The sequence below is a fragment of the Bos grunniens genome, chromosome 29 (assembly GCF_055505025.1).
Source record: "Bos grunniens cultivar Pamir isolate PY7600 chromosome 29, Bosgru_T2T1.0, whole genome shotgun sequence".
NCBI lineage: Eukaryota > Metazoa > Chordata > Mammalia > Artiodactyla > Bovidae > Bos > Bos grunniens.
In genome coordinates this window covers 4,783,055-4,844,002 of record NC_141193.1, presented here as the reverse complement: position 1 = coordinate 4,844,002, position 60,948 = coordinate 4,783,055, and the positions used below count along the sequence as shown (strand labels likewise).

Here is a 60,948-nt window from a genome sequence, read left to right as displayed (position 1 = left end):
TCTGATGATCCAACAACTGAAGGGCTGGGACCTGGCGGTGGGGGGCACCCGCCAAAGCTGTGGGGTGGCTAACAGCTCTGTGCTGTTCACCTGACTGCTGTCAAGAGTTCCTGTGTCCCCGGGCCCGGGACCTCAGCTTCCTCCTCACTGCCTCGCACGCTCGCTCCCCCCCCCCCCCCCCCCCCCGGCCCCGGGACCTGTGGCACAGCAGCTGTTTGCCTCTGGAGTGACTGCTGGATGCTGGGCTTGGGAAAGGGAGGGAGCTGGGCAGGGAGCCGCGGGGCAGGGCTCACATGGCTGGCATACGGTGGGCGGCTCGGGGCAGGGCTCCAGAGGCTCTCAGACCCTCACCTCGTCACTGGGGTCAGTGGAGGGCATCTCCCGCTCCTCCAGCTCAGGCTCCTCCTGCAGCACCCTGCTGAGCACGGCTCCCAGGGGCTCCCTCAGGCTCAAGCGGCCCCCACTGCCCACCAGGAAATAGATCATCGGTTTGGTGCTGCTGCTCACGGACAGAGAGAAGCAGGTGAAATGGCCGAAGAGAGTCTTCGCGCTCTGGGGCAGGTCCAGCCAGTAGAGCAGGAACCCAGAGATGCCGAGGGGCAGGGCGCAGGCGAGGAACACGAAGACGCAGAGCAGGACGGCCACGTAGAGGCGCGTGAGCGGCCGCTGCCACGGGGGCGAGCTCCTCTGCACCTGGATGCAGAGGGCCATGCCGGACAGGGCCATGATGGGTGTGAAGCTGACCAGGGTGAAGAAGTGCAAGACGGTCTCCGCCTTGGACCCCAGCCACGAGTGGGGATGCTCAGCCTCGTCATGGAAGTACCAGGCCGGCACGATGAGCAGGACGGCCAGCAGCCAGAACACGGCGCACACCGCAGCTGACAGGCGCCGGTGCCAGCAGCCCCGGTACCAGGTGGGGAAGAGGCCGGGGAGGCAGGACTGGGCACTGGCGGCTGTCAGCAGGCTCAGGCTCACGGTGTAGGCCAGGTACCCGGCGCTCCTCACCGCCCGGGGGCCCAGGCGGTGCATGTGGATCCCCCAGGAGCTGGCGCTCAGGACGGTCAGCGTGGCCGAGCAGAGGAGGAAGAGGAGGTCAGCCACGGCCAGGTGGAGCAGGTAGATGCCCAGTGGGCCCCTCCGCCGCTGGAAGCCCAGCAGCCAGACCACCAGGCCGTTGCCCACGATGCCGCCCACGCAGGTGAACACGACCAGCGCATCCAGCACCTCCCGTACTGTGTCGGGGGGCGCCGGGGTGGGGCCTGGACTGCTGCTCCTGGAGCTGCTGCTGTTGAGAGTGTTCTCCATCCCTGCCAACAGTGGGGAGAGAGCTGAGGGCCACAGAGCTGGGGTCCCTGCAGCTCAGGTACCCCCCACCCCCAGGGAGTCCTCTGGTTATACCAGCTGCCACTCTTTGGAGCCATCGCTGGCCACACCAGGCCACCTTCCCTCATTCCTAATTCAGGTTACGTGCTCCCGGCTCTGGGGCAGGCCAGGGTCCGTTTCTGTTGCTGGATGTGATGGTGGCCAAGCTCGGGGCAAGGCTCCGAGTCCCCAGGCTTGGCCGTCGGTACCTGCTGCAGGCCTGGCCTCCACCCTGCTGGGGGCGGGTCCCTCGGAGCCTCTGAGTGGCTACTACTCCCGGGCCTGCAGTGGTCAGCGTGGGTGGGCAGAGTGGCCGCCGATGGGCAGAGTGCCATGCATGGCTGGTCACTGTGAGGTGCCCCCTGGAAGAGGGGGTGGGCACTGCTCCTCCCCTGGGCCTGGCACCTCGCACCCCATCATAGTGGGGGGGACCAAGTGGGGCGCAGCATGCTCGGTGAGCTCCCTGACCCCTGACCTCCCCAGGTGCCAGAGTGCGCCCTGCGGTCAGCACGGCCCCTCTGCAGTTACTGCGGGGCTTGCCTCCTGCCAGACCCAGCTGTGAGCACCACGCTGGGCCCAGGGAGGGCACGATCCACACAACACCTGCCGTGTGGCTGACGGCCCAGGCGCCCCAGCCCTGACGTGTGTCCACACTCTGACGGGCCTGCGCGTCCCTCCACCCGGGGCTGGTTTCATTTCTTTTGTCCACTGACTGCCTGATCTGACCCCTTCGCCCTCCACCCGGGCACGCGGGGCTCAGAGGCCCAGGGTGGCAAAGCTCAGCATCCTCGGGGCTAGGCCGGGACCTGGGGCGGACTCCACAGCCTGGGACTGGAAGCACCACGTGGCCTTGCTCTCTGGGTCTGCGGCACCCGCCAGGGTCACGGTCCTCACACCCACTCACACACAGGGCTCAGCTGCCTCCTCAGACCCACATGTGGGGGCAGGGTCCCCTGGGAACCCGGCTCACACGTCAAGGCCCTGGGTGCGGAATCAGGGAATCGGTCTCCGGGGCAGCTGCTACTTTATTTTACAAAGGTTGTTTCTTTCTGAACTAATGGTGTAATGGATTGTATCACTTCTAACCAATATTCATACATGCTCGGTAGCTCAGTTGTGTCCAACTCTTTTCGACCCCATGGACTGTAGCCCACCAGGCTCCTCTGTCCGTGGAGATTCTCCAGGCAAGACTGCTGGAGTGAGTGGCCATGTCCTCCTCCAGGGGATCTTCCTGACCCAGGGATGGAACCCGCCTCTCTTATGCTCTCCCACATTGGCAGACGGGTTCTTTACCTCTAGTGCCACCTGGGAAGCCCCAGTGATATTCATATTACTGATCATATTGTTTATCCTCAAACTGGTCACTGAGGCCTCCTAGTGCCCAGCCTGGGTGAGGGTGGGGGATGGGACCTGAACGAGGCCCCTTCCCAGTCCCAAGAGACCCACACCCCCTCCTACCTCCCCCCAGAGTCAGGGCCGAGAGATGCTGCTCGAGGCTGAAGGGGCTGCTGGGGGAGGGGGGTGGCAGCCGTGGCCCCAGGCCGTGTGCCCTTAACCTCTCCTTACAAGAGACCCTGAGTCCACCACCCGATTGTCCTCCTGCAGATGTGTGTGGAGGACAGCGTGGGGTCTGACCACTGAAGGCTTCAGAAGGATCAGGAACCTCGGGATGCTGCATTCCGCCAGGAGAGTCCTCCCACCCCTGCGCTGCCTCAGGGCCCCCTCCTCCCCTGATGGACCCCCCACCTTTGGCTCAGACACCAGCACATGTACCCCCAACTCTCCCGTGTCCAGCCTGGAGTTGTGACCTCCTCCAGCCCCCTGGAGACCCCTCCCCATCTGCTGAGAGGGCCACGCAGGTCCTTTGGGCTATGGTCATCGGGTGGGGCACGGATATCAGGGGACGGGGGGGCCGGCCAGCCTCAGCCCCCTGACAGTGATTCTCAGCCTGGACGCCCACCACTGGATGGCAGAGCCGGGCACTTGGCAGGCGGGGGTCTCCCATAGACGTCTGTCAGACGAGAGGAGGCGTCCGGGCCACGAGAGTCCCTCCCATCCCCGGCACCCTCAGTGAGGACTGTCTGTGTTCGCCTCGAGCTGGGGGCACTTGCTGGGGGCCAGACAGACAATACCCAGGCACCCAGGGCGGGGCTGTTCCCGCGTGGGGCTCATGGCACGGCCGGCCCTGGGGATGGGAGGAATTCACCGGACCTAAGGGCCACTTTCCCACCCGTCTTTCCCACGAAAGAGGAGACTTGGGACCGTCCAGGCCTCGGGTCCGCCCGAACCCCGGCCCCAGAACGAGCGGCCTTGCTCAGGGTGCACTTGCCGTGCGGGGTAAGGTCTGACCTTGGGCTTGAAGCAGTGGCTTCTTACCTGGCTCGCCTGTGCCGTCCGCGCCTGGAGGAGGACCCAGCTCCTGAAGGCCTAGGTGGCTCCCTGGGGCCCGGCCCTTCGGCTTCTCTGGCCACAGGTCTGGCTTCAGGCTTGCAGAGTCCGACGGGCCGGTCCCCGGGATCCACCCCAGGCTCTGCCTCCTCCTCTGAGGAGAGACGCCCAATCCGTCTACGGGAAGCAGGGCCCTTGGGGGACCAGCTGCATTAGGCCTCTCCCTGCAGGAGCCCAAGGCTGCGGGCTAATGGGCTGCCCAGGAGGCCCCACAGGAGGGCGGGGGCATGGAGAAGCACCAGTAGCCAGCCCCTCACCCCGCCCGGTCTCCACAGGGAAGGTTCGGGGCACTGGGCTTTGGGAGGGTCTCCAGCTGGGAGCTCCGGGGTCCACTGAGAGCCCGGTGCCTCTGGAAGCCAGGAGACCATGAGGCTCGCCCTGCAGGGTCGGGGCTGGCAGAGCACCTGCATGGAAACTTCTGGATCTCTGAAGCTCCTCACTGCAGGAGGTGGAAAGACAGACCCTGGATAGGGAACCCCCAAGAGGGTTTAAGGCCCAGTTCAACTCCGGCTGTCACGTGACTCTGGGAGACTTCTGTCCCCTCGGCCCGTTCCTCTATGTGTAACAGGAAGTTTCCACAGAGGCTTCAAGGGAAGGTGTGGCAGCGATGCGGGGCTGGGGGAGGTGGCAGGTTTGCTGGGGGGAGGGGGACAAAAGGATTTCTTTGGGGCAAACCTCTGATGGGCAGCGACCCCAGCCCTGGCCAGGGGCCCTGCCTCTCACCGGGGAAGCACAGAGGCCCGCCCTGCTCCAGAAGGGGGTCCTGTGTGTTGGGATGGGGGTGCCTGTCAGCATGGCACGTGGGAACCCCAGACACAGGCTCCTCCAGGGTGAGGGAGGCAGTCAGGAGCCAGCCCCACCCCTAGCTCGACATGCACCCTAGGGTGTACCTTGGCGAGCTGCTAACTATCTGTGACAAAGTTCCCTCGTGGTGGCACATGTCCATCTCATAGAACGGTTGGCGCCTGCCCGTTGCTACAAATGCAGCGTCTTCCAAGCAGATGGACCACTTGCCATGGTTCTCAGTTGTTGCTCAGTTGCTCATTCTTGTCTGACTTTGCGACCCCGTGGACTGCAGCACACCAGGCTCCCCTGTCCTTCACTATCTCCCAGAATTTGCTCAAATTCACGTCCATTGAGTCAGTGATGCCATCTAATCATCTCATCCTCTGCTGCCCTCTTCTTATTTTGCCTTCAATCTTTCCCAGCATCAGGGTCTTTTCCAATGAGTCAGCTCTTCACATCAGGTGGCCAAAGTATTGGAGTTTCAGCTTCAGCATCCGTCCTTCCAATGAATATTCAGGACTGATTTCTTTTAGGATTGACTGGTTTGATCGCCTTGCAGTCCAAGGGACTCTCAAGAGTCTTTTCCAACATTACACTTCAAAAGCATCAATTCTTCAGCACTCAGCCTTCTTTACGGTCCAACTCTCACATCAGTACATGACTACTGGGAAAAACACAGCTTTGACGATATGGACCTTTGTCAGCCAAGTGGTGTCTCTGCATTTTAATACACTGTTGTCATAGCTTTCCTTCCACGGAACAAGCAGCGGCCTTTGAAGAACAGATGAGCATTCTGCAGGGAAGGGGTCAGCTGTGAGCCCTCATCAGGCCCAGAGAGGGTGAATCCATCCGTGATGGTGCCCATCCAGTCAGAACTTTCCAGAAGCCCCTTCCTCCCACTGCTCTGAAGTGAGAATTACCACTACGGAGGAGGCAGGAGGAGGAGAGGCCTGAGGGGAGACGCCCACAGTCCAAGAGGAGACCACCGCCCACCAGGTCTGTGACAGCAGACTCCGTCTCGTTTCTGAAACCAGACTTTGTTGTCTATCCAGGGAAGTCGGGGCCTGGCCAAGTTTTCCTCCAAAGCTGGGGAAGAGCTGACCCCTCTAAGTAAACGTTGAAGAGTCAGAGGAGAAACAAGAAGCAGGTCTTTCTGATCATGCCCCTTGGATTCCGCTTGTCACAAATCAGATGGGGCCAAGATCCCCCTGGGGACACCCTTAACCTTGACAACTGCATGGACAGGAGACAGGAATTTGACCCCATTTGACTTGTAATAAGGGTGTTGAAAATCTTCCTCTTATGATGTGAAAGTCCTGAATGGAACCAAGCCTTCTCTAGGTGATGAGGTATTCCTTGGGAATTCCATGGCAGTCCAGTGGTTAGGACTCTGAGCTTTCACTGCGGAGGGCCCAGGTTTGATCCCAGGTCGGGGAACTAAGACCCCACAAGCCTCATATCGTGCAAAAAAAAAAAAAAAACCTTTCAATGTGAATCAGTATTTGATATTGACCATATATGGCACCCCACTCCAGTACTCTTGCCTGGAGAATCCCATGGATGGAGGAGCCTGGTAGGCTGCAGTCCATGGGGTCGCTAAGAGTTGGACACGACTGAGCGACTTCCCTTTCACTTTTCACTTTCATGCATTGGAGAAGGAAATGGCAACCCACTCCAGTGTTCTTGCCTGGAGAATCCCAGGGACGGGGGAGCCTGGTGGGCTTCCCGTCTATGGGGTCACACAGAGTCGGACACGACTGAAGCGACTTAGCAGTCGCAGTAGCATATCACATCAGATCAGATCAGATCAGATCAGTCGCTCAGTCGTGTCCGACTCTTCAGGGCCCCATGAATCACAGCACGCCAGGCCTCCCTGTCCATCACCAACTCCCGGAGTTCACTGAGACTCACGTCCATCGAATCAGTGATGCCATCCAGCCATCTCATCCTCTGTCGTCCCCTTCTCCTCCTGCCCCCAATCCCTCCCAGCATCAGAGTCTTTTCCAATGAGTCAACTCTTCGAATGAGGTGGCCAAAGTACTGAATATCAGTATGTTCAATGATCACTCATTCATTCATCAACATGCATTTAGGAGGTGCCAGCTGGGCTCCGGGGACCGTGCCGGGTGCTGGGAATCCAGCCTTGAAGAAGCTCCAGGCAATAGATGAGCAAAGACACAAGAAGATGCTGAGTGCCGTAGGTGGTACAGCGGAGCTCAGGGCACTACTGCTCTAGAGTGTACTGCGGGAAGCCCTCCCCCGCACGCGGATCCGTGCTGAGATCTTCATGGCGCGAGCAAGAGAGCCAATTATACCGAGCTCAGGTGGGGGGAAGTGAGTTCCACGCCAAGAAAACGGCATATGAAAAGCTCTGGGTCAGAAGAGCTCTGGGTGTGTTTGAGCAGCAGGATGATGCAAGAAGGGAGGGGAAGACAACGTGTGATAAAGGCCGGGGATGGGTCAGGCGGTTCTCAGCGCGGCTCGAGCCGGCTTGCTTTCTGGGTAAGGGGGCGGGGCCTCGCTCCAGTGACCCCACCCCCACCCCCCAGTAGCAGCGTGGGCTTCCTGGGCACCTGTTCACATGGGCTTGTTTTTGTAAAAAGCTGAGATCTCATCCACATACCACAAAATTCACCCCTAAAAGCATGACACTTCAGTAGTTTTTAGTCAATTCACAGAGTTGTGCAACCACACCATCTGATTTCAGAATATTTCATCACCTCCCCCAAAAAACCCTACCCGATAACAACACCCCCACCTCCGCTGTGTCTTAGGGGAGGTGCCTGTACCGGACATTTCACATACCCAGAATCATAAGATACGTGGCCTTCTGTGTCTGGCCTTGGGCACTGAAAATGCTCTTCAAGGGCCATCCACCTGTAGCCTGTGTCAGAGGGTCATTCCCTTTTTCTGGGGGGAGGTGCTATGCTGGGTCTTCACTGCTACGTGGGCTTTTCTCTAGTTATGGCGAGCAGGGGCTGCTCTCTAGCTGCAGTGCTCGGGCTTCTCACTGCAGTAGCTCCTCTTGTGGAACACAAGTTCTAGGGCCCTTGGGCTCAACGGTTGTGGCTCCCAGGGTCTAGAGCACAGGTTCAGCAGTTGTGGTGCTCCGGCTTAGTTGCTCTGTGGCATGAGGGATCTTCAGAGATCAGGGATCAAACCCGTGTCTCCCTCATTGGCAGGTGGACTCTTTACCACTGAGCCACCAGGGAAGCCCCAGAGCACCATTCCTTCTTCACGGCTGAGTAATATTCCACAGTGTGGATGGACCACAGTTTATCCATAACCTACTAATGGACATTGGTTACAATGAATACGTGTTGTGGATTTATGAATGATGCAAATGTAGTGTGGCTCTCACGAAGCCTGCCGCTGTGAGCATCCATGCATGAGTTTTGTGGACGTGTGTTTTCAGTTCTGTCCGGTGGAAGGTGAAGCTTCAACTGAATTTGACTCATCCTCCTTCCCCCGTTTTATCTCCCTTCTGGAATCCACGGAGAACCTTCGCTTACCTCACTCTGAGGAGTGGGAAGGGCGGTTCCCTTATGAATAAGGGAATGGTGTCTGCTCCCCACACTGGGAGACCTCCCGGGGCATGGGCTTCCTAACCCAGGGCTATGCGGTCTGCTTGCCGCATCCTTCCAGGGCACCATAATGGGGGGCGGGCAGACTCAGAGGCCAAGGGGAGTGGGTTGGGGGACAATGCCTGGCTTTACCCTGAAGCTCTCCCTGGACGCCCAAGTTCTCAGTGCACAGGAGCCACCCTCCCTGGGAGCATCCCGAGGAGATGGCTGTGCCCCACTCAGAGGGCGCCTGATGGGCTGTGGGTGCTGCCCAGCTCTCAGGTGGCTCCTGGGCTGGGGCTGGCACTGCCCCTCGGCCACACGCTCTGGGCTCTGCCTGTCCTCCCACCCTCCAGCCTTGGAGGCTCACTTCCATCCATCAGGCCGCTGCCTGGATCTCCAACTCTAATTCTGCTTCTCTTTTCATGTTCCATTTTCATGACGGAATTTTAAAGCGATAAGCAATAGAGAGACGAGTGCAGCGAGCCCTCAGGTTCCCGTCTCCCAGGTTCAACAGTTGTCACCGTTCTGCTGTTCTTGTTTAATCAGGCCCAGTACCCCGCTTTTTGTCTTTTCTTCCGGAATGTTTTAAAGTAAATCCCAGGTATTGTATCATTTCACTCCTAAACACGAAGACGCTTATATGCACCTCTCAGTACAGCGTTACAGCCAACAGAACAAATGCCAGTTCCTTCCCAGCATCCAACCCCCTGCTTCTCTGACTGGTCCCGCTGCCCTCGGGGATGGAGCTGGGACCCCAGCAAGGCCCACCCTCCCCTTCACCTGCCGGCTGCTCTCACTCTGCTCTTCTCCGAGTGGTTTCCACAGCCTCTGAGCATCTTGGATCCGTTATTTCATTAGGAGCTGCAAATGGATGGTGTCTTAATCTGGTCATTCTGAGCCCTGCTTCCCAGTAAACAAGAACTCCCTGCATCACCTAAAATGTGGTCCTTACACTCTGTTGGCAGAAAGTGAAAAGGAACTAAAAAGCCTCTTGATGAGGGTGAAAGAGGAGAGTGAAAAAGCTGGCTTGAAACTCACCATTCAAAACATTAAGATCATGGCATCCAGTACCATTACTTTCAGACAAATAGATGGGGAGAAAGTGGAAACAGTGACAGATTTTTCTTTTCTTGGAAAGAAAATCACTGCAGATGGTGACTGCAGCCATGAAACTTAAAAGATGCTTCCTCCTTGGAAGGAAAGCTAAAAAGCAGAGACATTGCTTTGATCACACCAGTTAATCCTAAAGGAAATCAACTCTGAATATTCACTGAACGGACTGAAGCTGAAGCTGACACTCTAATACTTTGGCCACCTGAGGGGAAGAGCTGACTCATTGGAAAAGACCCTGATGCTGGGAAAGATTGAAGGCAGGAGGAGAAAGGGCCGACAGAGGATGAGATGGTTGGATGGCATCACTGACTCAATGGACATGAATCTGAGCAAACTCTGATGACAAATCTAGACAGTATATTAAAAAGCAGAGACATTGCTTTGATCACACCAGTTAATCCTAAAAGAAATCAACCCTGAATATTCATTGGAAGGACTGAAGCTGAAGCTGACGCTCCAATACTTGGGCCACCTGAGGGGAAGAGCTGACTCATTGGAAAAGACCCTGATGCTGGGAAAGATTGAAGGCAGGAGGAGAAAGAGCTGACAGAGGATGAGATGGTTGGATGGCATCAGCAACTCAATGGACATAAATCTGAGCAAACTCTGGGAGATGGTGGAGGACAGAGGAAGCTGGTGTGCTGCAGTTCATGGGGTCGCAAAGAGTTGGACACGACTTAGCAACTGAACAACAAGAACAACAGAAAAGCTGGTTTAAATGCTCACTCTTTCCATTCCCTCATCAGTTTTCAGATACATGAGTTGTCATACCAACCTCCAGATGTGACCAGGGAAGCATACGGCTGGGTTTTCATAAGAGACTCAGGAATTCACCCATTTCTGATGTGCTTCATCTGATCTTTGGACTGGCCAGTGGGAACCTCCCCAGATATTCCTAACATCTCATGTATGGCATAAACTTTTGGGGCTGAATTTTGGGGACTTACAGTTTTTTAATCCAAAAGATCCCTACCTTGCGAATTAAAAGCTTGGGTAACACCTTGGCTACAAGAGCTGACTTCAAAATGGAATTGCTTTGGACAGAGCTCCAGGCTGGGGCCCCCAGGGGGACTGAGATGAGCAGCGGAGACCTTTCAAACCGTCAGGTGTCACGCGGCCTTCATCTTCTTGGGCTCATGGTGACAGGTGATGATCCCTGTCATCTTCTTGGGCTCATGGTGACAGGTGATGATCCCTGTCATCTTCTTGGGCCTCGTGGTGACAGGTGACGATCCCTGTCATCTTCTTGGGCCTCATGGTGACAGGTGATGATCCCTGCCATCTTCTTGGCCTCGTGGTGACAGGTGATGATCCCTGTCATCTTCTTGGGCCTCATGGTGACAGGTGATGATCCCTGCCATCTTCTTGGGCCTCATGGTGACAGGTGATGATCCCTGTCATCTTCTTGGGCCTCGTGGTGACAGGTAATGATCCCTGTCATTTTCTTGGGCTCGTGGTGACAGGTGATGATCCCTCTGTGGGCCCCGGCGTTGGACCCTCCTGGAGCTGAAGTCCTGAGGCTGATCCTAATGTTGGTCATCACAGGTGAGGGTGGGCCTACAGGGAGCTGCAGAAGGACAGGATGGGCAGCAAGCCTGGAGGGCGGGAGGAGCCCCCCCACACTGCCGTGCCACCTGACCCTGGACTGAGAGGGGGCAGACAATGACGGGGACCTCGGGGACGTGGGCACCCAGCCTTGTTTCTTACCCCCATGGGAAGCCCGTGAAGCCCCTCCCACCTCAGTTTCCTCATCTGTAACACCGGCAATATGACTTCTAACTCTGGGGGCCGAGGATTCTGCTGCTAACCAAGCTCAAGGTCAGAGCCCAGTCACAGCCCACGTGGCATTGGCCGTCAGGGACAGTGATCACCTGTTGGTGATCTAGAAGAAGTTGTAACTAGAGTCTTTGCAGATGTAGCCAAATGAAGATGAGATCATCGGGGGCGGGGGCCCTAATCCAACACGCATGGCATTTCATTGTCACTCATGCCGGGGGCCCAGAGTGACGGTGGCCCGGGTGTGACTCATGCTGGGGAACTTAGCATGCCAGAAGAAGGCTTTGGCCACCATCCTTGGGAGGCTCCTGAATTGGGGCAAGTGTCTCCTGTGCCCAGATGTGGCTGTGGGAGGGGAGGCAGCCGGCGTGGGGTTACCTTGGCTCCATCCAGCTGGGCTGCTCTGCAGAGGGAGGCTGGAGGCAAGGGAGGGGTCTTGGACACCGCGTCGTCCACTCAGGAAGGTCTTGGGGACACAGGGTCTGTGTTCATTGTCTCCAGGCCTGTTGGGAAGGGAGAAGGGCCAGCCTTGGAGTTCAAAGCCCGAGTCTGGGCCGAGCCAGCCACGATGGGCTGCTGCGATAAGCATCGCCAGGCCCGGGCAGCTTCAGGCTCCCCCAGGGTCCTGCTCGGTGTCACAACAGCCTCGGGGAAGCCCACTGGGTGGAAGGGATTCTATGTCTCTTGTTTGTCCTAGTGAAGTCTGTGTGTGTACTCAGTCAACTCCCTGCGATCCCATGGACTGTAGCCCGCCAGGCACCTCTGTCCAAGGGATTCTCCAGGCAAGGATACTGGAATGGGTTGCCATTTCTTCCTCCAAGGAATCTTCCTGACCCAGGGATTGAAACCATGCCTCCTGCAGCTCCTACACTGCAGGTGAATTCTTTTACCGCTGAGCTACCGTAGTGAGGTCTAAAAGGAGAACAAAAATTGCCCCAAATAAAAATGAAAATTTTTATTTTCATTTTTCACAAATCAGTTTTTTTCCATTAAAGTGGATGAAGGAAAAATGTACTTTTTCCACTTTGCATTTTCCCCTTTGAATAGAAGTTTATTGCATCCGCAGGATGGAAGTGAACAGGTCGGGGAGGGATTCAGGCTGGCATGTCTCACACTTGGGCACCCTGGATGGGACAGCTGGTCCTCAGGGATGTGGTGAGTGGCTGGTTGTCCCCATGGGCAGAAGAGATGCCGACAGAGGAGCGGGCTGGGGTCACCCAGGGGGAACGTGGCTCGTCCAGCCTTGGATCTGGGACTGTGGCGCCCCCTGTGAGTCCTCTTGCCTGCTGCCTGCTGCAGCATCCTGTCCTTTGGGGGATGGGGCCCAGCCCATCCATGATCTGGAACCTGGGGCCTCAGCTGCTGCCCTTGGCCTGGGACCCCCAGGCAGGGCCAGCTTGGGGGGGCGGTGTCCTGATGCTCCTGGAAGTCCTATCGCTAGGGTCAGAATCCGTGTCCTCTGAGAGGCAGGAAGACGACCTCAAAAGTCCAATGTGCGGAGCTGAGAGGCAGAGGGAGGCGGGCTGTCCTGGGCCACAGCCTCACCAGCTCCTGTCCAGGGGAGAGCGGGATTTACGAGCAGGGGTCCCTATGTCCAGGACAGCTGAGCACTGAGCCCTCAAGAACATCACAAGCTGAAGACTGGGGTGTGTGCCTGGGCTGCCAGAGGCCGAGGGCTCCTGATTGTGGATATTTCCAGTTCTCGAAATCCCTTCTAAGCTGGGTCCTGAGTGCAGAGACCAGAACCTGGAGTTGGAGCCCTGGGACCCTGCACCAGTTCTGCCTGTGGTAACCTTAGTTGGCAACCTTTCCTCATCTTCCCCTGGGTCTGACCATCACTCCCTTGGTTCCATCACCTCCCATGAGAATCAGCATTTGAGGTCCTACTGTGAAGGGCACTGGGAGGCGAGACAGCATCTGCTCAAGGTGCCCGGTGCTTCTCCTGCCTTTAATGCCAGCCAGTCCTTGGGGGTGGAGCTGGAGGAGGCAGAATCATGGCCCCAAAGAGGTCCACGTCTGTTATGGAGTGAATTGTGTCCTCCCAAAGAAGGCCTGGTGGAGTCCTAACCCCAGGAACTTAGGCTGTGACCTTATTTGGACTAGAGTCTTTGCAGATGCAACCAAGTGAAGATGAGATCATCAGCGTGGGCCCTAATCCAACACGCCTGGTGTCTCTATAAGAAGGGAAGTTTGGACACACGTACACAGGAGGAGGACGATGTGAGGCAGAGGATTCACATGACAGGGCTGCGACCACAGAACACCGAAGTCTGCAGGGACCGCTGAAGGCTGAGAGGACACCGTCCCAGCACCTGCAGGGCGAGCACGGCCTTGCCAACGCCTGATCTCCAACTTCTGGCCTCTGGAGAGCTGTGAGATGGTTCATGTCTCCTTTTTTTTAAGCACCCCAGTTTGTGGTGCTTTGTTATGGCAGCCCGAGGAAATGAATCCAGAGTCCTGATTCCCAGACCCGGGGGTGTTACCTTACACGGCGAAAGGGACTCTGCAGGGACTGTGGAGTCCTGTCCCCAGGCCGCAGGTGCGGGGCCTGACACCAAGGCCGCAGGTGCGGGGCCTAGAGCCAAGGTCACCTTTGAAGCTGACCGAGTCCCTTTGTAACCGTTGCCAAAAGCCCTCCACCCTGATCACACTAGCAGCCATCCTGACCCCAAGTTAGGCAAAAATGCCCACTCCAGTGGTCACCTTACAGCATCCTAGAAGGTGGACATTGAAAGTGTTAGTCACTCTGTCATGTCCAGCTCTTTTGTGACCCCACAGAGTGTAGCCCACCAGGCTCCTCTATCCATGGGATTTCCCAGGTAAGAATGGTGGAGTCGGTTGCCATTTCCTTCTCCAGGGGATCCTCCTGACTCAGGGATCAAACCTGGGTCTCCTTCATCGCAGGTAGATTCTTTACTGTCTAAGCCACCTCCCTGATCCTTATAGCACCCTAACCAATCATTTAATGCCAACCTTTCAGCAGGAATTTTCTTTCTCTTGAGGCTATAAAAATTGGCTACTAACCCACGAAAATTGTTGACTCTCCCTGGGCTGTCAGGTCAGCAGGCTGCATTCGAAGTTGCTTCATTATCTCTGCTCCCTGCTCTTAGTAAACTTACTCCCTTCTGAAATACTCAGTGTCTAGGAATTACTTTCCAACCCGCGCTCTGTCACAACAGGTGTGATTGAAATAAGGGTTGTGAGGGACTTCCTCAGTGGTCCACTGGCTAAGACTGAGTTCCCAATGCAGGGGGCCCAGGTTCAACTCCTGGCCAGGGCACTAGATCCAACTTGCTGCAACCTGAGATCCTGCATGCCGACTAAGACCCGGTGCAGCCAAGTAAATAAATACTGAAAAAAATGAAGAGTCATGAGATGCAGATATCAGTCAGTTCAGTTCAGTCAGTTCAGTCGCTCAGTCGTGTCCGACTCTTCGCGACCCCATGAATCACAGCACGCCAGGCCTCCCTGTCCATCACCAACTCCCAGAGTTCACCCAGACTCATGTCCATCGAGTCAGTGATGCCGTCCAGCCATCTCATCCTCTGTTGTCCCCTTCTCCTCCTGCCCCCAATCCCCCCAGCATCAGAGTCTTTTCCAATGAGTCAGCTCTTCGCATGAGGTGGCCAAAGTACTGGAGTTTCAGCTTCAGCATCTTCCTTCCAAAGAATCCCAGGGCTGATCTCCTTCAAAATGGACTGGTTGGATCTCCTTGCAGTCCAAGGGACTCTCAAGAGTCTTTTCCAACACCACAGTTCAAAAGCATCAATTCTTCAGCACTCAGCCTTCTTCACAGTCCAACTCTCACGTCCATACATGACCACTGGAAAAACCATAGTCTTGACTAGACGGACCTTTGTTGGCAAAGTAATGTCTCTGCTTTTGAATATGCTATCTAGATTGGACATAACTTTCCTTCCGAGGAGTATCTTTTAATTTCATGGCTGCAGTCACCATCTGCAGTGATTTTGGAGCCCAAAGACATAAAGTCTGACACTGTTTCCACTGTTTCCCCGTCTATTTCCCATGAAGTGATGGTACCGGATGCCATGATCTTTGTTTTCTGAATGTTGAGCTTTAAGCCAACTTTTTCACTCTCCACTTTCACTTTCATCAGGAGGCTTTTTAGTTCCTCTTCACTTTCTGCCATAACGGTAGTGTCATCTGTATATCTGAGGTTATTGATATTTCTCCCGGCAATCTTGATTCCAGCTTGTGTTTGTTCCAGTCCAGTGTTTCTCATGATGTACTCTGCATAGAAGTTAAATAAGCAGGGTGACAATATACAGCCTTGACCTACTCCTTTTCCTATTTGGAATCAGTCTGTTGTTCCATGTCCAGTTCTAACTGTTGCTTCCTGACCTGCATATAGGTTTCTCAAGAGGCAGATCAGGTGGTCTGGTATTCCCATCTCTTTCAGAATTTTCCACAGTTTATTGTGATCCACACAGTCAAAGGCTTTGGCATAGTCAATAAAGCAGAAATAGATGTTTTTCTGGAACTCTCTTGCTTTTTCCATGATCCATCAGATGTTGGCAATTTGATCTCTGGTTCCTCTGCCTTTTCTAAAACCAGCTTAAACATCTGGAAGTTCACGGTTCACGTATTGCTGAAGCCTGGCTTGGAGAATTTTGAGCATTACTTTACTAGAGTGTGAGATGAGTGCAATTGTGTGGTAGTTTGAGCATTCTTTGGCATTGCCTTTCTTTGGGATTGGAATGAAAACTGACCTTTTCCAGTCCTGTGGCCACTGCTGAGTTTTCCAAATTTGCTGGCATATTGAGTGCAGCACTTTCACAGCATCATTTTTCAGGATTTGAAATAGCTCCACTGGAATTCCATCACCTCCACTAGCTTTGTTCATAGTGATGCTTTCTAAGGCCCACTTGACTTCACAGTCCAGGATGTCTGGCTCTAGGTGAGTGATCACACCATCGTGATTATCTGGGTCATGAAGATCTTTTTTGTACAGTTCTGTGTATTCTTGCCACCTCTTCTTAATATCTTCTGCTTCTGTTAGGTCCATACCATTTCTGTCCTTTATCGAGCCCATCTTTGCATGAAATGTTCCCTTGGTATCTCTAATTTTCTTGAAGAGATCTCTAGTCTTTCCCATTCTGTTGTTTTCCTTTATTTCTTTGCATTGATCACTGAGGAAGGCTTTCTTATCTTTCCTTGCTATTCTTTGGAACTCTGCATTCAGATCCTTATATCTTTCCTTTTCTCCTTTGCTTTTTGCTTCTCTTCTTTTCCCAGCTATTTGTAAGGCCTCCCCAGACAGCCATTTTGCTTTTTTGCATTTCTTTTCCATGGGGATGGTCTTGATCCCTGTCTCCTGTACAATGTCACGAACCTCATTCCATAGTTCATCAGGCACTCTATCTATCAGATCTAGTCCCTTAAATCTATTTCTCACTTCCACTGTATAATCATGAGGGATTTGATTTAGGTCATACCTGAATGGTCTAGTGGTTTTCCCTACTTTCTTCAATTTAAGTCTGAATTTGGTAATAAGGAGTTCATGATCTGAGCCACAGTCAGCTCCTGGTCTTGTTTTTGCTGACTGTATAGAGCTTCTCCATCTTTGGCTGCAAAGAATATAATCAATCTGATTTAGGTGTTGACCATCTGGTGATGTCCATGTGTAGAGTCTTCTCTTGTGTTGTTGGAAGAGGGTGTTTGCTATGACCAGTGCATTTTCTTGGCAAAACTCTATTAGTGATGGCCCTGCTTCATTCTGCATTCCAAGGCCAAATTTGCCTGTTACTCCAGGTGTTTCTTGACTTCCTACTTTTGCATTAAAGTCCCCTATAATGAAAAGGACATCTTTTTTGGGTGTTAGTTCTAAAACGTGTAGAAGACCTACAAGGAGATATCAGGATGAGCCTCAAATATAACCAGGGCTTCCCTGGTGGCTCAGATGGTAAAGAATCTGTCTGCAATGCAGTCAGATCGGGGAAACAGCTGTCACATCCCAAAGGACCTCACCGATTCACAAATGCAGAATTGGTGTGTCTGGTTATTCAGCAACTGCCACATCACCCAGACAGCGGGAGGTGGTGCTGTGGCGTGGGTTTCCAGCTCTGTGTTCCCGGGGCGGACGCTCCAGCTGCTGCACGCCATCTTTCGTGAGTGGACAGACGCGCCTGTGTCTTGGTGGCAGTGGGCTTCAGGATGGCCTCGATCCTCATGACCCTTTCTCCGTCCCTCCCGCGGTTGCCTGGGCAGCACATCCACGGGGGTTTGGACGGCTTATCGCATTCCTCGGCACTCCCAGGAAGGTCAGGTTCAGTTCAGTCTCCCGTTGTGTCCCTCCCCAGAATGTCACACGGTGGGGCGGAATGTTGCATGGACACGGCCAGGAAGCTGAGGGCTGGGGGGTTGGAGGGAATCACTGCCTGCGGTGTCATCGGAAGGGTCCCAGTTTGGCTTTGATTGATTGGAACACGGAGATGCTGGAATGCACGTGCTGTGTGGGGAGCTGGCAGCCGGCCCAACCCCGAGCCAGGCCAACCAGCATCTGTGAGCTCTTGCTCCCAAAGACGAGCCCTGGGGGGTTTCAGGGGGAATTCCAGCTTCACATCTGGCTCCCCATGAGTATAATATCCTTCAGATTCAGAGAGTCAGCGGATTCCATCCCCTTGGCGATGTGATTAGTTTGGGGAAAGGGACACGAAAGACTAGAATCCAGTTTATCCGACAGGAGTCCCTTCCAGGAGTTTATGGGAAACACTGAAGAAGAGTCATCCTGCCCTCGGGGTGACGAGCAGGTGGGATGGAAGCCTGAGAGGCTGGGGCCCACTGTGCCAGCATCAGGGAGACCCCACCCCAGGGTTCACAGCAGGTATCAGAGCCAATTAGAGAAACAAGGTCTCAGAGACACCTGGATCCACCCACACCTGAAGTCATAACATATGGGGGCATTTTTAGTTACAAGATCCAACAAATTCCTTTTCCCTTTTATCCAGCTTAACCTCAGTTTCATTCACTTGCTGCCTGAAGCATCTTCACTCCTGCAGTTACCCAAATGACAACGATACATATCTGTTCAGATTGTTCGGTTAGGATGGTCATCATCAACCCTGCCTGACTCAAGGGGAAAAGAGAAAAAAGAAAGATGCCGATTAGAAGCAGGTCAGGGAGCCAAGGAATTGACTGGTGCCCAGGGATGGGGCTGGAAAGACATAGGATCCGCTCCAGGGTCAGAAGTGGCCTGGGGACACCTCTCTGACTTGTGTATGGAATCTAGAAAAACCAAACTCACTGAAGCAGAGAGTAGGGGACTTCCCTGGGGGGCCACTGGGTAAGACTCTGAGCTTCCAGTGCAGGGGGAGTAGGTTCGATCCCTGGTTGGGCAGCTAAGATCTCACATGCTGTGGCCAAAAAAAATAAATAAAAATTAAAAAAAAAAAGAAAAGAAGCAGAGTAGAATGGTGGTTGCCAGGGTCTGGGGATGGGGAAATGGGGGGAAAAGTCTGTCATAGATGAGTAAATTCTGGGGATCTGCTGCCCGGCATGGTGACTGGAGTTAACGATATCATCTTGCACGAGAGTAGATATCATGTGTTGCCAGCATACACACCATGCAATCAGGACGTAAGGGTGTACGTTCATTGCAGCAATCATTCCACAGAGTGTGCTGGTGTTAAATAAATCACCGCATTGTACACCTTAAAAAAAAAAGAATCACATTGTGCAACCTGAAGAAAAAAAAAAAGCCTGGGAGGCCACTCCTACACAGGAGTCCTGCTTCACTAGAAAGGGGAGTGGGTGAGGGGCCACCACACAGAGCAAGCGCGTCGGCACGCCACACCCTTCTCCTGAGTCACTCGTCCCCTTCACGCCCAGCGTCTTGGAATGTCCGGGCACTGCCTTCTCCCTGGGTACCTCATGTCCTTCTGGGTCCTTTCTGGGGCCGTAGCGAGGGCAGGGCAGGACTCCCACGCCAGATGTCCTGCTTTCTGCGGTCTTCAGGTCCCTCCATCTACATTAACCTGAGGACTCTGACATCCCAGCCCCCCGACTGGGTGAGTTTCAGACTCAAGTTAACGGTCCTCAGACTCCAGGGACCACATCCCGCCTCACGCACTTTCTGTAAACACTCACTTATCCACCCGTTCCACTTGGGCTTAAGTAACTTTGCGCCCTGGACCCTTAGGTACTCCCCAAACCCATTCCCACAAGTCACCCAGATGTTTTCTCATTTGGGGTTTGGAATTCCTGCTGTTCTCTCCACCCGCCCTGGCTCGGGTGGGACCTGGTTCAAGGTACAGAGGACTAGGGGGGTGAGGCAGGAGAGGGTTGGAAGGAGTTTCTTTAGCACAGCTCCCTGGGCTCGGCCGCAGCTCCTCAAGGAAGGGTGGGGTGGCCTCAGACAGAAGGAGGGGGGACCTTCCAGCCAGAGAAGCTGTGGGTGGTTCTGGGGAGCCCTCTCTGGCATCTGTACATTTGTTCTCTGCACCTGGGTCTCTATTTCTGCTCCCAATGTGTTTTTAAGACACATTCCTCTTCATCAATCAGGTTATCAAAATCTAAGAGCTATTCATTTCTTCCATTCTAAAATGATCTCTTCCTCTTAGTGAATTACTTTTAATTATAATGCAGCTGTCAATTTCAAACTTCTATCTACTTCATTATTTATCTTTATCCTTTGTTCCATGGGTCATTACTTTGGGGGCTTCCCTGGTGGCTCAGATGGTAAAGAATCTGCTGGCAGTGCAGGAGACCTGTGTTTGATCCCTGGGTTGGGAAGATCCCCTGGAGAAGGGAATGACTACCCAGTCTGGTATTCTTGCCTGGAGAATTCCGTGGATAGAGGAGCCTGGTAGGCTACACCCCATGGGATGGTAAAGAGTCAGACAACCGAGCAACTAACACTTTCACTACTTTTCATTACTTTTCTCTTTCTTTTTTCATTACTTTTAATATGAACTTAAAGAAGGTCCCTTTCATATCTATTTAAGCCATGAGTTTATAATTTTTCACTCTCTTTTATTTTTTGGCGTGGGGGTGGAAATGTTCCACATTTGAACAATTTTTTTTTTTTGTCATTTACAATTTGTTTTTTTCTTCCTTGTCCAGTCTTCAAAAATACATTTTGGAGTCTTAAAAATGTCACCATTCCGTGATGTCAGGCTTGAACAGCTTTGTGATGGGAGCTCATCTTGGTATGGTGGCTGTTTAAGAGGAAAAGCCAGGCCGGGTCTGTGTTGAAATATTCCATTTACAGGGTGAACTCGGAAATAACACCTATAACCCCTGGAAACACTGCAGAAGTCAGCAGCCGCATGGGCCAGCTTTTCACCTCTGAAGGGACCTAGGAGGCTTGATAGCTGTTTGCCACGTTTCAGCATCCCTGAGAACAGATTCTTCCACTTAAAATGCTATGGCTCTGATAATTGAAAGAGTCTCCCATTGCCTGCCTCCTGGCTGTGCATTTCTCCTCCATCACCCAGACTGTTCCTGTCCTGACCCCGGTAAACCCATTAATCAGACTCGGGAACCATTTTTACATAGAAGTGGCTGTGAGTGAGGTACATGTGCGTGCTTGCATGCTGACTTGCTTCAGTCGTGTCCGACTCTTTGCGACCCCATGGATTGTAGCTCGCCAGGCTCCTCTGTCCATGGGATTTCTCCAGGCAAGAAGACTGGAGTGGGTAGTGATTCCCTTCTCTAGGGGATCATCCTGACCCAAGGATTGAACCCGGTTCTCCTGCATTGCAGGCAGATTCTTTACCATCTGAGCCACCAGTTTCCCTAAATGTCCCTCAGTGGCCACTCCAGTGCCACTGCCATGAAGGGGAGAGAGACAAGGAAAGGTGGCAGCAGGAGCAGCCAGACCTGGTTAAAATACACCACCCTGTAAACTCCATGAACGTAGGACCTCCTGGACACAGGCGGGGCCGCCTCCAGGGGCTTATGTGGAGCCCATGCACGGGGATCTTTGGGGCTTGGGCTTTATCAGCCTCAGCCCCTCATCCAGGGCTCGGTTCTCAGCGTCCTGCATTTCCCACCGGAGGACCTGCTGCCTCTCTGATAGGACTTCTCGGGTAAGTCAGTGTTCCTTGGTGCAGCAACAAAAACCTCCCGTGGCCGGGCGATAGAGGAGATTAACTGGAAGGAGATCAGAGAGCTCGCGCAGTCAACACCCAGACTAGGGAACCGGCTTGAAAACAGGGCAGGCAGGGGTCAAGATCTAAGTTAAATGTCAGGTTGCTGCTGTGGGAATGGACGACTTGCAAATGCCTCTCCTGCCCCGTCGCGATGCCGCGCCCTGGGACTGAGGGACCTGGCCAGTGTAGGTGCTGGAACTGGCCCTCAGAGGCTCTGGGATGGTGAGGACTTAACAGGAGGAGACTCAGGGAACTCCTGCAGTCTCTGGAGGGGAGATCTCCTTGATTAACCAAGGCCTCCTGCCAAGAGGGACAGTAGGAAATTGCAGGGTCCGAGGAACCAGACTGGAGGCTGGGTGCACCCCTTCCCGACCATCCAAAATAGCCGGTGCGTGAAAATAGTGACCACTTACTGCGTCCTCGCTGCAGATCACAGACAGCTGACAGGGCACAGTCATCTCAGTGACCCTCGTGAACCCGTAAGACCGGCGCTAGTATCGTCTCCGCTTCGAGGACGCCAACAGGGAGAATTAGAGTGACTTCACGATTTGACCGGGCTCCCCTGGTGGCTCAGACGGTGAAGAATTCGACTGCAGTGTGGGAGACCTGGGTTCGATCCCTGGGTTGGGAAGATCCCCTGGAGGGGGGAGTGGCAACCCCCTTCAGTATTCTTGCCTGGAGAATCCCCATGGACAGAGGAGCCTGGTGGGCTACAGTCCATGGGGTCGCAAAGAGTCGGACACGACTGAGCAATTAAGCACATGATTCAACCAGCGTGCACGGCCTGTGTGTGATGGCGGCCAATTCATCCGCCACCCTTCCCGTGTGACCCTGAGTTCCTGGACCTTCTGTAACATTTTCTGTCAGGAAAATAGAAAGAGAATTTGGTTTTTCTCATGATAAGATTTATTTTACGATATCGATAGCTGGGATGCACACCACATGTAATTTCACATAGCCATTTTGGCAGTGTGTACTTTTGCTCCATAATTGTATCTACAAAGACAGGATGTCTCAGAAATTCCTTTTTAGCACGCCTCCTCTAGAGATAAATGTATAGCATATTTTACGATGATATGTGCTGCAATTTCAAGCAGATTTCTTAATGAGGGTTGTTCTGACCAGACGTTCATGAGAACGGAACCTCCCCATAGACTAGCTTCTGGTTATGTGTATTTCAAACCTACTTCTTCTCCACCAGCCACGACCCACTCACTTCCAGTGACGTTCAGATGTCCTTACAGCTCTGGGCCTGCGTTTTTCTCCATGATGCCAGCCAAGCTGGCACAGAGGGTAGTGGCAATACCCCTGAAAGACATGCCTTTGCTGAGACAGCTTGCATTGACTCAACTATACGTAGAAGTGAGGACTGTGAACCTCATAAATTCCCATGAAGCCCACACTGCAGGTGCCACCAGCCCAACCTTCCCTTAGGCAGGTCCCCTGATACCTGCGGCTGTGCCAGCGTCACGTGGCCTGAAGTGGCAAGTGATGGAGGAAGAGTTGGCGTAGAGAGAGCCTGTGGTCTTAACTGGTGTAGAATATAGTAAATTTTATCGAAATATAATGGTGTGAACAATTTCTAGGGCTCCTCTTCTTCCATATGCAGCTGAGGGGCCCTGTGCTGGCCACTTACCCCGAGAGGTAAGGTCCCCTTCATCACCAACCATCTGCTTTGGATGGGCCACTTGGTTCCTGTCCAGGTCAGAGGAGGCGTGCATGGAACATGCAGTTTGGGTCAAAAGATAAGTCTTGAATCATAGCCTTCCTTCCTTTCTTTTCTTGCTTCTTCTTCTTCTTCTTTTTTTTGCTTCATAGTATGCGGGATCTTAGTTTCTTGACCAGGGATCGACCCATGCCCCCTGAAGTGGAAGTGTGACGTCTTAACCATTGAACTACCAGGGAAGCCCTGAATCATAGCCTTTTATTCACTGGCTGTGTGACTCTGGATAAAACAGTGACCTCTCTGAGCCCCACTGCTATCAGCACTACACAGGTGTTGGTTATTCTTATGAGCCAAATGAGTGCTTACTAAGTGCTTACGGCATGCAAGGCCAGTACTGGTGCTGGGTGCTCCATAAGATGCCTGGAATGACTGCTAAAGAGCTTCCCACCCCTCATGTTCCCCTGGGACACACAGACCTAGGGATCCGAGCTGAGATGGGAAAGGAGGTGACCCAGGAATCAGAGGACATGGAGAGCATACCTGCCTCCGGGGGCTGTCTATCCCTGGCTCCTTCAGTGAACTCCAGGGGGAGGCTGGGAATGGGGGGTGCCCAGGAGAGGCTGGGATGGGGTGGGGGGCCTGGGGAGGCCAGGATGGGATGAGGGACCCAGGGGAGGGCAAGTTGGGATGGGGGGCCCAGGGAAGGATGGGATGGGATGGGGGACCCAGGGGAGGCTGGGATGGGATGGGGGACCCGGGGGAGAACAGGACAGGATGGGGGACCCAGGGGAGGACAGGATGGGATGGGGGACCTACAGAGGTGTCAGAATGGGGTGGGGGACCCATAGGAGGCCAGGATGGGATGGGGGCCCACAGAGGTGTCAGAATGGGGTGGGGGACCCATGGGGAGGCCAGAATGGAGTGGGGTGCCCACAGGTGGGCCAGGATGGGATGGGGGATCTGGGGGAGGCTTGGACAGGATGGGGGACCTGGGGGAGGCTGGGATGGGATGGGGGACCCGGGGGAGAACAGGACGGGATGGGGGACCCGGGGGAGGACAGGATGGGATGGGGGACACAGGGGAGCCCAGGATGGGATGGGGGCCCAGGGAAGGCTGGGATGGGATGGGGGACCCGGGGGAGAACAGGACGGGATGGGGGACCCAGGGGAGGACAGGATGGGACGGGGGACACAGGGGAGCCCAGGACAGGATGGGGGCCCAGGAAAGGCTGGGACAGGATGGGGGACCCACAGGGAAGGCTGAGATGGGATGGGGGACCCACAGGGGAGGCTGGGATGGGATGGGGGATCTGGGGGAGAACAGGATAGGATGGGGGACCCAGGGGAGGACAGGATGGGATGGGGGCCCAGGGAAGGCTGGGACGGGATGGGGGACCCACAGGGAAGGCTGAGATGGGATGGGGGACCCACAGGGGAGGCTGGGATGGGATGGGGGATCTGGGGGAGAACAGGATAGGATGGGGGACCCAGGGGAGGACAGGATGGGATGGGGGCCCAGGGAAGGCTGGGATGGGATGGGGGACCCGGGGGAGAACAGGACGGGATGGGGGACCCAGGGGAGGACAGGATGGGATGGGGGCCCACGGCGGGGGCTAGGACAGGGTGGGGTGCCCAGGAGAGGCCAGGATGGGATGGGGGACCCATGGGGAGGCCAGGACTGGGTGGGGGACCCACAGTGGGGCCAGGATGACGGGCCCCAGGCCCATGCACACTGGGGTCTTGGTTCCTGGGACTCCCAGCTGCACCGACTGGGAGGTTTGCTGCCACACTGTGCTTTTTACAGACGATCAACGAGCCTCTCTCTTCCTTTCTGAGGATCTGACCATCGTGCCAGCTGGCTCAAAGCCTCCATCTTTCAGGAGGAGCTTGGGAACGGCTTCGTAAGGAAGCCAAGGGAAGGAACGAGGTGTTCTTCCACTTCTGATGCACAGAATAGCCAGGGCCGGGGTCCTGGGAGCCGGCCTTTCCACTTCCTGTCCAGGAATCCTGGACACTGGACAGAGCCAGAGGGTGTGACGTGTGCAGAGTAAGAGAGGCGTCCACTCTGGTCTGGACCCAGGAGACGGCGGAAAGAAAGAGGGAAGTGGGGAGAAGGGCACTGCCCCCCAGGCTTTCCCTCTTGGCGCTTTGGCCCCAGAAAGGGGGAAGTGTTTGGGGCAAGTTGAGGCGTGCAATCAGGGTACAGACTTTCCTTCTACTGGGCACATGGGGCTTTGGGAGGCAGCTGTCTCCAGCTGCCTCCCCCCTCCTGGGGCACAATCCCCTCAACAACTGTCCCCTCAACTCCCGTGAGGCCGGGCAGGGGCTCTCCAGCTCCAGTGTGGCTTCATGGAGGAAAGCGATCAGACCCACCGAGGGGGCTAGGTCACCAAAAGACAAAGTCCAGCGGTCAGGTGCTGGCCACATGGAAGACAGAGCCACTTCATGATCGGCGGTCAGCAGTGGTAACTCAATTGATGGGCCGCAGCCTGCAGGAATGGAGGGGGTCAGCTGGTCACCCGGTGGGAAGTGGACCGGGGGCATCACCCTGGGGCCAGCTGCACATGCCCAAGGACCAGCAAGGGGTCGCGAAGTCACACGAATTACATCCTACTTCCTGTACTAAGATGCCCTCTTGGAGGGAGGAGGCTGGGAGAAGGGACCTTCTTACCCAATGGGATGCAGGCTACCTACCTGTAGAGCCTATTTAGATAAGTAGCGTCAGACAGACCAGGGTTGAAAGCTTCCACCTGCCTTCTAATCAGAAGATCCTCCTTGAACAACAACAACAAAATTACTTCATCTTTCCAACTGAGTCGCATGGTGAGGTCTTGGACATGACAGTCAATGGGAAGCCTTGGAGGGTGGGAAAGAGACCCCCACATGATGAGATACAAAAAGCCTTCTGGGCTCCCAACTGCCAGCCAGCCAGGCAGGCTGGTGTCCAGGGTCCGGAGCCCTCAGAACCCCGGGTCGGTGGCGGTGGTGGAGGTGGGCGTCTCCCTCCCCTCCAGCTCCGGCTCCTCCCTCAGCGACCTGCGCAGCACGGCCCCCAGGGGCTCCCGCAGACCCCGGCTCTTCCGCCTGCCCACCAGGAAGTAGATGACCGGGTTAGCGCTGCTGCTCACGGCCGAGAAGAGGCGGGCAAGTAGGCTGAAGAGAGTCTTCGTCTTCTGGGGCAGGTCCAACCAGGAGATGAGGAACCAACGGATGCCGAGGGGCAGGGCGAAGGCGAGGAACACCAGGATGCAGACCAGGACGGTCACGTACACCCGCGTGGGCCGCCAGTGGGTCGCTGTGGAGCTCCTCTGCACCCCCACACAGAGGATGAGGCTGGACCCGGCCATCAGGGGTGTGAAGACCCCCATGAGGAGGATGCCGATGACCAAGTCTATCCTGAAGCACAGCAGCTCGTCCCGGGCCAAGAAATCACTGCAGAGGAACATGGCCACCGTGTTCAGCAGGAGGGACAGCACCCAGAGCAGGGCGCACACCACGGCCGACAGGTGCTTGGGCTGGTGACACTTGTACCACACTGGGAAGAGGACGGAGAGGCAGCGCTGCATGCTGATGGCGGTCAGCAGGCTCAGGCTGGCCGTGTAGGTGAAGTACTTCATCCTGCTCACTATGTCCAGGGCCATGTGGATTCTGTTGACCAGCTGGAAGCAAATCAGGATGACCTTGGAGGCCATGCAGAGGAGGAAGAGGAGGTCCGCCACCCCCAGGTGGAGGATGTAGACACTGAAGGGGCTCCTCTGCCCCTGGGAGCACAGCAACCAGACCACCAGGCCATTGCCCACAAAGCCACCCAGGCAGGTGAACAGGACCATGGCACTCAGCACCCAGTAGGCTGTGCCCAGCTCCTCCACCTCGACGCTGTTCTCTACCAGGGCCGGGGCCTGGCGCAGACTGTGGTTCATCCTATGGAAGGGAGATGGACCAGTGTGAGGTTTTGCATTGCTTAGCGCCCCTACCACAATTTTCTTTTTGCAATAGACGACAGTTGCTCCCCGCGGCTCCCACCCTGCCTGGATCTGCCGGCTAATCCACCATTGCAGACTCAGAGGTATTACAGATGCCTTCTGTCAATGAAAGGGTCTCTTCTATCTTGAGTTTAGGTTCTTTTTCATCATGAAGAGATAAACTGACTTTTATCAAAGGCTTTTCTATATCTATTGATAGTGTCATTTTTTTCACACATAATCTTCAAATTCTGGGAACTAAAGTTTTTTAAACGGGACCTCAGGTACAAAAAATAGTTTAATTACATGCTGGCTTTATGGCCCACCGGGATCATCCAGCCACTGAAAAACAAATACAACCCTTTATTTATTTCTGTTCCCCGCTTCACTCCACCCTCCCCTCCCCTGCCCCAACTCACATCTGTTTTAACCTGTTTAATCGACATCCTTGGACATCTGACTATCTTTCGGAACAAGTGGCTTCCCACAAGTATTTTTAATTTACACAAATGCTGTGATTTAGAATCCGTGCTGTTTTTTTTTTTTTACCTCAGCAGTATGTTTCTAGGATCTCCCTGTACACCAGTGGGACTGTTTTTGAGCTCGCTGTTCTCTGTCATTGCTTTGTCTGTTTCTACAGCATTAACACACTGTTGTTGTTTTTGAAGTATACATGGCTACCCGAGCCTCTTCGCTGCTCACCTGAAAGTACCACAACAGTGTTAATCGGTTATGCCCCAGTGCAAAATAAAAAGGGTAAAGTTTGGGGAAAAAAATAAATACTGCTTTTGATAGAGAAAAACAACAATAACAAAAACTAAAGAATCCTTGGCTTTGTGTGATCCCCGAGAGTCTCACCTGACGGCTGCCAGTCTCATGGTGCTTCATCTACTCTCCACAGTCAAGGTTTCAGCCAAGGACTCGAGGGGACCTTCTGCAGACTTTTGGAGTTCTTTCTCCAAGTAGCTGGTTTTCTTCTCTCTGGTACTCCATCTCACAAATTCCAGCCACTTCCATCTCCCCAAAGTCTGACTTCTGTATCTTTAACTCAGGGATACCACCATGCTCTGCCTGGTTTCCCCCACTTCCTGTACTACTTTCCAGAGTAGCTCCAGGCAGAAAACTGGGGTGATACTAATTTTTATTAATCAGACAAATGACCTCATTTAGTTCATCATACCTATCACTTGGTTGAATATTTGATTGTCTATGCATCTCTCCTCATACCTCTAATTTCTTTTTCATGTCTTATAGCATAGCCCAGACACCTAGTATTATGTTTAACAAAGACTGGAATCAGGCATGCTTTACTTCTTCCTAATCTTTAAGAGAATGTGTTTAAAGTTTCTCCATTAGATACAATGTTTGCTCTGAGTTTTTGGTACTATCTTTATTCAAGGTGAGAAAGTTCTCCTCTAGTTTTTAAAAAGTTTTTTTTTTTTTTTTTTAATAAATGAGTGATGGAATTTATCACAGTTTTTTTTCTGTGATATGTACTTAATAATTTTCTTTTTTTTCTCCCTTATCTATTTATGTGGTGAATATGTATTGATATATTTTCTGGTGTTCACTTGTCCATATATTTCTAGGATAAACCATTTCTACTTTGCTCTGTTTAAAAAAATTTTTTTTTCCCCTCTTGGTGCTCTGATTTTATTTAGAAAATTTTCACCCATGTTCATAAAATTGGCCCATAATTTTCCCTTCTGGTACTATCCTTGTCTGTTTTTTATTTCAAAGCTGTAAGATTATACAGGCTTCATAAAATGACTTGGAGAAAGAGCTCTTTTTCTCTACCCTCTAGAACAATTTGTATCATGTAAGGATTATCCTTCTTTGAAGATTTGGCAGAAGGTAAAACCATCTGGTCCGGTGATTTTTAAATGAGTGTTAGTGGATACACATGGCTTTAGGAAAAAAAACTACAACTACAATTTATTTAATGTTTTTGGTTTATTTAGATTTTTAAGCTCTTCTTGAGTTAGGGTAAGTTATGTTATTTTTCTAGAAAATTGTTCATAGTTTCTGGTTCCACATTTATTGGTATAATACTTTGTACAGTAATATTTTAGTATTTTTAAAAACCTTGATTCTGCTCATCATTTAAAATTAGTGACTTGTTCTTCTTTTCTTTTCTTTATCAGTGTGCCAGAGGTCTGTTTTGGGAACTATTTAAAAACAAATCACCTCTGTCGTTTCTTTTCTTCCCATTCCCTTAGTTTATCCTTTTATTTCTTCCACTTTCTTTGGATTTACCTTGTGATTTTTTTCACCTCCTTGTGTTGAATTCTTCGGTTATTAATTTTCAAATATTGTTCTTTTTCTAACATATATTTAGGGTTATAAACATGCTAGTAAGTATGTCCTTAGATGTTTCATGACTTACGTAGCGTTTTCATTGTTGCTGATGTCTAAATATTTTGCAATTCAAAACATTTAAAATGTAAGTTTCCATGAATCATTTAGAAATACATTATACAACGCATACTCTGACTATCTTTTGATATTGATTTCTAATATCGTGGTCAGATCATGTGGTCCGTTATTTGATATTTGTTGAGACTCATTTGGTAGCGGGGCTGCTTTGTTTACTCATTTGGTTTAGTACTTTATATGCTCATTTGATAAAGCTTTCAAAATTGCATTGTTTAAATGATCTATACCCCAATTAATTTATCTGCTACAAATATTAACCTATTATGATTGTAGTTTTGTAGTTTTTGTTGTTTTTCTCTTTCCTTCGCCTATTTTGGAAGGTTTAGTGTATGTAATCCAAGATTATTATATTATCCTAATGAATTGTACCTTTTATGTAATGACCCTCTGCATCCTTATTACTTTTTTAGTCTTAAAGTCTATTTGATCTGATATCATTTTTTAATGAGAGTTTCTTAATCTCCCTATTCATCCCACTTGTGCTTTGCAATTACAGATTTTCCTCTACAGGGATACTGTGACTTCTCACGGAGTTGCCACACTTTTGCTGCCCAGATGTTTGGCGTTGGCTTCTGTTGGGCTTGCAAAGGATTTCTCTGGTCCAAGATCTGGTTTTTGTTGGATTTGTTGGCTTGGAGATTTGGTGTAAATTCAGATTCTACGCCTGTAAATGGTTAACAGTTTGGGGCTTGGTTACTCAAATTGGTGCCCAGCTCCACTCACTCCCTGCCCCCTGCTGAACCTTAGGCAGCAGGAAGGTGCTAACCGCATCTGGGTAAACTCTGCTTTTGTTAAGCAGCAGTGTCCTCCAGGTTCTGGCCTCATGGAGGTCCCCTGATCAAGTTCTTTCTTCCACTTAATGCAGCTCCAAGGCTAACCCTCAGCCCCTGTCCCCTTCCTTGCCCCAGCCACACCTAACCTCTGCCCCCAGAGCCTCTATCCATCTGATGTATCCTGGGCATCGGCTCTAGCTGGGAGTTTCCTGGGGCACCTGGAGATTTCCCTTCCTGTCCTTCATCTTTCAGCTCTGTATCCTATTTGGGCAAGAGGGAGGGGATTGTTTCCTCCCAGCTTTCTTTGTATCCAGAGTAAGCGGATGGCACCCATCACACGGACACCAACCTCTACAGATTCCCTGTGGCTACAGTCAGAAGTCTTTCCTTTGGGTTCAACACAAGTTTAAATAACATTTACCAAATTTATACTGTGTACTACACATATACAATAGCATATCTATGTGTATACGCACACAAGACCTATACCTACATACAACACACAGAGTTTATACATATATGACACATGTGTGTGTCCCTCAGTCATGTCTGACTCTTGCAACCCCTAGACTGCATGTAACCTGCCAGGCTCCTCTGTCCATGGGATTCTCCAGGCAAGAATACTGGAGTGGGTTGCCGTTTCCTTCTCCAGGGGATCTTCCTGACCCAGGGATGGAACCCAGGTCTCCTGCTGACTGAGCTACAAAGGAAGCGCTCTCTCTCTCTCTCTCTCTGTCTCTCTGTCTCTCTCTGTCTCTCTCTCTCTCTATATATATATATATATATAAACACAGCACACACACATATATAATAGCACATATGAAAGTGTGAAGCCTTAGTTGCTCAGCTGTGTCCAACTCTTTGTGACCCCCACGGACTATAGCCCACCAGGCTCCTTTGTCCATGGAATTCTTCAAGCAAGAATACTGGAGTGGGTAGCCATTCCCTTCTCCAGGGGATCTTCCTGATCCAGAGATCCAGGATGCAGGTCTTCTGCGTTGTAGGCAGATTCTTTACCATCTGAGCCTCCAGGGGAGCCCAATAGCGCATATATGGGCATATATATACACACACGCATGCACATAGCAAACACATGTAATAGTCTACATACATATAGACAGAGTAAAGATACATAGGTAAACGTAGACATGTACACAAACAGCACATGTGCATACACACACAACACGCACATACGTGTATTTAAGTGTACACAGCGCACAAGCAGAGCCCATATACAGCAATGACTCTGACGGACAGAGCCCATCCTCACAGAAGGCACAGTCTATCGGCAGAGGGGAAAACACACAATCAGACGATTGCCCCCGGCCGCCGGGCATGGTGGTGGAACGGGGGTGACTAACGAGATGGGGACTCGGAGCGTGGGTGGGGCTGGGAGGGTCTGAGGTCCAAGGGGCAGCTGGGAGAGGCCAGGTGAAGGGGGCTCAGATCCCACTCCCCCGGCCCCTCCCCAGCCCGCGGACTCCTCCTCTGTGCTGCCAGCCTGGGTGCTATCACCAGGTAGCCGCCCGCAGGGCTCCGTGAACACACATTCATTCAAGCCGCACTATGTGAGCTGGGTTGGGCTGCTCTCCCAGGACCACATCCTCCCCTCTGCTGAGCAGGGAGGTGGGCGGGGAGATGCACACAGCGGGCAGACCCCCACCGCACTTCCCCTGCCTGATCCAGGTCAGGGACCCTCAGCATCTGCTCCTTCCTAACTGTCAGGTACCCACTCTGCAAACGCTGATGGATTGCAGACGGGGCAGAGCTGCTGGGGGTGCGGGGACAAGAAGACAGACACGTGCTGCCCTCCTGGGAGGAGGCTCTGAGGGCAAGTGGTGGGTCAGCAAGGAGAACGCAGCTTCCAGTGGGCTGGCTGTCCCAGAGTCAGTGACAGCGGTGACCCAGGAGCTTAGAGCTCACAGCTAACAGAGCAGGAGGAAGTGCTGGGAGGGACTGCTGATCCCAGAAAACGCCTCCCGGGGCAGCACTCAGCCCCAGAGACCCCCAGGTGCACCAAGGAGCCTGCTGTGGGCCCAGGGAGTGCAAGTGACCTTCTGAAGGACTTTGTCCTATTGGGTGAGGGGGTGGGGAGAAGGCAGAGAAATGAGATCCAGGGGCAGAGGTTGTATTTATTTTTAAAAAAAGATATTACTGCTTGGTTGTATGTGGATGGAAGTGATTCAGCAGGCAGGGGGCAGCGGCAGGGGGGTGCTGATGGTCAGGAAAGCTGCAGGAGGGCTCCTGGGGGAGGTGAGAGGCCATGGGATCCGGCACTGCCCAGGGGCTGGCCTGGCCCAGCTGGGAACTGGGGCGTCAGCCCGGAAAGAAGCAGAGACTCTGGCCACGGGCAGGACACAGGATGGGAAGAAGCCGTTGCTCTTTTTCAGGCATCTTCTTTTTCAGCGAAAATGGTGGTGCTGGTCGTTTAGTCACTAAGTCGTGTCCAGCTGTTTAGTGACCCCATGGACTGTAGCCCGCCAGGCTCCTCTGTCCATGGGATTTCGCAGCCAAGAATATTGGAGTGGATTGCCACTTCCATCTCCGGGGGATCTTCCGAATCCAGGGATCCAACCCAGGTCTCCTGCACTGTCCCTGCTCAGCCACCTTTACCGGCTAAGCCAGCTGCGAAGCCCTTTAGTGAAACTAGAAGGGAGGTCAGATACTGAGGCTGAGGGAAAGTAGCAGGATTTGAAGAGAGGAGGGGCCCTTATTCCCACTGATTACAGACTGAGTTGTGTCTCCCTCAAACTCATCTGTTGAAACCCTATCCCCAATGTGACTGTGTTTGGAGCTGGGCCTTTGAAGAGGTAATTAAGGTCAAAGGGTACCATAAGGGCAGGGCCTCGATCCAGTAAGGTTGGTGTCCTTTTTAATAAAAGATCGATTTTGTTTTTTGGCTGCACCACTCGGCATGTGGGATCTTAGTTCCCCGAGCAGGAATTAAATCTGCTCCCCTGCACTGGGAGCGCAGTCTTAACCACTTAACCAGGGAAGTCCCATGACTCATGTCCTTTTAAGAAGCGATGCCAGAGTTCTCTCTCCCTCCCTCGCCCCCTCCCCTCCTCTTTCTTGCTCTCTTTCTCTCTCTCACTCCCCTGACCCCATGCCATGTAGGACACAGCAGCGTGCCTATCTGCAAGTCAGGAAGACAGCTCTCACCAAGCACCCAACTGGCTGGTGTCTTGATCTCAGACTTCCAGCCCCCAGAATGGTTAGAAAATAGAGATGTTCCTTCATGCCCTCTGTTTGAGGTACTTGGTTACGGCAGACGAGCAGACTCACGTCCCAGTGAAAGGAAATACTGAACTGTGACTGCTTCCCAATAAAAGGAAACAGCACACACACATAGCTCGAAAATGGACTGGGCCGTGTCCACGCATGGCTTCTCCTCCCACGGGGGGCGGTTGGTGTCTTGGTTACCCCTGAGTCAGATCCCGGCACGCAGTGTGAGCTCAGTAAATGGGGAGTGACCCCTAGACTCAGCACCATGCTGTGTGCTCCCTGGACACCCTCATCCTCCGTGCCTCCGCCCGGCCTCACACTCTAGTTCAGCAGGTGTATCTGCCAGGTTGGCCTTGGTCTGACTTGATCCCTCTCCACAGCCTTCTGGTCCCCAACGCAATGCCTGGAGGAGTAAATGCCCACTCACGTCTTGTTGATGGATGACGGTTTAAAATACAGAACGGTCCAGTGGTTAAGACTCTGAGCTTCCACTGCAAGGGGTATGAGTTTGATCCCTGACCAGCAAACTACGACCCTGCATGGCGTGCAGCGAGACCAAAAATTAAATAAAATAAAGCACAAAATCTACTGAGATAGCTGTGGTCTTCCTGTCCTTGAAAGCCTCGTTTGAATTTTTGTCTCTTCCATGGAAGACTTACGGAAATGTGTTATTTCCCACAACTGTTATGACATTGTCTATTTCTCACTGCACTTTAAACATTTTTTTTTAATTACATAGATTAGATACCAAAGCAGTCTTACTTTTAAAGATTCAAATGGTAAAGAAAAAATAAGGTGTTGCCCCGTCCTTACCCCGGGTAATACCGTTTGCTGTGTGATTGTATCCCTGAAGGTTTCTTTCCAGTGCCTAATACACTACCCGGCTGTTTGATAAGCTGATTGTTCAAAAATCAGTTGTATGTCTTCTCTTTAAGTTGGGTTTCCCCAGCACCTGCTGGTCTTACCTTTGTCCTGATTTTGCCATTACCGTTGATGGGGCACCCCGGAGAGTGATAAGAACCGTCATATTAAAAAAAAAAAAAAGAACCCGTCACCTGTTTAAATATTTTGAAGGAAGGCTTCACGAAGTCATTTTATTTAGAAGATGAGGGCTCAGAGGGGCAGCCAGTCCTTCTGCCTCCACCCAGAGAGGAGAAACCAGGGGCCTCTCACCTGCTCCAGCCGTGGTGCTCAGTCTTCCAGGAAAGGTGGCAGCCCCCTCCTCGCTCCGGTGCTTGGAGTCTCAGCTGCACCCCTTGGGCCCAGCCCCCAGGGTTCGCCTGCCCCCGTCCTGGCTCAGCAGGGATGCTCTGAACTGTCCTCCACTGCCCCCCACCTTGGCCTCAGAGGCTCCTGGCCTCTGAGACCCCAGGAGAACCTTCTCCCGGCTCCCTCCAAGAAGCAGGAAGGGGAGCTTGAGGCATAAATTCGGGAAGGGCACCTGCCCCACCCAGTGGGTGGCCTGCAGAAGAGCTGTCTAGGGGCTAATGGGCCTGGCTGGGCGTGGCCTCCCCGGCTCCCTGTCTGGGGGAAATGGAACACGAGACTGGGGGCCCACGAAGACCAATGAAGGGGGGTCACCCATCTCCTCCATCATCCCGGCCATGCTCCCCTTCCTGAAGGCTGTATGGGACAGCCACGGTGACCTCAGGGTATCGGCCAGTCCCTTGGTGGGGGTGGGGGATGGTTAGGGTGGGGCTGTGGAAGGAAGAGGGCCCTTGTCAGCTGAGAGCATGGAGAGAGCCCATTACATCTGCGTGGAGATGCTCTGGTTGATGGGCTCGCCCAGCGCTCTCTCTGTGGAGGGCGGGGTTGGGGAGAAGGCTCGCAGGGCCTGGCCTCTAGGACCTTGTTTTCAAGTCTGAGTTCTACCGCCTGTAAGCTGGAGATGTGTGTGGTGTTAAGGGGCCTCTCTGGGCGTCCTGGGGGTTGACTGTGAGGGAGCCCCATGTTCTGTCCCGGGAGGCAGGTCAGCTCGGCTCCCTGGGGCTGTGAGTTCTCCCGGAGGCCACTCAGCTGAGGCCAGAGTGCTGGCTGAGCCTCTGGATGGTACCCGAGGGCTAGAACATTGTGGACTTGGGTTTGGATTCAAGGAGCATGACTCAACTCAGAAGAATCTGCTTCTGGTTTCCAGCTCATGGAACTGACTGAGAGCAAAGAAACCAAACACCCTGAAGGTGTTCAGAGGGCAGCCTGAAGGTGTTCAGAGGGCAGCCTTGCCCAAACCAGGCAGCACCAGCTCGTCCTGTGGAGCCATCCGGAAGTGGTCTCTGGAGGTGTCTCATCTGAAGGCTCAGCTGGGGAATGACCGGCTTTCAAACTGCCACAGGTGTTGATGGGACTGAGTTCCTTGCAAACTGTTGGACTGTTGCTGACTGTTAACCAGAAGCTGCCCACAGCTCCTCACCATCGAGGTCTCCCCAGTATGGCAACTCCAAACATGGCAGCTTGTGTCCTCAAAGCTAGCAAGGGGGAGAGTCTGCTGGCAAGGTGGGAATCACCAGCTCATGCCCTCCACTCCATTCTGTTGGTCGGAAGGGAGTTACCTGGTTCAGTCCACACTCAGGGGATGGGATCATGCAAGCATGTGGATACCAGAGGTGGGCTGACGGGGCACCTTGGATTCTGGGGCCCGTGCTTGTTGGCTGACCAAGAGCCTCCCTGGCTGCCAGTTCTTAACACTTCCTGTCCAGCGTAGAATATGCTGTGGGCCAGGACCACCGTGTGTTGTTCCTGTTTTCTCCTTTCCAGTTCAGTTCAGTTCAGTTGCTCAGTCATGTCCAGCTCTTTGCGACCCCATGGACTGCAGCACGCCAGGCCTCCCTGTCCATCACCAACTCCTGGAGTTTACCCAAACTCACGTCCATCGAGTTGGTAATGCCATCCAACCATCTCATTCTCTGTCGTCCCCTTCTCCTCTCCAAATGGGATTAAAAAAAAATCATAGTTATTCCCTTTGTCCTGTCCACTGTGAGTTGTGGACATATATTTACAAACACATATTTATTTGGCTGCGTTGGGTTTCAGTTGCATCATGTAGGCTTAGCTGTCCTGAGGCATATGGGATCGTAGTTCCTTGACCAGGGATCGAACCTTCATCCCCTGCATTGCAAGGTGGATTCTTAACCACTGGACCAGCAGGGAAGTCCCTGAATTGTGTGTCTTGAGAGTGGCCATCATCATTTGGATGGGATGCATGGTACCCATCACTAGGACTGGGTACCAATCCTGGAGAAGTGCCTCTGGATCTGACGGAGAAAGATGCAGATGGTCTCTCTCCCAGATCCTGGGCTCGGTGCCGTGCAGGTGTCTCTGGGATTGACTTTAGATTGTCTCTCCTCTGGAGGGGAGAGGGGGCGCACTTTCTGCTGTGAATAATAGAGCTACGGATCTGTGATAGGAACATTATAAAACCATATGTGGGAAGATGCAGGTGTGCGGCGGTGGGCCATGGTCTGCCTTTGGTACCTTAGCTGCTGGCATCTCCTTTCCATGCTTTTTGTTTGAGCTCACCTCTTTCCCGGGCTTCCCTGGTGGCTCAGCCGGTAAAGATTCCACCTGCAATGCAGGAGCCCTGGGTTTGATCCCTGGGTTGGGAAGATTCCCTGGAGAAGGGAAAGGCTACCCACTCCTGTGTTCTAGCCTGGAGAATTCCATGGACTGTACAGTCCAAGGGGTCGCAAAAGTCGGACACGATTGAGCGACTTTCACTCACCTCTTCCCCACTCTCAGTCTGCTGGGTTTCAGCGAGGTGGGCACCCCCTTATGCCCCAGGGCCTCCCACTTAAGGGGAGGGGAGGCAACCGGGGCCTGCCCAGGGAGCATGAGGGTCGGGACTTTGTCAGAATTACCAGCAAAGGGATGCTCTCTTTCTGCTGAGCTTGCTGAAACTGTCAAATGTCAACTGGGAACTACCAGTTATCTGCCATTTAGTTGATTCATTGAGAACAAAGGCCATACAGACCAAAGCAAAGGTGAGAAGCAGAGGAAAAGACAAGTAACCTCAGGAACATCATTTGGGGCCCGGATGCAGCTATGTCTGAATTGAAAATCACCTGTGGGCCTTTGCTGGTATGTGAGTCAGGGAGTTCCTTTAAACACTAGCATGTGCCCCACATCCACCACCCATCCCTCCCCCTCAGCTGATTAAACTGCGGGGTTTCTGTTGCGTGCATGCTCAGCTGCCAAGTCGTGTCCGACTCTTTGTGACCTCGTGGACTGTCGCCCGCCAGGCTCCTCTGTCCATGGGATTTCCCAGGCAAGAATACTGGAGCAGGTTGCTATTTTCTTCTCCAGGGGATTTTTCCCATCCAGGGATCGAACCCGCATCCCCGGCATCTCCTCCATTGACAGGTGAATTCTTGACCACTGAGCTGCCTGGGAAGCTGGTGTTCCTGTTACTTGTCACCGAAAGTTCTGGCTGATAAAAAATTCTGCTTATGAAACAGATTGTAATCTAGAATCTACAGTTGCATAAGGCAGAGATGAGTGGTTGCCTCAGGGTTGGGGCAGAGGCCGGGGATGATGAGCTGGGTGCCCTAGGAAAATTTGAGGGGCTGCTGATGGAAATGTTTTTTTTGGGGGGATGGAAACATTCTGTGTATTGATTTGGTGATGACGTGAGCATACACACACGTGTCAAAGATTACTGAACTCTACATTAAATGGATGCGACTTATTGTATTAATGCATCCATTAGACTGCCATTAAATAATTACAAAGATTTAAAAAAAAATCTGCCTGCGTAGGGAAGCCTTCTCCTGAGTTGCCAGGAAACTTGGTGCTGGCATCTGACTCACTGAAGCGGAGTTTCCGTGAGTTTTAATTTTATGAACTGTGTCCTGTTGTTTTCTCCAAACCCCAACTGGCTACTCTCCAGCCCCAACTGGCTGAGAATGTGATATTCTTGTACTCATGTTCTCGACTGTCTTGCTTCTGGAAGATTCTGCAATAGGTTTGCAGAGCTCCCTGACCTTGTAGCCAACCCGCTTGAGGACAGGCTTTCTTGGGCCGGGGCTTCTCCCCGCACATTGAGAGGCTGGATCATGAATGGACTCATCACTCCATCTTGCCTTCTAAAGGGAGCTCTTGGTTCTCAGCACAGAGGAATCCTCTTGGCTGAGGCTTTTGAACCAAGTTTTGCAGAAACGCTCTTGGGCTTCAGAAAATTCTGGCATAAAATACAAACCCCAGTTTATCTCAAAACCACACTGGCAGGAGATACGGGAAAGCTGGGCGGATGCTAGAGAAGCATTCCATTTCCTCTTCTTAGGATGGAAGATGAGACAGAGATGTCAGCTTCCAGGCCGTTCACTGCACTGTCTGCTGAACACACATGCCTTCGCATCCCCCACTTCATTCCGGACATCCACAGCCTGAAACTGAGCTGTCCCCGCCTTTGGTTACTAGTGACCGTGGAATAAAACAAGGCTGGTCAAGGGTGTTGTTGGGTTGTGATGGGCTTGCTATGTCTGGCCATCACCCCTGAACCTCAACTCCCAGTGCTTGGCCGATGGAAAACACAGAGGTTCGGAGGTCTAAGCTTCCAGGGAAACAAGAAAACCACTGTGTCAGACGGTGACTGGGGCTCCAGAGAGGGCTGACCACCTGGCAGGACTGATCTTCAACAGGCAACCCTATTTCTGAGCCCCGGCGTCTACAACGGCCGCAAATAGTCTATACTGCAGAGTCCTGTCCTGAAGATTAAAGGCGACTGATTCATGGAGCTCAGTCCAGGGCCAGATGCACACAGTAGGTCCTCAATAAATGATGGGATAGGATGAGGGGTGGGAAGGAGCCTCAAGAGGGAGGGGATATATCTGTACTTATGGTTGATTCACACTGATGTACAGCAGAAACTAGTACATCACTGTGAAGCAATCATCCTCCAATTAAAACTATAAAGAAATAAACAGTAGTCATCTCCCCGACCAGCAGGGCTGGGATTGGCTGTTCCCATGAATGTCCCTCCTTCAGTGGCCGCTCCCCTCCCCTCTGAAGTCTGTCGGTAATGCGGGAAAACCAGGGCACTGCCCATCGAGGTCCCATGGTTCATGGGAGGTGGCCCCCTGTTCATGTAGAGACAGCAGCGACAGGAAGTATGAAAAAGTGGAGAGGTCTGTCCTGCCCGAGGCCACCCCTCCCTCTCCCTCCCCCGCACTTATCCTACGGGGTGGGGGCCTTGGGGGGATGCAGAGAGACAAGGGTTCTTTCTTTGTCCAGCCACCTAGAAGCTGCCTAGTGGGTATGGAGACTGCACTCCCCAATTCTATGATTCTGTTGACAGCAGTTGTCAGGGGAGACCCGCCAGACCTCTTGCCCCAGGCAGTTTCAGAGTGGAAATCTGTGATGCTCGGCGGACCCTCGCCTTCCTGCCTTTATGGGACACCCAGAAAGAAGGAGGCTCTGGGGGGGACTGCTGGGGGCTGGGCTGGGCTGTTTCGGGGGGTGAGGATAGCGGAGGCATATCACCCCACTGCTGCAGTGGACTCTGGAGGCCCCTTTTAATAATTAAACACCAAAGGAGGGAGGAGGAGCGTGGTCCGGGGCTGAGGCATCTGCTAGCAGGTGTCTGTGTCTTTACCCACCATTAGCACAGACCCATTAGCACAGAAGCGAGGTGGTCGGGGTGTGGGCAGGTTATGCACGAAAGCTTCCTGGGGTGGGGTGGCAGGGTGCTGGGGCAGCAGGAGGGCAGAGAGGCCTGGCAAGATTGTAGGGAGAAAGGGCCAAGGGCTGGGAGAGGCCTCAGTCCTGGAATTCACACCCTCCCCCCTTTTTGGCTCAGCACCCGCTAAGGGCACTTGTGTGTTCAGATACACAGCTGCAGCCCTGCCCTGACCTCCAGCCCGTGCTGTGGGCCAAGGTCGCCCACCCACCAACCAGGCCTGGGTTCTGAGCCCAGGCAGCCGGCAGGGAGGCCCTGGTTGAGCTCCTGGGTGGGTTGGGGACAGCTTCCTACGGGGGCCTCAGGGCTGGAGGGCTGGGGTAGGGGCTCCTGAGAAGAGGTGAAGTCCAGGGATGCACTGTGCCCTGAGGAGCCAGCCCTGGTTGGTGTCCTCGGGCACCTGCAGGCCTGGAGGCCTTCCTGCCGCGTGGAGGCCTGAGCTTTCCAAGTGACCGGTCCAAGTCCCGGCCCCGGTCCCCCCATGTGCGTTGTCAGGACCCCACCTGGTTACTCTGGGGCCTCAGAAATGTTAGCGGTGCTGGGGTTCCGTCTGGTGTGTGGAGGGGGTTTGGGGGGTTGCACCCCAGGGGCTGGGACAGGGGATGTGGGCACCGGCCCCAACACCAGAGGTCCTGGAACCTTGGCCTCTGGGCCACACAGCAGGGGCCTTGCTGGAGAGGCAGCCGGGGCTGTGAGAACAGGGAGCTCGGGAGTGGAGGCCTGAGGGGGCCAGTCCTCGGGGCCACGTACTTGGGGGTCAGCCGGCCTGAGGGGGTGTTGTGGCCTGGGCTCCGGCATCGCCAGGGCGAGGCAGAGGGCGTCCAGGGTCTGCTGGCAGAATGCCAGCCACCAGGTGGAACTGCTCCCTTGAAGGGCAGTTCCCTCAATTGGCCGCCCTGCCCGCCCCCACCCATCTCCACAGAAGAGGGGCGCTCTGCTCCAAGGGTCCCCAATGCCTCTGCCCTTGGTCTCTTCCTGGGGCCTGTGTGGTGAGCGGTTGCCCCAGATCTTCCCACAAAGGGGCGGGGGTCCCAGGTTGGATCCAAAATGGTTGTCTCCCACAGCCCGTCGGGGCGAGGGGTGGTCAGGGAGCTGGCCGGCCGGCCCGGGTGGAGGCCGTCTCCTGGGAGGGGCTCTAGGCTCTGGCTGGGAAGTCGGGAGGTGCAAGGCACAGGGACACCAGGCCGGCTCCAGAGACCTCAGGACAGACAGTTCTGGAAGGCGGGAGGGGCATACAGCAGAAGATGCCGCGGCCCCTGGGGTAGGGGGTGGGGGGCTCGGTGTGGACATAATGTGTTCTTCCCGGGCCGGGCTGTATCAGCCGGCACAGAGCCTGGAACTCAGGAGGTGTGATGGAAGCTAAGTTTCCAGAGGGAACAGGGGGGCCTTGGGTGGATGGAAAGGGCACCGGGCTTAGCCAACAGAGGGTAGCGTGGGGATCACCCTCCCCCTAGCAGAGAAGTGGACAGCATCCCCGGAGAGGGAGCAACTGGAGGTGTAGACAGGCCCACCAGGAGCCGGGGCACGAGACCTGGGGTACGGAGCAGGCTGTGTGGGGAAGGGAGCACGGAAGGGCAGCCCACCTGGGCCTCGGATGCCCGTGGGGTCCTCAGTGTGGGCACAAGCCCACAGACAGGACAGAGGGCAGGAAGTCTTCCTCAGTGCAAGATAAAAAACGTTTATTGATACACATTTACTGTCTTTCATAAAACCTCCGTTGACCAAGCTGGGCCACCGTGGTTGCAGGTGGGCTGGGGAGGCCAGGGAGAGCCAGCGCCCACTGCCCCGCGGGCCAGGCAGACGGTGGCTCAGACGCACCAGCCGGCACGGAGTCAGAAAAGAGAGTGAGTCACCCAAGCTGGCCGAAGCTCCTTTCTGTGTCCAGCCACTCGACAGGACAGAAGCCCCGTCATTTGGGCCACCCAAGGGCTCCCCAGAGGCGGGAACGTTGTCTGCAGAAAGACGGGCCCCTGAGGTGGTTAAGGGGCAGCTCTCCCCCGCAGCTCACAAGATCACCTTAAGAGGACAGAACGGAGCCAGGAGGTGTCCTCGCGGCAGGAGGAAGTTGCTGGCCCGACAGGCGATGGTGCTGGCCGAATCATTCTCGGGGAGGGCTGCCTCTCAGGGCAGGAGGTGGACAGGGCTGAGTGATGCCCTCCTCTCCCTTCCTGACCACCCTGGGGCCAGGAGGAGCCCCACACCCGGCCCATGGCCTTGGGGCGACTTCTGTACCACAGCTCAGGGAAGGAGCGGGTGGCCGGGGGAGCCTGGCAGGGTCACGGGGGGCTGTCTGTCTTGCTGCCCCCCTCCCCAGGGGCGCTTATGCCCTGGGAGAAGGCGGCTCGCAGGCGGGAGCAGCTTTCTCTCCCTGCGCTTGGGCCCCAGGGCTGCTGCCAGCTCATGTCCCTCTGTCAAGGGTCTCTGAGGTCACGTGGGCCCCGCCTCGCCTGCAGGTGCCCGGCCTCTCAGGAGGCGTTCCCTGAGGGACATTGCATCTCCAGGGTGACCGTGTTGGGTGTGCCGCCTCCTGCCTCCCCCGGCTCGGCCCCGTCTCGCAGGGCCCGCTGGAAGACCACCCTGAGGGGCTCCCACAGGCGCTGCGACTTGTCCCTGCCGGCCAGGAAGTAGACCACGGGCTTGGCGCAGCTGTTGATGCAGAGGCACAGGTCGGTGACGTACTCCGGGAAGGGCGCCGGGATCCGGAAGACCCAGAAGAGGAACCAGTCGATGCCCAGGTAGATGGAGGACACGAGGAACACCGAGACCACGGCCAGGATGACGTGGTTGAGCTTGGCCGAGCGCTGGCGCCGCCGGGCCCGGCACTCCACATGCAGGATGAGCGCCAGGCAGGGCAGCACCATGAGCGGGCAGAAGACCAGGAAGAGCAGGATGCCCAGGAAGGCGTCCATGTGCGTGCAGCCCGCCCCGGACGCCTGGCGGCCCAGGAACACGCAGAAGTAGTTGTGGACACAGGTGACCAGCAGCGACAGGGCCCAGAGCAGCGAGCACACCACGGCCGACAGGCGCTTGGGCCGACGGCGCCAATACCAGGTGGGAAAGACGACCGACAGGCAGCGCTCCGAGCTGATGGCTGGCAGGAGGCTGACGCCGGTGAGGACCATGCAGAGCCCCGCGATCCGGGACACGGCGCGGACGTAGTCGGCAAAGGGGCCCAGGAAGCCCCCCGTGTTCAGAATGGAGAACACAGCCTTACTAAAGAGGTAGCCGACGTCCGCGCTGGCCAGGTGCAGGAAGTAGACAGAGAAGGGGCTCCTCTTGATGGAGAAGCCGAAAAACCAGAGGACCAGCCCGTTGCCCACCAGGCCGCACAGACAGAGGAGCAGGAAGATGTAGTTCATGATGGCCGGCGGCGGCAGCATGGTGATCTGCTCGATGGTCAGGAAGCCACGGCTGTAGAGCTCGGGGGCCTCGCTCACGCCGGGACACATCTGTGCAGGTGTGGAGGGGGAGACGCAGTGATGCTGGCTGGTCCCACCCCCACCCCCGCACCTGCGTCCAGGTGTGCTAGGCTCCGCCCCCGGGGCTTCCTGCTGGCTCAGAATCTGCCTTCAATGCAGGAGACCCAGGTGTGATCTCTGGGTGGGGAAGGTTCCCTAGAGAAGGAAATGGCAACCCACTCCAGGATTCTTGCCTGGGAAATCCCACGGACAGAGGAGCCTGGCGGGCTACAGTTGACGGGGTAGCAAAGAGTCAGACACGAGTGAGCGACTGAGCATGCGCGCATGCAGGCTCCACCCCCAAACCCGCGCCCGCATCTAGGTATGCTAGGCTCCACCGCAAACCACATCTGCTTCCAGGTGTGTTGCTCCTGATGACAGACTTGTCTTTGGAGCAACTAACTGGCTCCAACTGGAGCAGAAGACACTCCTGATTCTAGCACTCTGTGCCCCTGAGTCTGGAGGGGGCAGCCTACTGGAGTGATGGTGAAAACAGTGAAAATGATCAGTCCCTCATCAAGGGGCCTGACATCCCACTGCCCAGAAAATGTCCATATTGTGCAAGAAAACCGAGGAGCCTTTCTACACTGAAGGAAACTGAAGCGGCGTGACCAGTCATTGCAGGGTGTGAGCCTGGATTGTACTGTGGGTCTAGCCATCGCTGTGGAGGCGATTACGGGAATGACTGGGAAGTGTGAATATGAACCATGTCTCCAGATAATGGTATTGGACCCATGCTGCACTTTCTGAACAGTAATGCACTGAAAACGCTGTACAGAAAATGCACTGTTGCTGCATGGGAGGGTCCTTGATCTTAAGAAGACATAGGCTGTTTGGGGGCAAAGGGCATTGGAGTCTGTAATTTACTTTCTTTTTAAAAACTTTTAAAATATGTATTTGGCTGTGCTGAGTCTTAGTTGCGGTGCATAGGATCGCCACTCTTGTGGCATACGGCGTCTTTAACTGTGACATACGATCTCTTAATTGCGGCATGTGGGATCTAGTCCCCTGACCAGGGATCGAACCTGGGTGCCCTGCATTGAGAGCTTGGAGTCTTAGCCACTGGATCACCAGGGAAGTCCCTGTAATGTACTTTCAAATAGCTTTGGGAAAGAAAGTATCTTCAATGCACTTATAAAACAGAAAGAGACTCACAGACTTCAAGAATGAACTAATGGTTGCTGGGAGAGAAGGGATAGTTAGGGAGTTTGGCATGGACATGTACACACTGCTGTATTTAAAATGTATAACCGACAATATAGCACATGGACTCTGCTCAGTGTTATGCGGCAGCCTGGGTGAGAGGGGAGCTCGGGGGAGAACGGATACTCGTATGTGCGTATGTATATGTATGGCTGAGTCCTTTCCGCTGTTCACCTGAAACTGTCACGTTAGTTTGTGGCTATTCCCCGACACAAAATGAAAGGTTTTAAAAAAAGATACTAGATAGGAAGTAAAAGTGACAACAGGCTAACAGAGTCGATAAAGGTTTATGCGAATTTACAAAACTTGCAATTTTTCTACTAAAACATGAAAACATTTATTCAAAAGAGCAAAATCACTTGCAAGTTACCAAAAGTGACCCTTGACCCACAGTGGGATCAGAGAGACCTAGGGAATCAGGGTGGTCCCCTGCTGGGTCTGGGTGACCCTTTGGTTTTCTGGATCATGAGGAAACTGGGTCTGGCCAGGGGGTCCCTCGAGGAGGAGACGCTGGAGGCAGTGGCTATTTATAGAGCTGTGGGGGAGCGCTTCGGTGGTTTGACACTTGGTCTGGCTGTGTGAGTCCATCTGGCTAAATGTCAGTCTTGGCTGCAGGGTCTGGGCTGGCGTAGAAATGCATGAAGGTGGGCCAGGTGCAAGAAACCGGCGAGTGGGGGGGCAATGGCAAAGCAGAGGGCACCTGTCCTGAGCAAGTAGGCAGCCGCCCTGCTCCAGCTGGGGGGCTCCAGGGGGCACTGGCAGACTGAGTGACGGATCATCTTTCCCCCACTCCCCAGAGAAGTCAGAACTCGAGACTGTAAATTCTGTGTGTGTGCGCTCAGTCATGTTCGACTCTTTGTAACCCCATGGACTGCAGCCTGCCAGGCTCCTCTGTCCATGGGATTCTCCAGGCAAGAATACTGGAGTGGGGTGCCACTTCCTTCTCCAGGGGATCTTCCTGACCCAGGGATCCAAGCTGCGTCTGTTGCGTCTCCTGCACTGGCAGGTGGATTCTTCACCACTGAGCCATCTAGGAAGCCTAGATCTTTAAATGTTCTTTATCCCAATGTTTAAACGTTCACATCTAAAAGAAAAAACACTCTGTGGGCCAAGCACAATGCGTCTAAATGCTGGATTCTGTTCTCAGGCTATCTATTTTGACCTCTCGTCCCAAGTGGCTGAGGCTGCCCAGAACACCATCACTCCCCTTGACATACGCCGGCAGACATCACTAATCCATCCCAGCACTCTTTCCCACAGAGCCTGAACCTCGCCTCCCTCTAAACACCTCCTGGGTATCAGTTCCTACTGCTCATGACTCTCCCTCCAAAACAAAAGCAAAACAAACAAACAAACAAAAAGCCATAAGGTTGTCAGATCAAGCCCACTCTGCTGCTTTCCAAATGGCCTCCCAGCTCTGGCAGAAAGCTGGGTCCTGAAAGATGGCTTTCTGGGCCTGACGCCCCATAACAAAGGGAGAGCACTTTTGGCCTGGCTCCGGTCAAGGGGCATCTGCAAGCAGGGACTGGAGGGTGCTGGTAAACTCTGGGTTGACCCCATGAGCTCAGGGTATGGGGGTCCTAGCCACTACTCAACATTCTCTAAATACATTTACTGATGACTCCACACCTGTCTGTCTGTCAGCTCTCAAACCCCTCGTGCTGTGAGTGTGTGTGCTCAGTCGTGCCTGACTCTTTGCGACCCCATGGACTGCAGCCCGCCATGTCTCCTCTGTCTATGAGATTTTCCAGGCAAGAATACTGGAGTGGGTTGCCATTTCCTCCTCCAAGGGATCTTCCCGGCCCAGGGATAGAACCTGCATCTCTTGTATTGGCCGGCAGATTCAGGAAGCCCATCAAACGCCTTGCTGCTGCTGCTACTGCTAAGTTGCTTTAGTCATGTCCAACTCTGTGTGACCCCACAGACAGCAGCCCACCAGGTTCTGCCATCCCTGGGATTCTCCAGGCAAGAATACTGGAGTGGGTTGCCATTTCCTTCTCCAATGCACGAAAGTGAAAAGTGAAAGTGAAGTCGTTTGGTTGTGTTCGACTCTTAGCGACCCCATGGACTGCAGCCCACTGGGTTTCTCCATCCATGGGATTTTCCAGGCAAGAGTACTGGAGTGGTACTCCAGTACTACTTCTCCGAAAGGCAAACGCCTTAGCTTGCTCTTATCTCAGCCTTTCCTGTTGGTGGTTCTGAAGAACCTCCTCTTAGCTGGGGAGGAGAGGCATAATCTACAAGACCGCTGACTAAAGGAGTCTGTGAAGGACCAGCTCTGCGCCCAAGCGACCCGGGCAGCAGGGCCTGCAGCTGACAAACCAGATCACTCAGAGCCTCTCGAAGGCTGGAAAAAATCTGCAATCCTCTCTGCAGAGTCAGAGCGGGAGGGCCAGTGAGTCACTGGGCGTGAGCTGCCATCCCGGCCACATACCACCTTGTAAAATGCCTGCCTGGAGCCTGGTCCCCTCCCTGGGCTCTGCCTCTTCTCTGGGGGTTTCTGGAGACTCCGGAGCTGGTCCCATCTCTGCTTCCCATGGCGGCCACCCCACAGCGGTCACCATCGGAGGCAGGAGGGGGCTGCAGGCATGGTGGGGAGGTGCCTGGGGCTAGGGCTCAGGTCCTGGGCAGGAGTCCGGGCTCTGCCGGTCCTCTGGACTCACCCCCACTGAGTCACTACACTGGTGTGAGTCTTGGTTTCCTCAAATGTTGTACCCGCTAAACTCAAGAGGTCCTTCCAACTTGAGAGGGTCTTGTCCAGGATTCAGAAAGAACTCCAGAGTTTCCAAGGGCCTCAGAGAAGTAGGGACCGGAGAAGCAAGGGCAGAAGGGATGGGTCAGCCTGATGGACTGTCAGAGTCTCAGCTGCAGGATGGTGCCTGCATGCGGAAGGTAAGCCGTGGCGACTGGACCCTGGGTGACACTGGCAGGGTGGGCCAGAGCCCCCCCGGAGCATGTGACATCGGAGCCCCTTTGGAGCCAGCCTTGTAGGGCCTCCTGGCAGGGCCTAGCTGTGGGAAATAGCTGACCGCCCCATCTCCACAGGGAAGAGAGAACAAGACCTCTGGAGGCTGGTAACACAGGACAGGATTTGAGGGTGTCCAGTGATGAAGGCACTGGGGATCCAAGAACCTGGTAAGCAGTGCCAGGCCACACAGCCCAGAGGGGCCCTGTCTGTCCCGAGCTCGAGGATGGGTTCTGCGTGGCAGAGTGTGTGTAAGCAGGACATACTGGGGCAGCGTGCCCCTCCCATCACATCCATCCCGCACACCCCGGTGGAGGAGCCCCCTCTGTACGGAGCTGATGGAGGGACTTGCCTTGTTCCAGTTGGTGGGGTGGGCCTCCCAGGAGCAGTTTCCAGCCATCTCCAGGCCCGGCCAGTCCACGTTCCTCAGGGCTCCTCTCACAGCTCACCGGCCTGCACAACCCACTGGGCACGGCAGAAAGGGTCCCATCAGGGGGTCAGTGTCCTCCACGCCCAGGTAGACCCCTCCCCAGGCCCGTAGGGCTGTCCCCTTGGAGGGCAGGTTCATGAACCATCCCCTGGTTCCCCAGAGGCAGGGCCTTGTGGGAGGCACGGGGCTTCCTGCTGAGTCCAGAGCAGGTGGCATTGTGTGCACCGCCCCCTCCTTCCCCGGGGGGAGGGGTCCTCATTCACACCCCTGCTGATACCCTAGTGGCACCTCCTGGGGAAGAAGTCCTTCTCCTTCCCAGCTCTGTCTGACATTTCTGGAGCCAGACGGTACCTGGGGATATGATTGTTCACCTGCACACACTTCTTGGGCACCACCTTTGTGTCCAGCCAGGGGTGGGACAGGGGTTCCGGGCAGTTAGTCCCAGGAGGGAACGTGGGAGAGAAAAGATCATTTCTAGCCAGGAAGACTCCCTGGAGGAGGAGAAGGCAGCCCAGTCACCATCAGCATTGCTGTCATCACCCACCATCAACCCTGGGTCAGTGAGAGCCTGCTTGCGGACACCTGTCCTCCTGTCTGGTCCTGGGTACCAGCGAGGAAGCAGGTGTAGTCACTCCCCCTGTGATGAGGGCAGGGAGGTGAGGTCACCTCCCTGGGAGGGTGGTGGGGAGGACACTACGGCTTTTCAGATTTGTGTCTGCAGAGCCTAGATGGGCTGAAGAGGCGGGAGGCTGGAGGGGCCAGCCCTGAAGTCGTTAGGGTGGTCCTAGCTCCAGGTTGGAGGAGGAGCAGCTGGGCTCGGCCTGGACTTCAGGTCGGGTTGGGGAGGGGGCGGCTGGGAGAAGCGAGGGGTGGCCTGAGACTTGTCCATCCTGGCCGGGCAGAGCTCATTGGTGGACTTGCCACGAGTTCACTCGAATTGACCGCGGTCCCCAACTTGAGCTCAGCCTCAACTTGGCAAGCACCCATCCCTCCCACCGTGCAGGCGGGAAACTGAGGCAGTGAGTGGAGGAGGGGCCTTGCGGGGGGGCCCAGCCGGGCGGCGGGGCGCTGGGCCCCTCCTCCTCCTGACTCCCCCGGAATTCCAACCCAGGCCGCCACCGCCAGTCGAGGCCATCACGCGCCCCTCCGCCCCGGGCCGGGAGGGCCGGGAGGGCGGGCCCGGGCGGGCTCTGGTCATTGGCTGCGCGGAGCGGCCGTTCTCGTGAGCCGCCAGCCCTCTTTAACCACCGGCCTCCCGGAGACCCGGGCGCGGGGTCGCCTGGAGGGGCCACCCGCGGGGCCGCGGGCGGGGCCGGCGCGGACAGCGGGGCTTGCAGCCGATGGCTGCGCGCGGGGTGGGAGCCCTTTTGCGTGAGCCAGCTCGTGAGGCCTGACCAGTGTGGGTCTGCAGATGGCGAAGGAGCAGGGCAGGGAAGGGGTCGCAGGCGTGCGTATAACTGTGCCCCCTACCCCCGCCCCCGTGGCGGTCTTGACTCTCGTTGGACCCCTGTCCCCGTTGCCACGGACAGATCTCAACCTCCTTCACACGCTGGGACTTGTTGAAACTCTCCGGGTGCCTGCAGCCCTCAAAGTGCCGGCCTCAGCCGGTCTTCCCGCGGAGTAATCGCCCTTCCACCCTCTTCTATCTCCTCTGTCCCTACTCTTCTGCTCATCCTTCCAGACCCACACCACCCCGAGGCCTGGGCCCCAGGCTCGATGTCCTGACTTGGAGGGTCTCCCCTGTTCCCCTCCGGCCAGGCTAGACGCCCCCCACCCCACTCCAGCACACAGATGCCCACCCCCCCCCCCCACCCCGGATTGCTGGCTGGGACCTGCCTGCGATGGGGCTGGGCACGGAGTGTTGACTCGAGGGATGACTGTCGCTGTGTGTGTCTGAGCCCTTGTCGCCCTGCCATGGGCCAGCTGAAAAGCTATTGCACCCTTATGGAGGGACCTGAGAGCCAAGTTGAACTCCACGTGGGCCGTGGAAGGACATGTGTGTGACATGTATGAGGGATGCGTGTGAGCGTGTGTGCTCCTCATGCTGGGATTCAGCCTATGACAGGGCTAGCTTGGGCTAACACAGACAAAAGAAAATCTGCCAGTTCAGCTCACTGCTGACCTTCCCTTCAAAGCAGGAGCCCAGGTGGCCTCCGGCTACCTGTCTGCCTCCCCTGGCCTCAGGAAGGCCCGCATCTCTCACTTCCATCCCCTCTGAGCCTGGCCCGCCGGCTAGGCAGGGCTTTGCTCCAGGAGGCCTGGCTTGGTGGGAGCCAGCAGCCTCCAGTTCTGCCCTCCGTCTTCCCAGCTCCTTGTCTCCTTGTCTAGGGGGGCTGCCGCCTGGGCTGGGTCTGACAGAGCCAGCTGTGGGGTGGGCTTGCGGCTGTCCCTGCCCCTGGACACAGGGGAGACCTTTCGGAATGCTTCAGGAACAGACAGCTTCGCCCAACGCCAACACCCCACTAGGCACCGCCCGCCTGGGAGAAGGTGGGACGCAGCCGCCCAGCCTCCGTGGCTGAATAGCCTCCTTCTCCGCGGCTTATTCCTCGCTGTCCACCCCAGGGCTGGCCCCGAGCTGCTGGAAGCGCAGTCTGCCTGCGTGACAGCAGTGGGATGCTGCCTGCTGGGTGTTTCCCTTCCTGCCCTTCCAGAAAACTCACTTGGATGGCTGGAGGCTGGCGAGAGTAGGGGACGGGGCGGGGGGTCAGGGGGGAGTCCCCACCTCCGGAGGACACAGCAGGAGCTGGAAGCAGAGGACAGATGGCTTGGGGGTCGGAGTGCCAGGGCCTGCTGCACAAGAAGGGGACTCTCAAGTGGCCCCGTGTCCTCGGAACTCCTGCAGCCTCAGATGCTGACAGCACTGCTCTGGGGGTCTGGGGCGGGGTGCTCCTGCTTTGGGCCATGTGATTTCCAGGGTCTGCCAGCCTTGAAGGTGCCCACCTCTCTCCCTTTCCCTGCCCAGGCCTTCACCCTGCAGCCCTGGCTCCCGAGATGCCCTCCCTGGGCCCCGGGCATGTGGCACTACCTGCAGCTGTGGGTCTGATCCTCGGAGGCCTCCCTTTGGCAGAGGGCTCCTCCCGCGATGTCCACCTCTGGTCCTGGACCACCCGGGCGGGCAGGCCAGCCCGGGGCACTGCCCGGAGGCTCAGGAAAGGCGAGCTCGGACTGCAGGAGAGCCTCGCCTGCCTGCCTGCTGGAGGAGACGGCTTTGGAAGTGTAACCCGCCCCAAACCCAATTCCAGGCCCGGCAGGAGGGGGCGGGGACGGGGAGGAGGGGGAGGGGCCGAGCCGGGATGAGGCTTTGGGAAGGAATGCCCCGCTCCGGACCCCCCCGCCCCCAACTCCCCCGAGCCCCACTGGGAACTCAGCTCCCTGCCTGGTGACGTCACGTTGGCCCGAGCACTGCGGCCCGAGTCCAGCTGTGAATCTGCAGCTCCGAGGGGCTGCCCGCTGCACGCGGAGAGAGAGCACCAGGCTCTCCGCTTGCCCGGTGCCTTCCCTTGGCCCCTCCCTGGGCATCTCTGGGCGTGCAGGTCTCAGGGTGGGGGTGCAGGGGGTGGAGTGAGTCCCCACCTGTACCCAGGGACTGATAACGGAGCAGCCAAGGAGGCAGCAGGGCGAGGGCTCCAGGGTGGGGCAGCTCAGGGACTTCGGAGAGGCTGACCGGGTGGCTGCACAGCAGTGCCACCCAGGTGGTACCCCACACCAGCTTCCACCTCGGAATCTGCCCAGGGCCCCCCTGAGGGCTTCTGGAGCCAGGAATTCCCTTTCCCCAGCCCTAATAGCAATCAGATGGCGCAAGTGGAAAATCACAGCGCTTGCTTGGGGCCCGAACCCAGCGGGGAAATTGGCGGGGCTGAGGTGCCTGGTGCGTGCGCCGCTCGGCGGGAGGATGAGTCAGCCTCCCCCGACCCGGGCGAGCCCCTCGCGGGGTCCTGGGGCACTGAGCCAAAGCCTGGGGGTGGGGGGCGGCGGCGCAGGGGCCAGAGGGGGGTGGCCTTGAGGAGCGGGAGGGTGAGGAGCGGCTTTCCCAGGCAGCCACCAGGGAAGGCTCCGCTGCCCTGGACCGACTTTCTCATGGCCCCGGGGAGCCCGGGGGAATTCTGAGCACAGCCTCTGCGGAACACACGGTGCCCAGGCTGGGGGCTGCCTCGGCGGGCCTCGGAAAGAGAACCCAGACACGAAGCTCGCCTGCACCTGGCCTGGGCGAGCACCCCCGCGCCCAGAGGAGCACGATGTCCCTGCCCCGTGTGAACTTCCGAGGGGGCTCGGATTGTTCCCTACTGGGCCCGGCTGGCCTCCTGGGGGCGGGGCGGGGGTGGTTTCTGCTTTTAGGGAGGGGTTGGGGGGGAGGAGTCGAGGATGCTGCAGTTCACGGCCACGCCCGAGGAGGAGTGGGAGGAGAGGCTGGGGACCCTCCCCTCCTCTCCCAGGCTGGCCAGCTGGGGCCCAGCTGGGCCGCTTGTTTACACGCGGAGGCCAGGGGGTGGGGTGGGGGGCCAACCCGGGCAAGTTCCAAGTGTAATTGAGTTTGGACTCTTAAAAGGAATTGTGTGAAGTGGGCAGCAGCTCTGAAGTCCACCACCTTATTTGGTATGGAAATCTGTTTCTCTCAAAAGTAAGCAGAGGCGCTTGTAAATGGGAAAGCCACCCTTTGCCTGGGTGTGCTGCATCCCACTGCCCCCCACCGTCCTCCGGCCTGGAGGCTGGGCTCCCCAGGGGCCTGGAGGGAACCCCGGCCACATGTGGGGCTCCCCGGGCTGCCTCCAGTCTTGGGTGACCCTGGGCCTCCTGGGAAAAATAATGACTCCTGGAGTTGCAATGAGGAGGGAATCAGGGTGCCCGTGACCCCAGAAACATGTGTCATTCATCCCCCTCCCCCTTCAGCGAGGCTTAGGGCGACTTGGAGATGACTGGCCCAGTGCTGGGCACGTGGGGACTGAGACACGATCCCGAGGCTTCCAACCCTCCTCTTCCGTCCTCACACTCCCAACAAGCCACCACCCTGCCATCCAGTGTTCTCCGCCCCTCCCAGGAGAACAGGACTTCATTTTAGTGGTCCTGTGCCGTGGGCCTCAGGTTTAACGCCTGCCCTAGCCCCTACAAGGGTGCAGGCAGACCTCCTCTGCTGGGCCCTCCTGTGGTCCCTCACTGACAGGTGCTCCCTGGATGAGGGGGTCAGCCCCTCTGGGCCCACCGGGAAGGTGCAGAGACCCCAGGCAGGCCCGCACACCCATCAGCGCGCTGGCTGGGCACCAGGCACTGCTGTGAGCTGATGAGCTGCAGGGAGCTTCCGTCAAGCTGGGAGGCAGACCAGAGTCAGAGGACCCAGGGCTGTGTAAAACCACAACCAGACAGAAGGCACTGGGGCTGGGCATGCCAGCGAAATCAGGATGGCTTCTCGGAGGAGGTGACGGTGGAGCCCACGGGGAAAGTTGGGAAGAAGTGACTCAGGTGAGAAGGGGAGGAAGGCGTCTCCGGCAGAGGAAACTGCAAGAGCAAAGGCCCTGGAGCAGGACGTGAGCTGCCCGAGTAAACGGGCTGGTGAGACCAGGGGGAGGAAGGGAGGGCAGAGGCATGGATGAAGCCCCCAGGCCAGGCAGCTCTGAATGGCCCTTCCTGGCCCAGGATCTTGCCCGCCATGTCCTGTTCTCACCTTTCTGCTGCCCTTTGTCCCATCTACTCAGGGGACAAAGGCAGTGATGCTGATGACAGTTACAGCCGGCCCTCGGAGCCAGGTGGAATGACTTCATCCTCGCAGCCCCGCCCTTGTGACGTGCTCGGGCAACACACGTTCACTGAGCAGCTGCTATGTGCCTGGACTGTTCTAAAGCCTGGGAATCCACCAAGGAAGGAACAGATAAAGACCCCTGTGTGCAAGGTGCCCAGATTCCGGAACTGAGGGAACGCAGACCCAGGGAGCATCTCTGTGTAGCTCCTGGACCCCTCCCTCATCCAGTGGCAGGGCCTGAGCTAGGACCCTGGGAGCTCTCTGTATTTACAACTCCAGCACTGGGCACGGAGGTGTCCAGATGGGAGGGCAGCTCCAGAGGCCCACATTCTGGTCCTGCCCTGCCTCTGATGAACCAAGAGAAACTGAGCCTCTTTCCCAGTTGTACCGTGGAGGAAGGCGGTAGGACTTGAGACGCCCTGTCCCCACCTTCCACTCCAGCTTTGATAGGCTGGTGCTTCTCTTTTCTCAACAGGTCTTTTCAGATACACTTCACACACCAGTGTTGCTGTTCAGTCGCTCAGTCGTGTCTGACTCTTTGTGACCCATGGACTGCAGCACGCCAGCCTCCTCTGTCCTCCACTGTCTCCCAGGGTTTGCTCAAATTCATGTTCATTGAGTCGGTGAGGCCATCTAACCATCTCATCCTCTGCTGCCCTCTTCTCCTTTTGCCTTCAGTCTTTCCCAGCATCAGGGTCTTTTGCAATGAATCAGCTCTCGGCATCAGGTGGCCCAAGTATTGGAGCTTCAGCTTCAGCATCAGTCCTTCCAATGAATGTTCAGGGCTGATCTCCTTTAGGATGGACTGGTTTGATCTCCTTGCAGGCCAAGGGACTCTCAAGAGTCTCCTCCACACCACAGTTGGGAAGCATCATTCTTCGTCAGTTGACCTTCTCTATGGTCCACCTCTTACATCCATACATGGCTACTGGAAAAACCAAAGCTTTGACCGTATGGACCTGTGTTGACCAAGTGATGTCAGTGCTTTTTAATATGCTGTCTAGGTTTGTCATAACTTTCTGTCCAAGGAGCAAGCGTCTTTTACTTTATGGCTGCAGTCACCGGACAGTTCACCTCTTTAGAGTCTATGATTCAGTGGTTTCACAGTCGTGAACCGTGACCACAGTCTAATTACAGAAGGTTGTTGTCAATGTTCAGAAGAACAGAAGAACCTCATACTCGTTAGCGGTCTCCGCAGCCACCCACACCCCAGGCCCTGGTCGCACTCATCTAATCTCTGTAAATTTACCCATTCTGGACATTTTGTAGAAGTAGAAGCACACAGGTCTTTTGTGTCTTGATTCTTTCATGTGGGATAAAGTTCTCAAGGTTTTTACATGTTGTGGACCCACATATCAGTGCTCATCCCTCTTGGTGGTGACAGGCTGGCTCTTTAGGGTCCAGCCCCCCCACCCTTCTCTTGGCTAAGCTCCTCGATGAGATGAGGCAAATGTGTGCATGAGCTGGGTCTCCCAGTTTAGTTCCTGAGGCCCTTTGGTTTCAACCCTCGAGATTGAAAAAGTCTCTCCAAGATCTAGCTGGTTTTCCTGATGGGCAAGAGAGAGGAGGACACTTCCTCCCGCCTCTCTCCCCTTCTCTAGCTGGAGCATCTGTGATGGAATGTGCATGTGGGGAATCTCTGTGTCCTACATGTGGAAGACTAATCATTTGTTCACTCGTGCATTCATCATCCTACCTGTTCATCCATCCATCACCCATCAGCCACCCACCCATCATCCATCTGACACCCATCCATCACTCATTCATCCATCAGCCATCCATCCATCCATCATCCATCTGACATCCATCCATCACTCATTCATCCATCACCCATCCACCCACCCATCATCCATCTGACACCCATCCATCACTCATTCATCCATCAGCCATCCATCCATCCATCATCCATCTGACATCCATCCATCACTCATTCATCCATCAGCCATCCATTCATCATCCATCTGACATTCATCCATCATTTATCCATACATGCATCCACCATCCATCCATCCATCCATCCATCCATCCATCATCTATCCATCCATCCTCCATCCATCCATTCTTACCTTCATTCAACACATATTTACTGAACACCAACAATGTTGGTGTTGGGGAAACAACTGTGGAGAAATCAGACATGAAGGGAGAGAAGAACAGGTGATAAACAGAAACACGTGAGCCCAGGAATTCCGACCGGAACCAGTGCAGGTAGGATAATGACCAGGTGTGGTGATAGAAAATGATGTGGGAGGAGAAGACAAGGTGTGATGTAGTCTGGATAATGCCCCCCTAAAGATGCTGACATGTGTCCTAATCCCCAGATCCTGAGACTAGAGGAACTTATGTGGCAAAAGAGACTTTGCAGATATGATGAAGCTAAGGATACTGACATGGGGCGCTTACCCAGGGTTATCTGGGTGGGCCCTGTGTAATCTCAAGGGTCCTCATAGAAGGGAGGCAGGAGGGTCAGTGTGAGATGTCATGACAGGAGACAGGAGATCAGGCAGGAGATGTGATGAGCAAAGAATGAGGTCGGAGGGGTGTGAAAAAGTGGCCACGGGGCAAGGATGCATTATCCTCTAGATGCTCAAAGAGGCAGGGAAATGGATTGTCCCCTAGGGTCTCCAGCTCTGCCCACACTTTGATTTTAGGCTTCTGATCTCTAGAACTACGAGAGGACAAATGTGTGGAGACGTCCCTGGTGCTCCCACTGCACTGGACATGGGTTCAATCCCACAGGCCCCGTGGCAGCCAAAAAAAAAAAAAAAGAGAGAGAGAATAAGTGTGTGTTGTCTTAAGGCACTCAGTTTGTGGTTACAGCCACCCACTGGTTACAAAGCTATAGGAAACTAGGGCAGAATGGTAGAAAGGCCTTTTCATCAAGACCAGGCTGGAGGCTCTTTCTGCTCTAGCCGAGGCCAGAGGAGGGGAAGGAGAGGAGCTAGTTACTCACTGGAGTCCACAGGAACAGTCTGGGATCGAGAACAGCAGGTGCAAAGGCCCTGAGGCTGGAAAGAATTTGCTGTGGTGGAAGAATGGAAACGGAGGTGGGAGGGCAGGAGGGGGAGGGGTGTATGATGAGGCTGGGGAGCTGGGTGGGGCCTCCAGATCCTCGCAAGCCCAGGGCAGAACCCCCTCCTGGGACCTGAGATGGGGTGTCCCGGGAGTGGGGCCTTGGCTGTCTCCCGTCCTCCTAGTTTGAGGCTCTCTGCCCAGTTCCTCACTTTCCTGCTGCCCAGACATTTCCTACCTGTGTCCGCTTTTCTCCCTCTTTGTGGCCACTATCCTGGGGCAGGCCCGTGCTGTGTCCCACTCGTACTCCTTGCTGGTACCACAGCCTCCGCACCGTCCCACTGTGCATTCTGCTCACTCATCAGACTCCTTAATGTGGGCTAGCCTGTGGGGACCCTCAGCATCGTCACGCTTGCCTGCCTCAAACTCCTTGGCCAGTCTTGACACCAGCTCTGGTCCCCCTCTGCTCATCTATTCCCCTGCTCCCTTCCCTCCACACCTGTATCCTGGGAGCAAACCCCAGTCATCACGTCATTTGATCTGTGGCCTCAGCACGGGATTGAAAAATAAGGAAACCTTTAGAAGACCCCATTTTCATCTTAAAAGTCTACCATGATCATTTCTAAAAGTCATGAAGGTTAATTTCTTAACAAATATTCAGTGTCTGCATTTATTGATTTATTGACAGGATTGTGTGTGTGAATCAGAACCCAACTAGGTGCACGGGTTGATCTGCTTCTTTTTCCTATTTTAAGTTATAGGTTCCCTTGCTGCAACTTCCCTGTTGGTGCAGTGGTAAAGAATCCACCTGCCATGCAGGAAACGTGAGTTCGATACCTGGATTGGGAAGATCCCCCAGAGAAGGAAATAGCAACCCACTCCAGTATGCTTGCCTGGGAAATTCCATGGACCGAGGAGCCTGGCAGGCTGCAGTCCATGGGGTCACAAAGAGTCAGATATGACTGAGCGACTGAACAGCAATAGTCCCCGGCAGCATTTCTCTCTCTGTTTCTCTGTGTCCGAGTTAGATCAGGAAGCAGACATCACATCATCAGGGAAATGAGGGCTTTCATACAGGAAAGTGGGTGGGGCTGGACCATGGACACCTGGAAGGCTGGGACCACAGGATGCGAGAAGCAGTCACTATCGGTCTAGACCCTGGACACTCACCCACCGGTGTGGGTGCAGACACTGGGGAAACGCTTGGTCCAGCGTCCCCTAGGGAGGACCCAGTGGGGCAGGGCAGACAGCCCAGCACAGCCCACCCCTCCCCTTTAACTATGCTTAACTTCTTGTGGGGGGGCTGCAAGAAGTTTGTGTGAGAGGTGGTCCCAGAAAGCACTACCCAGAGATGGGGAAGTGGAACAGGAAGAAAAAGACTCTTGAGAATTCGCTTCTGCCTGGCTTTGAGCCATCTGGTCCTCCGCTCACCAGCCCCCAGCCTCCATCTTTGGGTTACCATGACAATAGCAAGATGTTTGCAGGTGCCCCAGAGAGGGTGACTTGAGGGGGAGAGGACAGGCTGGCAGTCGGGGTCGGGGGGGATGCTGGTGTAAACCCACTCTTGACTTGGGGGGCCAGGAGGGAGGCAGGCAAGGAATGACATTGCACTAAGTACCGGGGTCACTTTCTGTGTTTCCGCTGGGCCCGCTATTGGTGCATGTGGACACCCAAGACAAAAATATGCCTTGATCCCCACATGGAATTAGTCACAGTTTCCATGGGTCTAGTGCAGAATCGGGGAGTTGTTCTCCAGTCTGAGTGCCCTGTTGTCTCCTCTTTGGGGGAGGCCATGTTTCTGAAACTTTCTGGCAGAAGTAGCTGTTTTCCAGATAACACTCAGAATTGTTTAGCTCCTCATACAGCTGTTTGATCTGGAATTTCCCCCCTGAGGCCTGAGCCAGCTGAACAGATTATGCTGATTGGTATGTGTGTATATTTCAAGTCATTAAAAATTAAAAAAAAATAAAATTCCAGTATCTTTTTAAATAAATGATGGTAAAATGCATCTAACAGAAAACTTGACATTTTTAATTGCTTTTTAAAGTAAATTTTTAAAGCTTTGGCTGTTCTGGGTCTTTGCTGCTTTGCGTGGGCTTGCTCCAGTCGCGGTGCTCAGGCTTCTCGTTGCGGCAGCTCCTCTCGTCGCCGCCGAGCGTTAGGCGCGTGGGCTCGGTGGTTGTGGCTCGTGGAATCGTCCTGCCCCTGGGATCGAACCTGTCCATGTCCCCTGACTCAGCAGGTAGATTCTTATCTCCTGGGCCACCAGGAAGTCCCCATTTTTAAGCACACAGCTCTGTGGCCTTAAGTACATTCATGGTGCTGAGCAGCCATCTCCTCCATCATCTTCAAAACTCTTTATCTAGTAAAACTGGAACTCTGTGCCCATTAAACACGAACTCCCCGTCCCCTTCCCCAGCCCCTGGCCCCAGCATCTTATTTTGTCTCCATGAATGTGACGTCTCCAGGGACCTCACACGAGTGGAGTCGTGCAGCATCTGTCCTTTCGTGACTGGCTTATTTCACTTAGCATCACATGCTTGAGGTTCATCTACATGGTAGCAAATGGCAGAACGTCTCTCCTCTTTAAGGCAGAACAACATTTCGCTGTATGGATGGACCACATTCTGTTTATCTGTTCATCTGTCCTTGGACACTTGGATTGCTTCCATATTTGGGTTGCAAATACCTGTTCGAGAGCTTGCTTTCCATTCTCTTGGGGAAATACCCAGAATCAGAATTGCTGGGTCACGTGATCTTTCTAATTTTTGGGGGGACCATTTCGCTCCCTGTTTTACATTCCCACCAACACTGCACAAAGCTTCCAATCATTCCACATCCTGACCAACACCAGTTATTTTCTATCCTTTTTTTTCATGATAGCTGTTCTAATGGGTGTGAGGGGATCCCTTAATTTAACTTTTGCATACAGAAAACAATATCTTTCTACCTAACAGAACCCCATTGTCCCCTGTACAATCAAAGATACACTAATTCTCCTTCCAAAAAAGGAGATGCAAAGTTCCACTCTAGGTGGTGTTTTCCAGCTGAGCTGCAATCCCCTTTTATATCTTGTGACTTAAAATACTAGATATTGGTTGAACCAGTGTATTTTTTTTAATTAAAAAAATTTATTTAATTACTCAGTTTTTCTGGGTCTTACTTGCTGTACACAGGACCTTCGGTTTTGACATATGGGATTTAGTTCCCTGACCGGGGACTGAACCTGGGCCCCCTGCATTGGGAGTGCAGCGTCTTAGCCACTGGACCACCGGGGAAGTCCCTTGAGCTGCTATTAACCCACTTTATAGTCATTGGACTATCAACTGGATCTAGGGAGAAAACACAGACAGCCTTAGTCCTGTAATTCCAACTAGGTAGATACACCTTCTTTTTCCTCTTTTCATTCTATACCCATTCCCTTTCCCCATCTGAGCTCATCCTGGTTCTTTGCCTGGTGAGGTGACCAATACTTCATTCCTGAAGGATCTATGCCCTTCATGGGTCATTTAGGTTTCCCCTGGGTTTGTACTGCAGGACATGAGAGTTTTCAGAGATGCCCCAGAGAATCTTCTGGACTCGCTCTCTGTGGCGTTCCCCCTTGGAACCAGGACCAGTCATACCTGCTGGTACAGTAACCCCCTACTTCATCTCTTCTTTAGGCACATAAATGGTATTCTGGAAACAGCAAAGCATCATCACTCAGCCAGTAAAGGGCCATCCCTTCATTCAGTGATGCTTAGGATGATGGGGAACGTGGTGAGACAGAGGAGCCAGCGGCTTAATCCTGATGATACCCTTCATTTGTGGAGAAGTGAGTTCCTTGATGAGAAGCAGTGTGTGTTGTGGGCATATAATAATGGCCAAGAAGCTTCCAGATGTCCATGGATGGAGGTTTCCTCAGGCAGGGAAGGCAAATTCCTGTTCAGATCAAGTGATTATTCCAGGAAAATCGAATCACTGCCCCTTCCATGATGGAAGTGGTCCAGTCAAATCAACCTGCCACCAGGGGGCTGGCAGTCCCCTGGGGAATGATGTCCTCCGATGGGGTAGCTGGGCCCCATAGCAATGGGGGGGTGTTGCTGGTCAGCTTCACTGCAGAGAAGCTTGGGTTGCTGGGCCCAGGCAAAGTAGGGTGGCTGGGGACACAGGCTGGCTGATGCCATCAGACAGACCATCTTGTCCCTCTGATGACAGAGAGTCTCCTCCGTGAAGGTGGCCTCTGGTCAGCACTTACACGAGATACGGACACCTGTC

The 60,948-nt window shown here is 54.6% G+C and overlaps 3 protein-coding genes across 3 annotated transcripts; all 3 read right to left on the bottom strand.

The window, feature by feature from the left end:
• Positions 1-233: 233 nt before the first annotated feature.
• On the bottom strand, positions 234-1,422 carry LOC147341744 (mas-related G protein-coupled receptor member D-like). Its single transcript, XM_086385220.1, has one exon. It carries the CDS (start codon positions 1,303-1,305, stop codon positions 340-342), a length of 966 nt encoding a protein of 321 aa, XP_086241346.1. The 5' UTR covers positions 1,306-1,422; the 3' UTR covers positions 234-339.
• Positions 1,423-25,789: 24,367 nt separating this feature from the next.
• On the bottom strand, positions 25,790-26,749 carry MRGPRD (MAS related GPR family member D). Its single transcript, XM_086382941.1, has one exon. The coding sequence runs from the start codon at positions 26,747-26,749 to the stop codon at positions 25,790-25,792; it is 960 nt and encodes a 319-aa protein (XP_086239067.1).
• Positions 26,750-41,554: 14,805 nt separating this feature from the next.
• MRGPRF (MAS related GPR family member F) lies at positions 41,555-51,152 on the bottom strand. Its single transcript, XM_086384072.1, has 3 exons — positions 50,974-51,152; positions 47,871-47,983; positions 41,555-43,341 (listed from the first exon to the last, which is right to left on the bottom strand). Exons 2-3 carry the CDS (start codon positions 47,916-47,918, stop codon positions 42,358-42,360), a joined length of 1,032 nt encoding a protein of 343 aa, XP_086240198.1. The 5' UTR covers positions 47,919-47,983; positions 50,974-51,152; the 3' UTR covers positions 41,555-42,357.
• Between the last annotated feature and the right edge of the window lie 9,796 nt (positions 51,153-60,948).

What these genes read in the sequence shown, in the direction of transcription:
- LOC147341744 (XM_086385220.1), bottom strand. Translation starts at nt 1,305, where the DNA reads ATGGAGAACACTCTCAACAGCAGCAGCTCCAGGAGCAGCAGTCCAGGC.
- MRGPRD (XM_086382941.1), bottom strand. Translation starts at nt 26,749, where the DNA reads ATGAACCACAGTCTGCGCCAGGCCCCGGCCCTGGTAGAGAACAGCGTC.
- MRGPRF (XM_086384072.1), bottom strand. Translation starts at nt 47,918, where the DNA reads ATGGCTGGAAACTGCTCCTGGGAGGCCCACCCCACCAACTGGAACAAG. An exon ending in ACCCCACCAACTGGAACAAG is followed by an intron (nt 43,342 to 47,870) that starts GCAAGTCCCTCC and finishes ACACCTGCACAG; the next exon opens with ATGTGTCCCGGCGTGAGCGA.